This window comes from Heterodontus francisci, chromosome 17, assembly GCF_036365525.1.
Source record: "Heterodontus francisci isolate sHetFra1 chromosome 17, sHetFra1.hap1, whole genome shotgun sequence".
NCBI classification, from domain to species: Eukaryota; Metazoa; Chordata; class Chondrichthyes; order Heterodontiformes; family Heterodontidae; genus Heterodontus; species Heterodontus francisci.
The window spans coordinates 32,366,089-32,438,177 of NC_090387.1; the positions used below are offsets into that span (position 1 = coordinate 32,366,089).

At 43.3% G+C, this 72,089-nt stretch overlaps 1 protein-coding gene and 1 long non-coding RNA gene across 2 annotated transcripts; one reads left to right on the plus strand and one right to left on the minus strand.

Annotated features, from left to right (window-relative positions):
* Positions 1 to 22,642: 22,642 nt before the first annotated feature.
* On the minus strand, positions 22,643 to 27,112 carry slc10a3 (solute carrier family 10 member 3). Its single transcript, XM_068049221.1, has one exon. It carries the CDS (start codon positions 25,882 to 25,884, stop codon positions 24,508 to 24,510), a length of 1,377 nt encoding a protein of 458 aa, XP_067905322.1. The 5' UTR covers positions 25,885 to 27,112; the 3' UTR covers positions 22,643 to 24,507.
* A 7,914-nt stretch (positions 27,113 to 35,026) lies between these two features.
* On the plus strand, positions 35,027 to 51,108 carry LOC137379171 (uncharacterized). Its single transcript, XR_010976754.1, has 3 exons — positions 35,027 to 35,115; positions 48,883 to 49,040; positions 50,876 to 51,108. It is a non-coding gene; the product is annotated as an uncharacterized lncRNA (long non-coding RNA).
* Positions 51,109 to 72,089: the final 20,981 nt, after the last annotated feature.

The window sequence follows — 72,089 nt, forward strand, 5'->3', positions numbered from 1 at the left end:
ATGAGCTGCCTGAGGAGGTGGTGGAGGCAGGAACAGAAGCGGCATTTAAGAGGCATCTGGACAGATACTTGAATGAGCAAGGCATAGAGGGATATGGAATTAATACAGGCAGGTGGGCGGCACAGTGGCGCAGTGGTTAGCACCGCAGCCTCACAGCTCCAGCGACCCGGGTTCAATTCTGGGTACTGCCTGTGTGGAGTTTGCAAGTTCTCCCTGTGTCTGCGTGGGTTTCCTCCGGGTGCTCCGGTTTCCTCCCACATGCCAAAGACTTGCAGGTTGATAGGTTAATTGGCCATTATAAATTGCCCCTAGTATAGGTAGGTGGTAGGGAAATATAGGGACAGGTGGGGATGTGGTAGGAATATGGGATTAGTGTAGGATTAGTATAAATGGGTGGTTGATGGTCGGCACAGACTCGGTGGGCCGTAGGGCCTGTTTCAGTGCTGTATCTCTAAACTAAACTAAACTAAACAGTATAGATAGGCATTATGGTTGGCGTGGACGCGGTGGACCGAAGGGCCTGTTTCTCTGCTGTACGACTCTATGACTCTATAGAGCTACCTTCTAAGTGATAAGGTTAGTACTACTAAGGTTTAGTTTTAATTAATGTAATTTATTAATAATTACTACTTAGAATAGTGCTGTTTGAACAGAGTGTAAGGCTCTGAGTTGTGTGTGAGGGATTTTACTGCCAAGGAGAAGGAGGTGCTCTTTGGTCTCTTTCTTTTCTTTTCTGCCTTTTCAACCTCCACGGTACAGGGGAAGAAGCTGATTGGCAAGTAACTGGTAAGTTATTCCTCCACTTATTATATTAGCAATAGGTCGTTTGTAAAGCTCAGCCAAGTGGAATGCGCCGCCTGTGGCATGTGGGAAGTCATGGACGCACCATTTGTCCTAGACAAACACATCTGCAGGAAGTGTCACCGGCTGCAGAAGCTTGAGCTCTGGGTTTCAGAACTCGAGCGGCAGCTGGATTCACTGTGGTACATCTGCGAGGCAGAGAACTACGTGGATAGCACGTTTCAGGAGGTAGTCACCCCGAAGCTTAAGAGAGCACAGGCACAGAGGGACTGGGTGGCTGCTAGACAGACAAGAAGGTCAAGGCAGGTAGTGCAGGAGTCCCCAGAGGGCCTCCCACTTTCTAACCAGTATTCAGTTCTGAGTACCGATGGGAGAGAGGGTTCCTCTGGAGAGTGCAGCGACAGTCATGACCAGAGCACCATGGGTGGCTCAGCTATGCAGGGAGGGAGGAGAAAGGACAAGAGAGCAATAGTAATAGGGGATTCTATGGTTAGAGGAACAGATAGGTGTTTCTGTGGTCGCAGACGTGATTCCAGGATAATACGTTGCCTCCCTGGTGCAAGAGTCATGGATATCACTGAGCGGCTACAGAGCATTCTGGAGGCCAAGGGTGCACAGCCAGAGGTCATGGTCCACATTGGTACCAACGATATAGGAAGAAAGAGGGATGAGGTCCTGCAGGCTGAGTTTAGGGAGTTAGGAACGAGATTAGGAAACAGGACCTCAAAGGTAGTAATCTCCGGATTACTCCCAAAGCCACGTGCTAGTGAGTGTAGAAATAGGAAAATACACCAGATGAAGGCGTGGCTGGAGAGATGGTGCAGGAGGGAGGGCTTCAGATTTCTGGGGCATTGTGACCAGTTCTCGGGAAGGTGGGACCTGGTTTAAACTAGCTTGTCAGGGGGATGGAAACTTGAGCGCAATCTTAGATAGGACAATTTCAGGGCAGGGAATAGGAAGCAGAAAATTAGCGAGTGACTCTGAAAGACAGAAGTAGCAAAGGTTAAAAAGTGTGCAGCACAGGAATTTGGCAGTGTTAAAGGGTATTTATTTAAATGTAAAGAGTGTAGTAAATAAAGCCAAGTGCACAGATAGACACATGGCAACATGATATCGTTGCTATAATGGAAACTTGGCTTAAGAAGGGGCAAGAATGGCAACTCAGCATCCCTGGATACAGAGTTTTCAGGCGGGATAGAGAGGGAGATAAAAAAGGAGCGGGTGTAGCATTATTAGCAAAGGAATCAACAACAGCTTTGAGAAGGGATGATATGCTAAATGAATCATCAAATGAGGCCATATGGGTGGAGCTCAGAAATAAAAAAGGGGCGGCCACATTACTAGGAGTGTACTAGACCGTCAAATAGTGAGAAGGAGGTAGAAGAACAAATATGTAGGCAAATTTATGAGTGCAAAAAATATAGGGCAATAATAGTTGGGGATTTCAACTACCCTAATATCAACTGGGATACGAACAGTGTGACGGGCACAGGGGGGACAAAATTCTTGAACTGCGTTCCAGAGAACTTTTTTAGCCAGCATGTAACAAGCCCAACAGGAGGGGGCGCAATTCTAGATTTTGTCTTCAGTAATGAAGTTGGGCAAGTGGAGGAAGTAACAGTGGGTGACCATTTTGGAGATAGTGACCATAATACAGTAAGTTTTAGCATTATCATGGCAAAGGACAAAGATAAAACAGGAGTAAGATTTCTAAATTGGAGGAAGGCGAATTTTAAGAAGCTGAGAGGTGACCTGGCGAAAGTGGACTGGATACAGCTACTTGTAGGAAAATCAGTGGCAAATCAGTGGGAGGCATTCAAAAGCGAGATTCTACAGGCACAGTGTAGGCATGTCCCCACAAAGATAAAGAGTGGTACTGCCAAATCTGGAGCCCCCTGGTTATCTAGAAGCTTACAGGGCAAGTTAAAGCAGAAAAAGAAAGCTTACGACAATCACAAAAATCTTAATACTTTAGAAAGCCTAAAGAGGTATAGAAAGTGCAGGGGTGAAATAAAAAAGGAAATTAGAAAAGCAAAGAGAGGACATGAAAAATTATTGGCAGGTAAAATCAAGGAAAACCCAAAGATGTTTTATCGGTATATTAAGAGCAAGAGGATAACTAAGGAAAGGGTAGGGCCTATCAGAGATGTACAAGGGAACTTACGCGTGGATGCAGAAGATGTGGGCAGGGTTCTTAATGAGTTTTTTGTCTCTGTCTTCACAAAGGAGACTTGTAGTTAAGAGGAGAAGTGTGAAATATTAGATGTGATAAACATAATGAGAGAGGAAGTACTAGAGGGTCTAACATCTTTGAAAGTGGATAAATTGCCAGGGCCGGATGGATTGCATCCCAGGTTGTTAAAGGAAGCCAGGGAGGAAATAGCTGAAGCGCTGAGGATCATCTTCAAATCCTCACTAGATACAGGAGAGGTACCAGACGGTTGGAGGTCTGTGAACGTTGTACCATTGTTTAAAAATGGTGCGAGGGATAGGCCAAATAATTATAGGTCAGTCAGTCTGACCTCGGTGGTGGGTAAATTGTTAGAATTTATTCTGAGGGACAGGATAAACTGCCACTTAGAAAGGCACGGATATGTCAGGGATAGTCAGCATGGAGTTGTTAAGGGAAGGTTATGTCTTACTAACTTAATTGAGTTTTTTGAGGAAGTAACAAGAAGAATTGATGAAGGAAGTGCAGTGGATATGGTCTACATGGATTTTAGTAAGGCATTTGACAAAGTCCCACATGGCAAACTGGTCAGTAAAATGAAAGCCCATGGGATACAGGTCTATGTGGCAGGTTGGATCCAGAATTGGCTCAGGGCCAGGAAACAAAGGGTAGTAGTTGAGAGATGTTTTTGGGAATGAAAAGCGGTTTCCAGTGGTGTTTCACAGGGCTCAGTGTTGGGTCCCTTGCTGTTTGTGGTATATATTAATGATTTGGACTTAAATGTGGGAGGCATGATTGGGAAATTTGCTGATGACACAAAAATTGGCTGTGTATTTAATAGTGAAGAGGATCGCGGTAGACTCTAGAAAGATATCAATGGTTTGGTTGAGTGGTCGGAAAAGTGGAAAATGGAATTCAATCCGGAGAAGTATGAGGTAATGCATTTGGGAAGAGCAAATAAAGTGAGGATAATAAACGGGAGGATAATGAGAGGGGTAGAAGAAGTGAGAGACCTTGGAGAGCATGTCCACAGGTCTCTGAAGGTGGCAGGACAGGTAGATAGAGTGGCAAAGAAGGCATATGGAATGCTTTCCTTTATTGGCCGAGGTATAGAGTTCAAAAGCAGGGATGTAATGCTGGAACTGTATATAACACTGGTTAGGCCACAGTTGGAGTATTGCGTACAGTTCTGATCACCACATTACAGGAAAGACATAATTGCTCTGGAGAGAGTACAGGGGAAAGTTGCAGCTATGAAGAAAGATTGGATAGGCTAGGGTTGTTTTCCTTAGAACAGAGGAGGCTGAGGGGTGACTTAAAAGAGGTGTACAAAATTATGAGGGGCCTAGAGTAGACAGGAAGGACCTGTTTCCCCCAGTGGAGAGGTCAATTACCAGGGGGCACAGATTTAAGGTGATTGGTAGAAGGATTAGAGGGGACATGAGGAAAAACTTTTTCACCCAGGGGGTGGTGGGTGTCTGGAATTCGCTGCCAGGAAAGGTGGTGGAGGCAGAAACCCTCAATTCTTTTAAAAGGTACCTGGACATGCACCTGAAGTGCTGTAGCCGGCAAGGCCTTGGACCAGGTGCCGGAAAGTGGGATTAGATTGGGCGGTTAGTTTTTTCGGCGAGCGCGGATACAACGGGCTAAATGGCCTCCTTCTGTGCCGTAATTTTTCTATGGTTCTAATAATCAGTGTGTCAATGAACCATGGAAATAGAAACTTAGCCCTACCCTGTGACAAATTATTATAATTTTGGGAGGAGAAATTCAACTCATCAGCCCAATTTGCGTCCGTAAAATGGACATTAAGCCTCCAAATTCCACATGGTGATGTCTTGTGCTCCACGCACACTGGAAGCCATATTGAGTCAGGCACGCTTTAATCATTTGGGGTGCTTGTCGAAAACTGGCAGGGGACTAATAAATTTATGAAATAAGGGTCATTCGTCTTGTTATGGACCCTACTGTCAAATTCAACATCCTGAACACTGAATTTACCCATTCTAAACCTGCCCACAAATCCTTGGGGGGGGGGGGCGGGGAAGAGAGGGGGGTACAGTCGAGAGGGAGATTGCATCAGGATTATTTGAAGAGATCCTCAGCTGTATTTAGGTAAATATCTGATTATATCTGTCTGTGTCGCAGCTTTTTTTTGCAACTGCAGGACAATCTTTGCCCAGGGTTTCCGCACAAACTTCCTCTGACAATATGGGAGTATTGCTCAGTCTGCTATTGGGGCTGGAGGATGAGAAGTAGAAAAGAAACAAGTAAAAATGGGTAAAGCTACAATGATTTAGAGAAGAGGGTGTAGGAGGGGAGGCTGCTGGAGACTTTAAACCATGTGACCGTGCCAGAACATCTTGCCTTTAGTTAACTGAGGAACAATTTGTCTGGTGGTTCTGTGTCCCCAGGGAGGCTGTGACATCTGTTGCAGCACCAACTGCAGCCCCACACCAGGCCATCCATTTCAGTGCCTATTTCAGAAGCTGACTGTGGTCCTGAATTTCTATGCCTCAGTGTCATTCCAGGCAGCAACATATGACATAGGTCAAGTGGTTCTCAAATTGGGGTCCACAGACCCCTGGGGGTCCATAGAGACTTTCAAAGGGGTCTGCAAAATAATATCTCTAGCACAGTAGTTATCAAACATCTTTCGGCTGAAGGACTCTTTTTCAAATGAATTATTTATCATGGACCCCCCCCCCCCCATCTAAATTATATATATTACACATAATACAAAAGTACTGTGCGGAAAGACTGTATTAATAATGCTTTTAGGAAAATTGGTAATTACTTACAGTGGCAATTTGAGGACAATTTCCCTGAAGTAGACAGTGATAAGACAGACCAGACAAAGAAGAGATAAAGGATAAGTGTGACTACATTAACATTCTCGTGCATGCCACTGAACTGCTTTTAACATAGTTAAAGATAACCTGTTAACAGCAGTCACACACACCACTCGGTTCACAGTTCACATCCAATACAAACAGCTATGGACCAAATCAGTATTAACATCAGTCTCACCCTAATGAGATGTTTAGCAAGCTCAAAGCAGGTTACTATTTTAATTTAAAATAAACTTCCCTAAAGCATACAGTTTCCTTCCCTCCAATTCTATTACAAAATGTTCACTTGAATGCGACATTCTTGGGAATATTTTACAGACCTGTGCAAACCCAGCATAGTTTCTCAGTGTTATTTAATCTTTCAAGAAATTTACAGTAGTGCAACACAATGGAAGATTTAAGTCATGAGCAATGTTAGCCAATTTGCAAAGCATGTCTGCATCAAACCTCCTTCTGCATACCTCTGCTTGTCCTGTAAGAAGAAAGGGAGTGTGTTAGTGTGCGACTTGCTGAAAGATTGTAAAGATGTTCATGTCAGGTTGGAATAGTACGAATGGTGCACAAAAGATGCCACAGTCTAGGAAAGTAATTGTAAAGGAAGTAGCAGGTGCAGAGGGTGCAATTAACAGCAGAAGAAGGCACAATCTTGTGCTGGAGGAGAGTGATGGGAAGTGAGGGAGGGAAGGCTTGTGAGTGTTGGGGTCACAAGTGGTGAGGAGATAAGCTAATGGTAAGAGAGATCTAAGTAGGAGTCTTACCTTAACAGAAACAGGATTTCTGTCCTCCTGTGGATCTCATCCACATGGACCTCCACAGCACTGTTTGAAAATCTTGGGGCCATTGCAGCAATCCTGACGACTGTATTTTCCACATAGAAGCACAGAAATATGCAGTACATGCAAAATGCATCTCCCCTTTAAGAGGTGCAAGCTGCATTTAAATAACACCACTGCCACCCGATTTCCTGATGCCTCTGTCCCCCATACCCCAATGGGCATGCTGCCAATAACAAATGCAAATAATGTTGACAGCTTTCCTATTATAATCAAATGAGGAACAAACAAAAATTTTGGTTTGTGCCTGTCCTCTATGTGATTGGGTGGGCTCAGCAAGCACTCAGCCTAATTGAAGTATGTTTTGGCAGAGGTTGAGTTTCTTCCCCATGCTTTTCATATCATGAGTTGATTGGGTGAAGAATGAAATTAGATCAAACTTGTATATTTTACACAAATAGGAGACTGCTATATAATATTAGTTTATTCAATGGTCTGTATCCCATGCAACTTATATAAAGTCTGAACATATTGCAACACAAGCTACTGAATAATATGCTATTGACTAATTGAAATTATATACTAAACAGTACAATGTAAACTGCTTATAATGATGTCACTGTAGCTAGAGATGTTAATTTTTACACAAATCTTGTTAAATCAGGTTTGAAGGACACCAACTTTTTACCATAAGATTCTCTGGTGTTTGACATTTGTACTCTTGGCTTATAATGTGATCCTTGGTCTTATACAACTAAGATTGATGGGCTGAGCTATGGGTAAAATATATAATCAGACCTGTCAACTGGACTATCTCATAAATCAAGCAACAAGCTCTTAAAAATCTAGAGATCTGGCATAAAAATCATGAATTACTTTTTTCTTAAAGCATAAAACAATATAGATTGACTGTTGAATTATAAACATCATTAATAGCTTATTTCATATCTAATAGGTCAGAGATTTTTACAAAAACTATATTACTGCACATGAAAATGCTTTGCAAAAACCTTTTTAAAATCCTACCTGTTATCACCACGTTGCTCGGCACCTCAATTTAAGATTAAGAAGACAGTGATTGGGATAACAGCTAGTCAAGGTTGATAATATTTAATTTTGTAAGTATCATTTTGTTTTACAGTTTAGTTCTTTATGATATTCGGATCACCATTTATATAAACACTATAGACGAAGACTCCTTTAAAGAGAGCACCTTTGTTTGATGAGAAGACCCCAATGTGTCCTGGTTGGTTTATTAGCAAAAGCAAAAAAAAACAACTTATGCAACCTGCAGTTACAGTCTTGCACAATGCATCCTGAGTATTGCAGGTGGTGCATTGCTCCTTTAAGAATTGCAAAGTGGGGGGAACGAATCGAAACAAAGCCCAACCGAGCTGGGTTGACTCAGACATCAGTTGAGGCACCAACAACATGCGAGTCTGACTCTAGTGAGGGAGAGAGGCTGGCAGAGAAATGGGCAGAGCAAGTATGAAAAAAATTCTGAGATTTATAAAAAACACCTTAGTGAAACTTAATTTTACTTAGAAATCCTGTCTCTTGTTAAAGATCTGTTAGAGTTGACCTGTCTGTGTCATCAAATTTATGGCAAAATATTTATTCAGTCTTTTGAACAGCTCTTTTAAAACATTATCCCTGAGAAAACACAAGAATGGTGAATCCTTAAATTTCATAAAGGTAGGATGTTGGGTTGTGGCAAAATGGTCACTTAATGTGTGTTTGCTTTCCCCAATGCACAGATGACAGACAGTATAGTAGGATAGAGGAAGTAAATATAAATTGCTGTTTCTCCCAGGAGGAGTGTACTGGGAGGAGGTAAATGGGTAGGTGTTTTTTTAAATTCATTTATGGGATGTGGGCATCACTGGCCAGGCCAGCATTTATTGCTCATCCCTAATTGCCCTTGAGAAGGTGGTGGTGAGCTGCCTTCTTGAACTGCTGCAGTCCATGGGAGGTAGGTACACCCACCGTGCTGTTAGGAAGGGAGTTCCAGGATTTTGACCTAGCGACAGTGAAGGAACGGCGATATAGTTCCAAGTCAGGATGGTGTGTGACTTGGAGGGGAACTGGCAGGTGGTGGTGTTCCCATGCATTTGCTGCCCTTGTCCTTCTAGTTGGTAGAAGTCACAGGTTTGGAAGGTGCTGTCTAAGGAGCCTTGGTGTGTTTCTGCAGTACATCTTGTAGATGGTACACACTGCTGCCACTGTGCGTCGGTGTGAAGGTAGTGAATGTTTGTGAATGGGGTGCCAATCAAGTGGGCTGCTTTGTCCTGTATGGTGACGAGCTTCTTGAGTGTTGTTGGACTGCACCCATCCAGGCAAGTGGAGAGTATTCCATCACACTCCTGACTTGTGCCTTGTAGATGGTGGATAGGCTTTGGGGAGTCAGGAGGTGAGTTACTCACCACAGGATTCCTAGCCTCTGACCTGCTCTTGTAGCCACGGTATTTATATGGCTACTCCAGTTCAGTTTCTGGTCAATGGTAGCCCCGAGGATGTTGATAGTGGGGGATTCAGCGATGCTAATGCCATTGAATGTCAAGGGGAGATGGTTAGATTCTCTCTTGTTGGAGATGGCCATTGCCTGGCACTTGTGTGGCGCGAATGTTACTTGCCACTTATCAGCCCAAGCCTGGATGTTATCCATGTCTTGCTGCAACTCTACACGGACTGCTTCAGTATCTGAGGAGTTATGAATGGTGCTGAATATTGTGCAATCATCAGCGAACATCCCCACTTCTGACCTTATGTTTGAAGGAAGGTTATTAATGAAGCAGCTGAAGATGGTTGGTCCTCGGACACTACCCTGAGGAACTCCTGCAGTAGTGTCCTGGAGCTGAGATGACAGACTTCCAGCAACCACAACCACCTTCCTTTGCGCTAGGAATGACTCCAACCAGCGGAGAGATTTCCCCCCAATTCCCATTGACTTGAGTTTTGCTAGGGCTCCTTGATGCCATTCTCGGTCAAATGCTGCCTTGATGTCAAGGGCAGTCACTCTCACCTCACCTCGTGAGTTCAACTCTTTTGTCCATGTTTGAACTAAGGCTGTAATGAGGTCAGGAGCTGAGTGGCCCTGGCGGAACCCAAACTGAGCGTCATTGAGCAAGTTATTGCTAAGCAAGTGCTGCTTGATGGCACTGTTGATGACGTCTTCTATCACTTTGCTGATGATTGAGAGTAGACTGATGGGGCGGTAATTGGCCGGGTTGGACTTGTCCTGCTTTTTGTGTACAGGACATACCTGGGCAATTTTCTACATTGCAGGGTAGATGCCAGTATTGTAGCTGTACTGGAACAGCTTGGCTAGGGGCGCAGCCAGTTCTGAAGCACAGGTCTTCTGTACTATTGCTGGAATATTGTCAGGGCCCTTTGCAGTATCCAGTGCCTTCAGTCGTTTCTTGATATCACGCGGAGTGAATCGAATTGGCTGAAGTCTGGCATCTGTGATGCTGGGGATTTCAGGAGGAGGCCGAGAAACATCATCAACTCGGCACTTCTGGCTGAAGATTGTTGCAAATGCTTCAGCCTTATCTTTCGCATGATGTGCTGGGCTCCCCCATCATTGAGTATGGGGCATTTGTGGAGACACCTCCTCCAGTTCATTTAATTGTCCACCACCATTCATGGCTGCATGTGACAGGACTGCAGAGCTTAGATCTGATTCGACGGTTATGGGATCGCTTAGCTCTGTCTATCGCATGCTGCTTACGCAGTTTGGCATGCAAGTAGTCCTGTGTTGTAGCTTCACCAGGTTGACACCTCATTTTGAGGTATACCTGGTGCTGCTCCTGGCATGCCCTCCTGCACTCTTCATTGAATCAGGGTTGGTATCCTGGCTTGATGGTAATGGTAGAGTGGGGGATATGCCGGGCCATGAGGTTACAGATTGTGGTTGAGTACAATTCTGCTGCTGCTGATGGCCAGCAGCGCCTCATGGATGCCCAGTTTTGCATTGCTAGATCTGTTCGAAATCTATCCCATTCAGCACGGTGGTAGTGCCACACAACACGATGCAGGGTATCCTCAATGTGAAGGCAGGACTTCGTCTCCACACGGACTGTGCGGTGGTCACTCCTACCAATACTTCAAGGACAGATGCATCTGCGGCAGGCTGATTGGTGAGGACGAGGTCAAGTATATTTTTCCCTCTTGTTGGTTCCCTCACCACCTGCCGCATACCCAGTATAGCAGCTATGTCCTATAGGACTCGACCAGCTTGGTCAGTAGTAGTGCTACCGAGCCACTGTTGGTGATGGACGTTGAACTCCCCCACCCAGAGTACATTCTGTGCTCTTGCCACCCTCAGTGCTTCCTCCAAGTGGTGTTCAACATGGAGGAGTACTGATTGATCAGCTGACGGAGGGCAGTAGGTGGTAATCAGCAGGAGGTTCCTTGCCCATGTTTGACCTGAAGTCATGAGACTTCATGGGGTCCAGAGTCAATGTTTAGGGCTCCCAGGGCAACTCCCACCTGACTATATACTCCAGTGCCGCCACCTCTGCCGGGTCTGTTCAGCCGGTGGGACAGGACATACCCAGGGATGGTGATGGCAGTATCTGGGAGATTGGTAGGAATGGGTAGTTGTTATACATCTTGTGCTTGCATAGGAAGATGCCAGGAGAAAAAGTGCAGGTGGTGCTGTTGCTGGAACAGTGAATTATGGTGCCTTGGAGTTAACTTGTTCTGTCCATATGTGCTGACTGACCTGCTTAGTGTTTGCTAGTATTTTGGATTTTTCCAGCATCTGCAGTTTTTTCACTTTTTTGTTTAAAGTAAAAGTAGAATTGACTCAATTAGTTTAACAGTAAATTTCTGAGTTTTTTTTTCACTTTACTTTATATAATTTTCATTTTAAACCTTTTCCTTTAGTTCCTGGACTGGCTCAGGTTCAAATGCACATTGCCTCCCACCCACTCACTGGCGATATTTTTAGCAAACAAAGCTTCTATTGACTGAAAAACTTTGTCATATATAATGCCTTTGTGTTTGCTGAACTACCCAGCCAAGCTAATGAACTGTTTGCCTTCAGGCTTTTTGTGCCATTCCATCACCACGGCTTGCAATTCTTTCTACGCTATGTCCTCCACTATCATCAAATGCACTTTCTGTGCACTGTGCTATAATTCTGAGTATTTAGTACTCAAAGCAGGCTGAATTTTTGAATGGAACAAAGCAAGTCCCTGAGAATATATCATGTGACAGATAATAATGGTGGAAAATTCATGTCAAGTAATTGATAAATGTGCAGAGATTGGGCTGTTGTTTGTGGCATGACACAAGGAGAAAAAAATTAATATTGAGAGATTTAAAAAAATAATTTTGGTATGGAATACATGAAGACAGTGGCATCTCCAATTTATTCCACTCATGTGGGACCTTTGTAACATACTTATGTTTTCAAGATTGGGATAAGCTTGATATTAGTAGGGTTGCTATCTTTTCATCTCTTTAGGAGCAGAGTACTTTTCTTTTATTTCCTCCCGTGGGTTAGGTCTATGGCACCTCTCACACCCATCACCCTTAGTAATCTCTAAATATGTGGAATTGTAGATTTATTCATGTCTTAAAATTCCTAATAGTAGCTTAAACTGAAGTTCTGATAGAATTGTTCATGAACCAGCAGATCATTATTCAACAGGAAGAGGTGTACTCTAACCCTGTTATCATCTACACCCTCTTACAGATTCTTCCACTGGACTAATTAGAGAATATAATGGACTACATAACATACATACATACAAATTAGGAGCAAGAGTAGGCCATTCGGCTTCTCAAGCCTGCTCCGCCATTTGATAAGATCATGGCTGATCTGACTGTAGCTTCAACTCTTCTTTCTTGTCTATGTGTTATAACCTTTCACTCTCTTGTCAGTCAAGAATCTATCTAACTCAGCCTTAAAAATATTCAATGACCCTGCCTTCACTGCTCTCTGGGGAAGAGAATTCCACAGCTTAACGACCATCTGAGAGGAAATATTTTTTTTCATTTCTGTCTTAAATGGGAGACCACTTATTTTTAAACTGTGTTCCCTAGTTCTAGTCTCCCATAAGGGGAATCATCCTCTCAGCATCCACCTTGTCAAGTTTCCTCAGGATCTGAAATGTTTCAATAAGATCAGCTCTCATCCTTCTAAACTCTAATGGATACAGGCCCAACCTGTTCAACCTTTCCTCATAAGATAACCCTCTCGTGCCAGGAATTGGTCAAACAAACCTTCTCTGAACTTCTAATGCATTTATATATCCTTTCTTAAGTAAGGAGACTAAAACTGTACACAGTACTCCAGATGTGATCTCACCACACCCTGCACAACTGTAGCAAAACTTCCCTATTTTTATATTCCATTTTACTTGCAATAAATGACAACATTCATTTGCCTTCCCAATCACTTGCTGTACCTACATACTAACTTTTTGTGAATCATGTAGCAGGACACCCAGATCCCTCTGTATCGTAGAGTTCTGCAATCTCTCTCCATTTAAATACTATACTGCTTTTTTATTCTTCCTGCCAAAGTGGACAAGTTAACATTCTCCCACATTATATGCCATCTGCCAAATTTTTGCCTTTCACTTAACCTATATCCATTTGCAGACTCTTTATATCCTCTTCACAACCTACTCTCCTACCTATCGTTGTGTCATTAGTAAAGTTAGCAGCCATACATTCGGTCCCTTCATCCAAATCATTGATATAGATTGCAAATAGTTGAGGCCCCAGCACTGATCCCTGTGGGACTGCACTAGTTACAGCTTGCCAACCTGAAAATGACCCATTTATCCCTGCTCTCTGCTTCCTGTTAGCTAACCAATCCTCTATCCATGCTAATATGTTATCCCCTTACACCATGAGCTCTTATTTTGTGTAGTAACCTTTGAGCTGGCACCTTATCAAATGCTTTTTGGAAATCTGAGTACACCACATCTACAAGTTCCCCTTTATCCACCTTGCTTTTTAATTCCTCATCATTTTATTTCTCAAACTATTTGCTCACCAGTTTACCTCTTTGGTTGAAACTGATCCCCACCTTAACCTTAAAGGAAGCATTTGTTAAAGATATGGGAAAGGTCTCAAGTGTTAGCTGTCAATCCTTTAGACAGGCTTGCTGAATCCTGTAGATTTCATCATAACATTGATCATGATCATGGGTAACTCAAAAAAAAAACTTTGTGAGGCTCAGGTTCTCATATGATGCCATTAAGGAGCAGGACCCAGTACCTCTCACTCAGTTTTTATTTATTATCTTATTTAGAGATACAGCACTGAAACAGGCCCTTCGGCCCACCGAGTCTGTGCCGACCATCAACCACCCATTTATACTAATCCTACACTAATCCCATATTCCTACAACATCCCCACCTGTCCCTATATTTCCCTACCACCTACCTCTACTAGGGACAATGTATAATAGCCAATTTACCTATCAACTGCAAGTCTTTTGGTGGTGGCAGGAAACCAGAGCACCCGGCGAAAACCCACGCAGACACAGGGAGAACTTGCAAACTCCACACAGGCAGTACCCAGAATTGAACCCGGGTCGCTGGAGCTGTGAGGCTGCGGTGCTAACCACCGCGCCACTGTAGCAAGTTGTATGGCTTGTTGAATCCAGCAGATTTCACCATAAAGTTGATACTTTTATTAGAAACCTCCTAATACATGGCCTTTGTCTTAATTAATGCCACTGACTAAGGTAACTAAACCATAGACAAAACTAAATATTTTTTGCATTCGCCAAATCAGATGAAATTGTTTTTAGTGTTTACACAATCACTTTATCTATCCAGCAATAGCTTGGCTCACATTAAGTAATGTCTACATGAATGTGTAACTTTTAAACAGTTGCTCATACTTTTAGCAACAGAGTGGAAATTAGTCAAGTGGAGACTATTTCATGCCAATGTCTGCACTATTATAATACAGCTGTTCCACAATCTTACTAGAGAGGTTGTGTGCAAATTGAAGCATTATCTCACATCTTTGAGACATGTTACCGAGTGAGAGGTACTGAGTCCTGATCCTTAATGGCATCACACTAGATTCTGATGCATGCGAGTTCTTTTTTGAATTACCCATGATCAGACCTTTGGGCTTATACCTGGGCAGATTAATTGGTCTCCTTGCGAATAGGGCCAGAAGGTAAATTCTGGATGTGTGGTGAAAGACCTGTGAAGATAGTCATTCTGTATCTAGAAGCCATCAGAGCAAAACAATGCATTTGTCTTCTTTCAATCATGCTCAAATTTCAAAGGCTATGGATTCGTCCAGGGGTATTATACAGGATTTCTGCTGGTGGATCCTGGAATTCCTTAGTTGCTGCAGACACCAAGCAATCATTTTGTGCTGAGGGCAGTGGTGTATTGACCTCCCAGCCATTCACTCTTAAATTGTAACTGTAGTAGATTCATCTATTAATTTTTTTTTCTGGGACTAACCAACCAATCCATTTTGGTTGCCATAACTGAAAATGGTGAACCTTTATTTTGAAACGTCTTTTGTGATTATAATAATTATGACTAAACATCTCAGCCTGTAATTTGCAATGGCGAAACAATAGCATTTGCCGCTGATCTGAAAGAAAGTTACAGTGAGAAATCTAGCAATCTCTGTCTTGAGAACTCTCAGCATGCAATTGACTGTAGCATAGCTTGATGGGAATTCCCAGCGGTGAGCTGCAGTGGTGTCATCAAGCTGCGCAAGCAGCCAATCACATTAAAAAATTCTCAGATAGCCAACCAGGAAATAAAAAGCACACATAACCAAATTACTTTTAAAAAATGTTACAGACAGTGAAATAAAGATTGGGACATATGCATACTGTTAAAGTAGAAGCTGAAATATCATGAACAAAAAAAAACTAGTTTAAAAAATCTAATCATACTGGAGAAATTTAACAACATTCAACAAATTTAAAATTATTATTCAGGGTCAAATCCGTAGTTTAGCATTAGTTTTTACTCAGATCACCACTAAAAACCCATTTACACCTCACGGAACAAAGCTTAACTTTTAAATGGGATTTCTAACAGCAATACGAGAGCAGAAAATCATTGGCTGGAATTTTACGCCCCCACCACCCGGGAGCAGGCTGAGAGGCAGGGCAGGGCGGTGAGGAAAATGGTGGGGGAGGCAGAGGCTGTTTCCATAGAAACATAGAAAACAGGAACAGGGGTAGGCCATTCAGCCCCTCGAGCCTGCCCCACCATTCATTATGATCATGGCTGATCATCCAACGCAGTAACCTGTTCCTGCTTTCGCCCCATACCCTTTGATGCCTTTAGACCCAAGAGCTACGTCTAACTCCTACTTGAAAACATACAATGTTTTGGCCTCAACTGCTTTTTGTGGTAGCGAATTCCACAGGCTCACCACTCTCTGGGTGAAGAGATTTCGCCTCATCTCAGTCCCGAAAGGTTTACCCCGTATCCTTAAACTATGACCCCTTGTTCTGGACTCCCTCACCATCGGGAATATCCATCCTGCATCTACCCTGTCAAGTCCTGTTAGAACTTTATAGGTTTCTATGAGATCCCCCCTCACTCTTCTGAACTCAGGTTAATATAATCCTAACCGACTCAATCTCTCCTCATACATCAGTCCCACCATCCCAGGAATCAGTCTGGTAAACCTTCGCTGCACTCCCTCTACAGCAAGAACATCCTTCCTCAGATAAGGAGACCAAAGCTGCACATGATATTCCAGGTGTGGCCTCACCAAAGCCATGATTGCAGCGACACCCCTGCTCCTGTACTCAAATCCTCTCGCTATGAAGGCCAACCCGTGCCTACCACTGTCCCCCCTGCCATTTTACCAGCAGTGGGGGAGGTGGCAAATGGCCTGCCCGTCCCAGGCCAATTGAGGCCCTTATATGACTAATTAATTGCCAGGCTGGGCACCACCACCTGGGCAGGCTGCCTCCTTGCAGGCCAAAGGGCCCCTCCTGATCGGGTACAATGCCCCACAGAGGGCCCTCCTAGCAGCACAAGCCGCCTCTGCTGGAACATCTTCCCTCCACCTACCCTCTCGATTGAATCCCACTCGCCTTTCTCAGGGCCAGCATCCAGGCTGCTCCTCTCACTGGCTGCAGTACCAACAGTAGACACTGCTCCAGGTGGCACTGCTGGGACTGAGCAAACGGCCCTCTGATTGGCTGGCAGCTCTTGGAGGCAGAACTTCCTGGCTCAGAGGGACAGAAGTCCTGAGCAAGGCAAATTAAGGGCCTGGGCCATACAAAATAGCAGTGCAGCTTCCAGGCCGAGCGGAGGTGGGCTCGCCCTGACTTTTCAGCCAGTGGGCAGGGCGGCCGCCAGAAAGTAAAATGCCGGCCATTGATTTCACCCCTGGCTCAGGGGCGGTGGGGGCCGCTGTCCATAGCGTAGCCTATAGTGGAGCAGTGATAGATCACAACTTCAGGATCTCTGCATTAATCTGCCCACATACTAAATCCTGAAATTACAATCAGATTCAGAGGGGTAATGACGGCAAATGCTGACAGTTTGCTGTCAAACAGCCCACAAACTCCAGATCCCAAAATCTTAATTTGTAAAAAGGATTGGAATTAGAATAAATTCAACTATCCCCAGATAATATGACATTCCCATATTCAAGATATCCCACAACACTTTACAGCCAATGAAGTATTTTTGAAGTGTAGTCACTGTTACAATGTAACAAACATGGCAGTATATTTCTGCGTAGCAAGCTCCCACAAACAGCAACCGGATAATGACCAAGTGATGTTTTTGTGATGTTGATTTTTAAAAATTCTTTCACAGTATGTGGGCGTTGCTGGCAAGACCAGCATTTATTGCCCAACCCTAATTGCCTTGAGGAGGTCATGAGCCGCCTTTTGAAACCACCGCAGTCCATGTGGTGTAGGTACACCCACAGTACTGTTAGGAAGAGAGTTCCAGGATTTTGACCCAGCGGCAGTGAAGGAACGGTGATATAGTTCCACATCAGGATGGTGTGTGGTTTGGAGGGGAACTTGCAGGTGGTGGTGTTCCTATGCATCTGCTGCCCTTGTCCTTCTAAGTGGTAGAGGTGGCAGGTTTGAAAGGTGTTTTTGAAGGAGACTTGCTGCAGTGCCTCTTGCAGATGGTACACACTACTGCCACTGTGTGTCAGTGGTGGAGGGAGCAATTGTTGAAGGTGGTGGATGAGGTGGCAATCAAGCAGGCTGCTTTGCCTTGAATGGTGTCAAACTTCTTGAATGTTGTTGGAGCTGCACTAATCCAGGCAAGTGGAGAGTTTTCCATCACACTCCTGACTTGTGCTTTGTAGATAGTGGACAGGCTTTGGGGAGTCAGCAGGTGAGTTACTTGGCACAGAATTCCCAGTCTCCGACCTGCTCTTGTAGCCACAGTACTTTTATGGCTGGTTGAGATCAGTTCCTGGTCAATGGTAACCCCAGGATGTTGATATTGTGGGTTTCAGCAATGCTATTGCTTTTGAATGTCATGGAGATATGGTTGGATTCTCGCTTGTTGGAGATGGTCATTGCCTGGCACTTGTGTAGCACAATTGTAACTTGTCATTTATTAGCACAAACCTGAATGTTGTCCAGGTCTTGCTGCATTTCTACAAGGACTGCTTCAGTATCTGAGGAGTCACAAATGGTGCTGAACATTGTGCAATTATCAGCGAACATCCCCACTTCTGACCTTATGATGGAGGGAAGATCATTGATGAGCAGCTGAAGATGGTTGGGCCTAGGACACTGCCATGAGAAACTCCTGCAGTGATGTCCTGGGACGGAGATGATTGACCTCCAACAACCACAACCATCTTCCTTTGTCTCCAACCAGTGGAGAGTTATTCCTCCTGATTCCCATTTGACTCCACTGTTTTGCTAGAGCTCTTTGATGCCATATTTGGCCAAATGTTGCCTTGCTGTCAAGGGATGTCACTCTTACCTCACCTTTGGAGTTCAACTCTTTTGTCCATGTTTGGACCAAGGCTGATATCAGGAGTTGAGTGGCCCTGGCGGAACCCAAACTGAACATTACTGAGCAGGTTATTGCTGAGTAGGTGGTGCTTGATAGCACTGTCGCTAACCCCTTCCATCATTGCGCTGATGATCGAGGGTAGACTGATGGAGCGGTAAGTGGCTGAATTGGATTTGTGCTGCTTTTTGTGGACAGGACTTATCTGGGCAATTTTCCACGTTGCCAGGTATATACCAATGTTGTAGCTGTACTGGAACAGCTTGGCTCATTCTGGAGCACAAGCACTATTGCCAGAATTTTGTCAGGGCCTATAGCCTTTGCCGTACCTTCAGCCGTTTCTTGATATCACGTGGAGTGAATCAAATTGAGGGATAAATATTTATTTATTTTATTTAATTTAGAGATACAGCACTGAAGCAGGCCCTTCGGCCCACCGAGTCTGTGCCGACCAACAACCACTCATTTATACTGACCCTACAGTAATCCCATATTCCCCATCACCTACCTTGAAATAGTGGCATGGCATCTTTTGCATCCACCATAGTGCAGGCCTTAGTTTAATACCTTATCTGAAAGATTGCACCTTTGCCAGTGCCGTACTCCCTCAGTACAACACTGGAGTGTCAACCTAGATTTTTATGCTGAGTCTCTGAAGTGGGACTTTAGCCCACAACTTTCTGCCTCAGAGGTAAGCATGCTACCAACTGCGCCATAGCTGACACCCTTAGTACAACACACAAGCACTCTGGGAGCTGTAAAGTTTAGATTTATACCTAGTAAGCCCTTTCAAGGCATTGTTCTTTTTTTAAATAAGTAAAATCAAGGCAAATGTAACTACTTATAAACTACAGAAGCTAATCAGCTGATGGGTGTAAGTGCTTACAAAGTTTGGACTCTAGCTCAATGACTGATTTTCCTACTTTCTAAAAAAAAGTAAGATGTTGTATCAGTATCAAAGTGATCAGTATCAGGTGATGGATACTAATCACAAGTTATTATGGGTCATATAATTATACATATCTTAATGTTGATCCAACATTCAAAGCCCATAACTAGATTCTCCGCATAACTATTGCTTTAAAATCAGTTAAAATTATGAACCTTACAAAGCACTAAATAACAATTAAATTGTAAAGTAGATCAAAAATATTGGCTAATTGTGTGTGACTACCAATGAAGCTCAAGGAACAGCACCTCATTTTTTGATTATGCACTTTACAGCCCCAACTCAACAACTTGCAGTTATAATAACCGCTCCCATTTTCTCAAGACAGCAGGTGCTGCTAATGGTTCTGCTGTAACTATTTACATTTCCTCTGGACGCATCTTTCATTTCTTTACTTGTCCCATTAACACCCCCTTTTAATAAAAATGCTGGAAACATTCAGCCAGTCCAGCATCATCTGTGGACAGAGAAAAGCAGACTTAACATTTCAGGTCGATGACCACCCCTTTTGCCTTGCACCATCATCCCTTTTGTCATTTAATCACGCCTGTCCTTGACCCAATCACAGACCTTCCCCTTTGTTCTCTGCCTCACTTCCTGGCTCAGCACCTGCTTAAAAACTATTGGCTGTGTTTATTTGCACAAGTGAGTTGGACCAGATTTATGATTGGTCCCATTGGAGGACAAGACATACCCACCAGTTTGTCTGCACTGTGTAATTTGAACCAGTCATTGTCATAGGAAGGCTCCCCAGAGGGCTTGGCACTGCCCCATACAGGTGCAAATGCACTGAACAATTCAAATCTTTCTATGGTAGTTATTACTCCCATAATCTAAAAAACCTCTAAATTCTTCCAGTTCTGCCAAAAGGTCACCAAATAAACATTGGGCTCAATTTTAACTGCCCCAACCTGGTGGAAACTCACAAGCCCAATATGGTTTTTATTTGGGGGTGGGGAGTGCCCTTTACCATTCCTACTAGCAACTGCCTTGGTTCACATTGATTTATTTTTGCAAACTGAGAAACCAGCATGAAGGTCCAACATTATAATGGTGCAAGATATCACCGAAGAGAGTAAAACAGGAAATGGGTATATTAGGAAGCTATGGTTGGGTGATACCAAGAAATGGCAGAAATTTAAAAAAAGATCATTTCCTTTTTAATGATATGACTGATCTGGTCAAATAAGATTTGCTTCCCTTCTACCCACAATGCTGTATCAAAAAATCGTTTCACTTGTTCCATTGAGCAAAAGAAACTTCAAAGTTTTTTTTTAAGTGAATATACAGTATTTTAGTGAATAGTAAGCACTCAAAATACTTCCTTTAAACAGAATGACCTGATTGGTAGTATTCACTTTTGCATGACAAGGTACGTAGTATTAGCTTAACAACTCTAATCTCCAATTATCTTATTGAAGCTATTAGTTTGATTACACAAATATTTTTGTTGAATGATTCAGAAATAATTAACTAGAAATAACACACAGACTATTGAGATCAGTCATCACCAGTTAAACAAAAAAATCAGTGACGAAGGTCTCTACGTAAATGTAGAGGGGGAAAAAAAAGCTTCATAAAGGCATAAGTGCAATGACCTTCATCCCCACAACAAAATAAAATATTTATGTACTTCTTTAAGCAACCAACTCTTTTATGATTCCTACCTCCTCCTGGGGCAAATCGACACTTCTTCCCACAGCTAAACCCTTCACATACAGTTCAACCATAAGAAGTTGGATGTTATTTTAGCTTGCTAATTTGCTATTGTATACATAATAAGTTTGGCTCTTGATTAATATTGGTTTCATATGTTGGTAAAATTACTTTTCTACTACTTCAAAGTTTTAACTATCTAAACAATGTTGCAGAAAGCAACACAATGGTTAACAGTGCAGTAACTCTTTGCCAACAATCCATTTTATATATAGTAATTAAGTAAATTAGCCCACTCTCATTTTGTACACAGCCTGAATTCACTACCAGTATACTGATTACATATAATTCAGTTTAAATAACTTAGTTCATTGGTATTTTATTACAGGCTTTCAAATAAAAGGAGAAAGTAAACATAAAATTTGGCAAGAATGCTGGAAGTCTTCTCATGACTTTATACATTAAATAACTCATTTAGATTCTGGAAAATTGAATTAAATCCCATCAAGTTAGTACTGTTAAAAAGAAAAATAGAAATAATGTAAAAATCATAGAATGACACAGCACAGGAGACCATTCGGCCCATCATGCCTGTGACACCTCTGCAAGAGCTATCAAATTTGTCCCATTCTCCTGACCTTTCTCCATAGCCCAGCAATTTTTTTCCTTTTATAACAACCACAACCTATATTTATATAGCGCCTTTGGCATAATAAAACATCCCAAGGCACTTCACAGGAGCAGTATAAAACAAAATAGGACACTGAGCCATGTAAGGAGGTATTAGGTCAGATGACCAGAAGCTTGGTCAAACAGGGGCAGAATGGTGTAGGGAGGACATTCAGAGATAAGGGCCAAGGCAACTGAAGGCATGGCCACCAATGGTATCGCGATTAAAATTGGGGATGCTCAAGAGGAGCGCAGGTATCTCGTAGGGTTGCGGGGCTGGAGATTACAGAGATAAGGAGGGATGAGGCGATGGAGGAATTTGAATACAAAGATGAGAATTTTAAAATCAAGATGTTGCTTAACCGGGAACCAACGTAGGTCAGTGAGCACAGGGGCGATAGGCGAGTGGGACTTGATTAGCGTTAAGACACAGGCAGCAGAGTTTACGGAGGGTAGAATCTGGGAAACCAGCCAGGAGTGCACATTAAATTTAAGTATTTATCCAATTCCCTTTTGAAAGTTATTATTGAATCTGTTTCCACCACGCATTCAGACAGTGCATTCCAAATCGTTGCAACTCACCCTGCAAAACAAAAAATCTTGCTTCTCTTTCTTTTGCCAATTACACTAAATCTGCATTCTTTGGTTGCCAAACCTTCTGCCACTGGAAATAGTTTCAACTTATTCACTCCATTGCATTAATATAGAGCCTTTCACTTCCTTAGGACACTCCAAAGTACCTCACAGTTAATGATGGATACTCAGTGTTGTAATGTAGGCAAATATGATGAGATAAAACAATCACCCACTTTTGGTTTCTCAGCATAAGTGTTTACTAAACATACATGGGCAACTGCAGAGTACACACTACTAAATGGATTCTGAAATGTATTTAACAAAGTAAAATACTGGCTGAAAGAAAATTACAGTTATAGCTGTCTTCAGTGGAGTTAAGAGAATACTTTTAAAGCAGAACTATAGCCTGAAATCAACTTGGAACAAATGAAGTAATTTTTCAGTATTATCTTAAATTGTATTATGTCAAACCGCCAGTGAATCAAGCCAATTTTAATCAAATGATAGCATGAGTTAAACCTTTTTGATGCCCAGATGCAGTTACATTATTTAAGACATATTTCTTTCTTGTTTTTAAGCTTCAAAGTAGAACTGAACTCAAATTACAAACAGAAAATGGAGCATTATCAAAGTTAAACTGTGTGCAGGTAACGTCCCTTGTAGTCTTTGGTGAGGTAGCTGATTTCAGTCAGGATAGCAGTAGTGGCATTACAATTAGTCAGTACGTTTGGGCTGGGATGGCGGGGGCAATCTTCTCACTCTTGATTGACCCAGAGTCACTGAATAGCATTCATGCATGCAGACTTTGGGCTTGGTTGTGATGCCACTAACAGTTGAGTTGCCTGACATTCCCATTTTCAGCCCACACATCAAGCATGGCCACTTGGGTAATGTATCAAAAACCAACAAGAGAGGAGGGAAATAAGTGGGGAAAAATCCTTTTCAAATAAAAAAAATCTTTCACTCCATTACAAGAAATAAAAATCACTGCGTCAGGCATTTCTTTTAAATGCCATATCATTCGAGCCTGGGCACGAAATGATAAAAAGGTGAAAATATATTACAAGATGCATTTAGTGGGACCTGCTATAGAAGATGCTCATTAAAATGAGACTTCTCTCAGCATGTGAACAAATGTGAAGGCCACTGCCATTTCAGCTGTGACCAGGTGAACAAGGAATTTGAGAGTATTCCAAGTATATGTATTTTAATAAATAAATGAAGCACCCACTCAAAAAAGTAAAATGGTCTAGTTCTGTTTGTCATAACTTAGCTTTTATCAGCTATGTTATTTCTAAAGAATGGCATTACTACTAGGAGGTTATTCATTTGGAAATCTGAAATTCTAGGCATCATTGGATTTCAGCACAAAACTGAAATCTGTCTTCCTACTGATGCCAAATATCACAAAAAAAGATATCTCCATATTTAACAGTTACTGCTGGTCACAGGCAATCAGGTAACAGGACTGCAACTAATGAAGCATATCAGGGAACGCTGCCCAGGACAGTTCAAATTAATTCAGTGAAAGAACTGTATAGTGCCACATAAGGAGTATTTCTGCACAAGTAAAATGTCTCTAATTAGCAATCAAAGTGTAAAACACTGACGAGTGCCAACTAGGAGATACTGAAATGCATGGAAGCCTCTTTATAGTGGCTAGGTGACAAAGTGGCAGAATATATTTCCCCTTAGCAGATTATACACGTCTGAAAATGTTACAGGAGGCAACAACTCTCATTGCAGATGGCACAAACTTTTGCAGAAAAAACATTTGCAGCAATAGAACTTAAATTCTTTAAAGACAAAATATGTTTCTAAAGGAAAGAAGTGTCACACAATTGCCAATTCCACTGAAATTAGATACTAGATGCAAAGTACAGGGTTTATACATTAACACACCAGAAGTTCAGCAATTGAATTGCAGTGCATTTTTCAGCAGAAAAGCAAGACAGTGGCTCATTTCAAAAGACCATGTAAACATATCAAATTACTGCAGTAGCCATATACTCATTTTAGAAAACAGCTCAATACAAAAATATTGAAATATATTTTGCAGTGCAGGGAATTTGTTTCTTTTGAAAAAGACCCAAAAATATTAGGACTTAAAATCATCTTCTTCAGAGGCTGGGCTTGGCCTGAGGATCTTGTAGATAAGATGAAAAATCACAAGCAGCAGCATTTCTGAAGTGCTACTCAGAGCCACGATAAATGGGGCCTGTGAGGCAAAGTCTGCTTCAATGCGGCGGAAGGACAACTGGAGTACAGCAAGGGCTAGCAGGCTATTTTGGACGCCAATCTCTATGCTGACCGTTTTGCACAAAGGAATTGGTAATCTCAAGCAATAGGCCATGAGATATCCAATGAACAATCCAAATACAGGGACTGCAACTCCGGCAAGAATTATTTCCTTATGAACATTGTAAAGTATGGCTGCTCCCATCTGGTAAGCCATGAAGAGTCCTCCAATGATTAATATAAAACTGAGAGGTCGAATGAGCAAAAGTAAGAACTTGCTGACCCGTGGCAATTTATACTTGATTAACATTCCTGTTGAAATGGGAATAGCTATAAACAGTAATGTCACTAGAATCTTAGTAAATGGCACATGCAGTGTTTCATGAACATTGAGAATGTGGGTATACATAGTGGATGAAAGTGGCATCATACCAGTTGCGACGACAGTTGAAATTAAGGTCATGGAGATGGCAAGGGTAACATCCCCTCCTAGAAGTAGACTGTAGAGGTAACCGCCACCTCCTCCTGGGGTAGAGCAAGTAATTATCAGCCCAAGGGAAAGGGCTTTGGGAAGGGAGAAGATCTTGGACAAGGTATATCCATACAAAGGCATGAACAGAAACTGCCCAATCACTCCTAGAATGACAGGATGTGGCTGCTTCAGAAGACCTCGAAGGACTGCTACCTCCACTTTACAACCAAAAGCACACTTATTTATAAAAATCAAAGGCAAAAGGAAATAAAGGACTGGGTTTTGAGAGAAATGCGCCAGACCAGTATAACCTAGAACATCGTCATTGGGCAATACTTTAATAATATAATCTGTTCGCTCTTCCACGGTCAATGGCTCAACTCTGTTAACATCCAGAAGCCGGATTGAGAGGGGCGCGGTCCCAGCCATTCCGGATTTGATGTTGACAATGTAACTTTTCTCAAATCCAATGTTTTCAGCATCGCTGACGTTGATTATTGTGAGAACATCTGGATCCAGAGATTGAACTATTAGTCTAGTACATTCCTTTCCCTTGACGCTGCCATAGCGGCTGGAAATCACAATGATACCCTTGGTATTTTCGGGAAACTCGAATTCGTTTGAAGTGCCATCTCCGATAGTCACATAGTAGAGTCCCGATGCCGAGCTGCTGGAGTCCACAGCGCAGCAAAGCCCACCGAGGGTCGCCAGCAACAGCGCCTGCTGCATCCCGGCCGGCCACAACAACTTAGAGCAATCCAACATTCCGCACACAACTTTCCACTGCGTCAGTCCGCCCACAGGAGACAGGCGGGAGGATTCAGGGGGTGAAAGCGCTCAGAATCCGCTCAGCACTCCGGCGATAGAGAGGCTGAGCCCGGGGACACCTCCACCCTGGCACTGGCACACGGTGACCATGTCTGCGGCCGGATCACATGCTACCGGCAGCGTCTCTCTGTGTATCGAGGCCACCTCTCGCTTCTTCTGAGAACTTCCTTCCGGCACAGCTCCGGTACTGGAAGCCTTCACTTTAATCCAGTCAGTCAGTGAGTGAGTGTTGGAACATTTCCTGACTGCTGAGTATATCACCACCCACTTTCAACACACTGCAAATACTCCGAATGCTGACGCCAAGCGGTCAGTCTTCAAAGATGCATCTCCTCCCCCTCCCCGATTTGGTTAATGTACCCTCGGGTTTTCGTTCAGTGCTGATATGCCAACTGTGAATTGGCCATCGCGCTCTCCCACTCTTTGTCCACACAATCCAGGAATTCCTGCCTCTCGTTGTCGATGCTTCATCCACTGACTCAATGGAAGCCGCCTGTCGGTGTCAGGCAGCTGCCCAGCAAATCCATGAGCATCCTCATCAACTGGAGCCGGGGGGGGAAGGGGAATGTTCCTGAGTTACATATTATCTGGTTAATTTTTGATTATAGTTAAACCGGTGGCCCAATGCTTCAAACCATTGACACACATTAACCCTCACAGTCTGCCCTGAAGATTTTAAAGTAGGCTTTTGTCTCCGACATGACGCATGATAGTATCATGTAGCTTTCAGGGATAAACACCACAGTTTCGAATTACAGACAAATGCCAAGGAAGTAACCTGGTTCTGGTCTATTGGCAAGGTTACTTTTATCGTACGTGGCGCTGCTGCAGTTCTGATAGGGAACAATCAGCTGCTGGATTCATTATGTTATCCAAAAATTAACTCTGATATTTTGACTGCTTCACCCAAGCTGAATGTGTGAGTTCTTCAGCTCTCGTGTAGCTTTAATTTTTTTTTGTTTGTTTAGGAAACTATAGTTGTAAATTGTCTATTTGATAGGTAACCTGAGATCACTTACGGCTGAAAAATGATTCCCTGGCTGATTTAGAGCTTTTGGTTTCTATTCTGGTTGCTACATGTCGCTTCCTTTAACAGCCAGGCCTCTTCCCTTTTACCAGAGTGACGCGCTTGGCACCACTCACTTTTTTCAGCCCGTCTCCTTCACTGATATGACCTGGTATAAGTGCAACCCAGACGAATGGGTCTTCCCATTTCTGCTAACTATAAAGATTCTATTGGCCCAGAATTTACTGACATGCTCTATTAGAATGTGCTGAAATGGAGCAACTCACAGGGTGCCCCGTTAGTAAGACATTTTTCCTCATTTTGCAGCGCAAAAGGTTTTTGTGCCACAAATCGTTAGAAATAGGAACTGATAGCGCAGCGTGCACATAAGGAGGCCATTCGGCCTGTCGTGTCCCTGCCGGATCTCCGCAACAGCAACTCAGCTCGTCCCACTTCCCCAGCTTTTCCTCGTAGACCAGACCAACTGTCTGCCAACTTAACCAATGAGATTTAAGGACGAAGGAACAGAATCTTCTAGCAAAATATCGATGAGTTTAATGCGCAAGCCATTATTAGTATGAAAATCATCGTGTAAATTGCTACAAATTACTGAATGATTTGCGCTACTCTGAGGATAGCTTTGCGAAAACAGCATTTCACCGTCAACCTCAAGAAATTACTGAATTTGTGCGTTAATTACTAATAAAACTCATTACAGAAAGTTAGGGCTGGTACTGAACAGTGTTAAGTATCTTTAATGAGGATGTTTATGTTCCTGCATTGTCATTCAACCTCTCCGGACCAGAAGGAAGCAATTCAAACTGTGGATTGCAGGTGATACATTACAGATTTTTAAACTTCAGAGTTTACAATTTTTCTTTATTCTCCTTTCTGTCCTTTTTTCTTTCTCATCCAATCTTACTTTGCCCTCTGTCTTTCTTGTTCCTCATCTGACACTAATTCACCCTATTTCCTTCTGCCATTGTTCCTGTATCTTTCGCAATCCTTAAAGCTCATTGGTTAGGAGGCAGACTACTAGTTGCGTTGTTCACCGAGGACCCAGATGCCCTATTGCCCTCGCCATTATCAATTCGCATGTTTAGCAATTTGTGGCAGTTTTTTTGAGCTGAAGAGTAAGGGAATGAATTGCCACATTGTGAGATGTTCCATACCAGCAAATTCTGGGCCAATGAAAATGACAGAGGATGACATTAGGGACCCACCAGTAGCCCAACTCCACCCCCACATCCTATTCCCCAGTTCTGCCAAACATCTGATTTAACTCCACATAGTTCTGCCAAACTTCAAAATTCCCATCTGCAGTTCTGCCATGCATCAGGATCCCCAACCCAGTTCAGCAATACCCCAGGATCATCAGCACCAGTCTTACCAACGCCCAAGACTATCCAAAGTGCTACCAAAGCACTGAATTTTCTCCAGTGTAGCCAAACCTCCCTTCCCAATACTACTAAATGCTAGATACCTACCTCCAGCATACCATTTTTCTGTATAGCCTTAGCTTAAAATGGTTTGGGATAAAAATTGCACATATATATAAAAATAAAGACTACTCATTTATGTTAACTTACAGAATAAAGGACAGAGTTAAGAATACAATCCCTGGATACTGAACAATCCCAAAATGCTATATAATAAAAATGGAATTTGACTTACTCAGTCACCATAAATCAGTGGGCCTGCAATGCACACCCCCTTATTGCTATAAAATAGCATATCCTCCAAGTCAAATGAGCAAACTATGTGAGATCGGCAAGTATGAATAGTATATACTAACATACAAATTAAAAAAGTTCAGTTCATACACATGAAAATCTAACGTCAGCAAATTCCTAGAAATGCACTAAGCCAAGAACTTTTCTATTCTATTCGAACATAACTTTTGGTGTCACAAACATAATTTTTATTCAGATGTGGAAGATTGGAATTGCTGCCAGTTGTTGTCGCGTAGAATTGTTTTTCAGACATCAAATTTCCCCCATGCAAGCAGTATAATAAATTGAAATATTTTAATCTGTGAAAACTGCACTTCACTTGTTGGAGTGGCAAACTCATCATTACCACCAGGGAAAACAAAGGTCGTGCTGTCTGGTAACCCTGTCCATGCTGCAGATATTATTTTTCTATTGTTACAATGACTGGACCATTCTCTTTTGTATCAATTTTCAAAGTCAATTATTTAACAAATTACAATGATATAGGCTGCAGATGAGGGTTGATTCAATGTAAATAGATATAAATTATTCTCCTTTCCATGATACTTGCATGAGAAAACACATTTCTTCCATTACTTTACATCCAGAAAATCATACTCTGGGTTTTTCTCCAACTTAGCCATTTTAGAGTCAGAGAGTTATACAGCACAGAAACAGGCCCTTCGGCCCATCGTGTCCATGCCAGCAATCAAGCACCTAACTATTCTAATCCCATTTTCCAGCACTTGGCCCATAGCCTTGTATGCTATGGTGTTTCAAGTGCTCGTCTAAATACTTCTTAAATGTTGTGAGGGTTCCTGCCTCTACCACCTCTTTAGGCAGTGTACTCCAGATTCCAACCACCCTCTGGGAGAATTTGTTTTCCCTCAAATCCCCTCTAAACCTCCTACCCCTGACCTTAAATCTATGCACCCTGGTTACTGACCCCTCCACTAAGGGAAAACGTTTCTTCCTATCTAACCTATCAATGTCCTTCATAATTTTGTATACCTCAATCATGTTCCCTCTCAGCCTTCTCTGCTCTAAGGAAAACAACCCTAGCCTTTTCACTCTCTCTTCATAGCTGAAATGCTCCAGCCCAGGCAATATCCTGGTGAATTTCCTCTGCACCCTCTCCAGTGCACTCACTTCCTTCCTATAGTGTGGTGCCCAGAACTGTACACAGTACTCCAGCTGTGGCTAACTAACGTTTTACACAGCTCTATCATAACCTCCCTGCTCTTATATTCTATGCCTCAACTGATAAAGGCAAGTATCCCATATGCCTTCCGAACCACCTTATATACCTGTGCTGCTGCCTTCAGTGATCTATGGACAAGTACACCAAGATCCCTCTGACCTTCTGTACTTCCTAGGGTCCTACCATCCATTGTATATTCCCTTGCCTTGTTAGTCCTTCCAAAATGCATCCACTCACACTTCTCAGGATTAAATTCCATTTGCCACTGCTCTGCCCATTTTACCAGCCCATCTATATGGTCCTGTAATCTAAGGCTTTCCTCCTCACTATTTACGACACCACCAATTTTCGTGTCATCTGCAAATTTACTGATCATACCTCCTATATTCACGTCTAAATCATTAATGTACTGTACAAACAGCAAGGGTCCCAGCACCGATCCCTGCGGTACACCACTGGTCACAGGTTTTGACTCGCAAAAACAACCCTCGACCATCACCCTCCGCCTCCTGCCACTAAGCCAATTTTTGATCCACTTTGCCAAATTGCCCTGGATCCCATGGGCTCTTACCTTCTTAACCAATTTCTCATGCAGTACCTTATCAAAAGCCTTATTGAAGTCCATGTAGACTACATCAACTGCTTTACTCTCATCTACACATCTAGTCAACTCCTCAAAGAATTAAATCAAGTTAGTTAGATACGATCTCCCCCTGACAAAGCCATGCTGACTATCCCTGATTATTCCCTGCCTCTCCAAGTGGAGATTAATCCTGTCCCTCAGAATTTTTTCCAATATTTTCCCAATCACTGATGTTAGACTCACCGGCCTGTAATTACCTGGTTTATCCCTGCTACCCTTCTTGAATAATGGTACAACATTCGCTATCCTCCAGTCCTCTGGTACCTCTCCTGTGGCCAGAGTGGATTTGAAAATTTGTGTTAGAGCCCCTGCTATCTCCTCCCTTGCCTCACATAACAACCTGGGATACATCTCATCTAGGCCTGGGGATTTATCCACTTTTAAGCCTGCTAAAACAGCTAATACTTCCTCCCTTTCAATGCTAATATGTTCAAGTATATCACAGTCCCCCTCCCTGATCTCTACACCTACATCATCCTTCTCCATAGCGAACACAGATGAAAAGTAATTATGTCCTATGCCCCTCCCTATGTCAACTATGTCCTCTGGCTCCACACACAGATTGCCACTTTGGTCCCTAATGGGCCCCACTCTTTCCCTGGTTATCCTCTTGCCCTTAATATACTTACAAAATGCCTTAGGATTTTCCTTTATCTTGCCCGCCAGTGTTTTTTCCTGTCTCCTCTTCGCTCTCCTAATTACTTTTTTTAGTACCCCCCCCCCCCCTACACTTTCTGTACTGCTCCACTGCCTCGCTGTTTTCAGCAGTCCGAATCTGCCATAAGCCTCTTTTTTTTTCCTGATCCAATCCCCTATATCCGTTGACATCCAGGGTTCCCTGGACTTGTTGGTCCTACCCTTCACCTTAACGGGTACATGTTGGCTCTGAACCCTCACTATTTCCTCTTTGAATGACTCCCACTGGCCTGATGTAGACTTTCCTAAAAGTAGCTGCTCCCAGTCCACTCTGGCCAGATCCTGTTTTATCATATTGAAATCGGCCTTCCAAGAATTCAGTACCTTTATTTCCGGCCCGTCTTTGTTCTTTTCCGTTACTACCTTAAATCTTACAGAATTATGGTCACTATTCCCGAAATGCTCCCCCACTGACACTTCTACCACTTGTACAGCTTCATTCCCTAGGATTAGGTCCAGTACTACCCCTTCTCTTGTAGGACTTTCTACGGACTGGCTCAAAAAGCTCTCCTGTATGCATTTTAAAAATTCCGCCCTCTTTAAGCCTTTTACACTAAGACTATCCCAGTTGATATTAGGTAAGTTGAAATCCCCTATTATTACCCTATTATTTTTACACCTCTCTGAGATTTGCCTACATATCTGCTCCTCTATCTCTCCCTGACTGTTTGGAGGCCTGTAGTACACTCCCAGCCAAGTGATTGTCCCCTTTTTGTTTTTGAGTTCTAACCATATGGCCTTATTTGAAGAACCTTCTAAGATATCATCCCTCCTTACTGCAGTAAGTGACTCCTTGATCAACAGTGCAATGCCACATCCTCTTTTATCCCCTCCCCGTCATGCCTGAAGATTCTATACCCTGGAATATTGAGCTGCCAGTCCTGCCCCTCCCTCAACCATGTCTCTGTGATAGCAACAATATCATAATCCCATGTGCGAATCAATGCCCTCAATTCATCTGTCTTACTAGTAAGACTCCTTGCATTAAAATAGATGCAGTCCAGCCTTGCATTTTTCCCTTGTGCCTCAACAGGTCTATATTTGCTCTGCCTTCCAGACTGACTCAGTTTCTCCTCTTATTTGACTGAGCATCACCCCCTACTGTACCTCCACTCTGTATCCCATTCCCCTGCCAAATTAGTTTAAACCCCCCCCCCCCCCCCCCACCCTTCCCAACAGCACTGGCAAACCTCCCAGCAAGGATGTTGGTCCTGTTCTGATTCAGGTGCAACCCATCCAACTTGTACAGGTCCCACCTTTGCCAGAAACAGATGCAGTGATCCAGGAAACTAAAGCTCTCCCTCCTGCACCACCTCTTCAGCCACGCATTCATCTGCTCTATCCTCCTATTCCTATACTCACTAGCACGTAGCACCGGGAGTAATCCAGAGATTACAATCTTTGAGGTCCTGCTTTTTAATCTGCTACATAGCTCCCTAAATTCTTGTTGCAGGACCTTATCCCTCTTTTTGACTATGTTGTTGCTACCAATGTATCCGATGACCTCTAACAAATCACCCTCCTCCTTCAGAATGTCCTGCAGCCGCTCTGTGACATCCTTGACCCTAGCACCAGGGAGGCAACATACCATCCTGGAGTCACGTTTGCAGCCACAGAAACGCCTATCTGTACCCCTTACGATAGAATCCCCTATCACTATAGCTCTTCCACTCCTTTTCCTTCCCTACTGTGCAGCAGAGCCATCCGTGGTGCCACGAACTTGGCTGTTGCTACTTTCCTCTGGGAGGCCACCCCCCCAACAGTATCCGAAGCAGTATATCTGTTTGAGAGGGGGATGGCCACAGGGGACTCCTGCATTACCTGCCTGTGGCTACTACTCCGCCTGGTGGTCACCCATCCCTTTTTTGCCTGTGCAGCCATTACCTGCGGTGTGACCACCTCACTAAGTGTGCTGTCATGACGTCCTCAGCATCGTGGATGCTCCACGGTGAATCCACCCGAAGCTCCAGCTCCGTAATGTGGTTAGCCAGTAGCTGCAGCTGGATACACCTCCTGCACACATGGTCATCAGGGACACTGGAAGCGTCCCTTTTTAAAAAAAATTCCAAAATATACTTTATTCATAAAAATCTGTAAAAAATACATTACCAAACAGTTTCAAACAGCACCAAGTCAAAAAATCCAAACAGTGCAAAGGAGAACAGTTTCCTTCAATACAATAGTGAGTTGCCTGACATTTCAATTGTCATGCCATATACACTTTTACATTTTACAGCACACAAAATTTTCCCAATACAGTTCGAGGTGTTTCCCATGGACCCAGCCCCTCAGTTCAGCTTGGTGGGGGGACCTTACACAGTGGTCTTTCCCCATTGAGCCTTTGCTGTGGCTGCCCCAAGCTTTAGTGCGTCCCTCAGCACGTAGTCCTGGACCTTGGAATGTGCCAGTCTGCAACATTCGGTGGTGGACAACTCTTTGTGCTTGAAGAACAGCAAGTTTCGGGCAGACCAAAGGGCGTCTTTCACTGAAGTGTTAGTCCTCCAGCAGCAGTTGATGTTTATCTCGGTGTGCGTCCCTGGGAACAGCCCGTAGAGCACAGACTCCTGTGTTATAGAGCTGCTTGGGATGAACCTCGACAAAAACCCACTGCATCTCTTTCCACACCTGCTTTGCAAAGACACATTCCAGAAGGAGGTGGACAACTGTCTCTTCCCCACCACAGCCACCGCGAGGGCATTGCGTGGAGGGGGTGAGACTTCGGGGGTGCAGGAAGGATCTGACGGGGAGGGCTCTTCTCACCACCAGCCAAGCTACATCTTGGTGCTTGGTTGAAAGTTCTGGTGATGAGGCATTCCGCCAAATGACTTTGGCGGTCTGCTCGGGGAACCATCCGACAGGATCCACTGTCTCCTTCTCCCGTAGAGCCCTGAGGACATTCCGTGCAGACCACTGCCTGATGGATCAGTGGTCAAAGGTGTTTTTCCACAGAAACTGCTCCACGAAGGATAGGTGGTACGGCACGGTCCAACTGGATGGAGTGTTCCGCGGCAATGAGACCAGGCCCATCCTTCGCAACACCGGGGAGAGATAGAACCTCAGCACGTAGTGACACTTGGAGTTTGTGTACTGGAGGTCTACGCACAGCTTGATGCTGCCGCACACAAGGTGGTCGTCAGGATGACGGCGACGTTGGGTACATTTTTCCCGCCCTTATCCAGAAGTTTGAACATCTGGATGGACCCTCCAGACTCGGTCCATTTTGAATCCCCAGGTGAAGCGGAAAATGGCTCGGGTGACCGCCACAGCGCAGGTGTGGGGTATAGGCCAGACCTGCGCCACGTACAGCAACAACATGAGCGCCTCGCACCTGATACCCACAATGGAGAAAGATCGCTGCCCCCACATGCTCAGCTTGTGTTGTACCTTGGCTACTCGCTCCTCCCAGGTTTTGGTGCACGCCCCGGCCCTTCCGAACCATATCCCCGGCACCTTCAGGTAGTCTGACCTGACGGTGAAGGTTTGAACATCGTGTCCCTCACATAGCACAGGAGGAGCATATCAGGGGTGCGAGCTCTCCTGCCATGACTTAATTAGATTAATTAGTTACTCCCTTTAAAAAAATACTAATTACACTAGGGGCCTTGTTCTACTCCAAACACTACCCACTACAATCTAAATTACACTAATTTAAAAAAAAACACACTAGTAGTACTCACTTTATCACTTGAGGTCTTTTAAAAAAAACAACTTTCCCCTTTTTTTAAGCTATTTAAATTGATTAACAGCTGTTACTTACCCAACCAATCACCTTGCAGATTTCCCATGATGTCACTGTAAGCCTTTTCTTTCCTCTTTCGAGTCTCAGCGCACGCCGAGAGAGACAGGGAGCAAGACAGAGCCTGCCAGATCAGTTTCCTCGCAGGTCCACCAGTCGCACCTCCACTCCCAGGTATTCTGGACATGTTGTTAGCCTGATTCATAATCCATTACTAGGGAGACTGGCTAGATACAATGGGGAGGAAGGTGGGCATCACCACTCCACTCCCATTAGATGCGAGTATCTTGGTGAATTTTTCCTTGTATTCAGAGATCAGAACTCGGTTCTCCTGCTTGCTGGGGTTATGAAGGATACGCAGTGCCCATTGATAGTATCCCACTTGATGTAAATACACAATGCAATATTCAGAGATTGAAACTCCTGTCTCTGCTCACTGGGGCTGTCTGGACTGGAGCTCGATCCCATATCCTTGCAACTCACAAATAGGAAGCCTACCACTAAACCAAGGGTCACGCCAAATTGGACACTACCATTAAAATGAATATGAAAAAAATCTTGAGTAATTCTGAAAATAAATTACTCTACATCAGTTCTGAGAACCCCATCATGCTTGTTATGCAGTTGAACATCAAGCAACTATATTTTTGTTAATTATTGTTTCTCCTTGTGAAAATGTTTTAAATTTAAAACAATGATATTTGCTCATTTTCCTTAAGTTGTGGGTGACTTTTATATGATAGAAGCTGTCTGATTATACAAACATTATGCCAAGAAATGTGTTTTTGTTTTTAAGCAATCTTGATACTAAGCTTCAGTTTCTGTGTGACTTGTATTCAAAACAGAAATTAAAATGAGCCCAGATGAAGCATCAGGAGAGTCAGAGACCTAGAAAGGAAATAATGAAAGACTTACATTTATATAATGCCTTTCACAACCTCAGGACATCCCAAAGTGCTTTACAGCCAATTAAGTACTTTTGAAGTGCAGTCTCCATGGAAATATAGGAAATGGAGAAGCCAAATGGTGCATAGCAAGGTCCTGGCAATAGCAATCTGTTTTTGTGATGTTATTTGAGGGATAGTTATTGGCTGGGACACCAAGGAGAACTCTCCTGCCTATCTTCAAAATAGTGCCATAGGATCTTTTATGTCCACCCGAGAGGGTATAGGGTTATTGGTTGAATGTCTCATCCAAAAGTCAGTACCTTCAACAGTGGAGCACTCCCTCAGTACTGTACTGAAGTGCCAGCCTAGATTATGTGTTCAAGTCTCTGGACTGAACAGTAAGGTTCAAAATAAATCAGTATTAGAAAATGCCAAGGAGAGAGGACAGGCATACAAGAGGTAGGTGGAGAGATAACAAGGAACCACATGGGGTGGGTGGCTAAGGAAGAAGACCAGTGAAAATTTCTGGGTGCAAATTATAACCTAGATATAAAAAGTCATGTTTTTGGTGTTGTAGTTATGCAAAGAGATCATTTCTATACTAACAAAAATAAGTTAGGTATTTTCTGAGGGTTGGGTGAGGAGGAGCTAGGGAGGTGATTGCAGTAGATCAATCTTGGCTCATGGGCAGCAATATTTGTAAAGAGAAATGCCCACCCTGTTAAATCAGGTTGATGTTCAAATCAGATTACCAGGCAACATGCAAGCTGTACGTCAGCAAAATACTGCAGATGCTGGAAACCTGAAATAAAAACAGGAAATGTTGGAAATACTCAGCAGGTCAGTCAACATCTGTGGAAAGAGAAACTGAGTGAACGTTTCAGGTCTGTGACTTTTCATCTTACGGCCAGGAAACAGGAAACTTTTAAAGTGACAGAGGGCATTGGAAGAGTGCCCATCCAATTTCTTTTTGAAATCATTGATTATTTCCACTTTCACCACCCTCGTGGGCACAGAGGTCCAGGTCATTACCCCTCACTGCATAAAAAAGTTCTCTCTCAAATTCTCCCTGCATCTCTTGCCCAAAACCTTCAATCTGTGTCCCCTCCTTGTGCCATCAGTTAATGGGAACAGTTTTTCCTTGCTAACTTATCTCAGCCTGTCATAATCTTGTACACCTCTATCAAATCTACCCTCAATCTCCTTTGCTCCAAGGAGAACAACCCCGGCTTTTCCAACCTAAACTTGTAACTAAAATCTCCCATCCCTGGAATCATTTTGGTAAATCTCCCCTGCACCCTTCCGAGGACCCTCATATCCTTCCTAAAGTGTGGTGACCAGAACTGGACGCAATACTCTAGTTGGGGCCTAATCAGAGCTTTATAAAGGTTCAGTATAATTTCCCTGCTTTTATATTCAATACCTCTATTTATGAAGCCCAAGATCCCATATGCTTTGCTAACCACTCTCTCAATATGTCCTGCCACCTTCAAAGATCGATGCACATACACCCCCCGGTGCTGTTCCTGCACATTCTTTAGAACTGTGCCATTAAGTCTATAATACCTCACCCTATCCCTTCTGTCAAAATGCATTACCTTACACTAGGCTGTACTAAATTCCATCTGCCACTTGTCTTCCCATTCTGCTAGCCTATCTATGTCCTGTTGCAGGCGATTTGTATCATCCTCACTGTTTGCCACTCCTCCAAATTTGGTATCACTGGCAAATTTTGAAATTCTATTGTGTTCCAAGATCCAAGTCATTTATATATAGCAAAAAAAGCAGTGGTCCTAGCACTGACCCTTGGGAAATGCCACTGTCTATGATCCGCCAGTCTGAAAAACAACCATTTATCATGACTCTCCATTTTCTCTCCTTCAGACAATTTTTTTTTATCCAATTAGACACTGACAGTCCTATTCCATGAGCCTCAATTTTGATAACCAGCCTTTTATGTGACACCTTATCAAATGCTTTCTTAAAATCCATATAGACATCATCTGTTGTATTCCCTTCATCAACCTTCTCTGTTACTTCATCAAAAAATTCAATTAGATTAATCAAGCATGATCTGTTCTTTACAAATCTGTGCTTGCTCTCCTTAATTAACTCAAACCTCTCCAAGTGGCTGTTGACTTTTTTCCATGATTATTGTTTGTAAAACCTTGCCCACCATTGATATTAAACTAACTGGCCTATAGTTGCTAGGACCGTCCTTACACCCTTTCTTGAATAAGGGTGTCACATTTACCACTCTCCAATCCTCTGGCACCTCCCCCATATCTAGGGAAGATTGGAAGATCATGGCAAGCCCTTCCACTATCTGCACCCCAACTTCCTTTAGCAACCTGGGATGCAAACCATCTGGACCAGGTGGCTTATCCACTCTAAGCATAACTGGCCTTTTCAGCACATCCTCCCTCTAACCATTGCCACTACTCTCTCCGCTTCTACTCATATTTTGTCAGATTCCTCTTCCTTAGTAAATACCTATACAAAGTACTCAATAAGTATTCTAGCCTTGCCCTGCACCTCTAAGTATATATTACCGTTAGGCTCCACTCTACCTCTTAATATCTGCTTACTATTTACATGCTGATAGAAGATTTTTAGGTTCTCTTTTATGTTAATTGCCATTCTATTCTCATATCCTCTCTTAGCCAGTCTTATCTTCCTCTTCAATTCCCCTGTTAATTTACTGTATTTGGCCTGGTTCTCACTTGAAGAATTCGCATGACACACATCATACATCCTTTTTTGTTTCATCATAATCTACTGTCTCCCTTGTCATCCAAGGAGCTCTGTTTTTGGTTCCCCTGCCTTCACCTTTGTTGAAATGTACCTAGTCCGTACCTGAAGCATCTCTTCCTTAAAGATAGCCATTGCTCGGTTAAAGTTTTTCTGTCAGTCTTTGGTTCCATTTTAGCCTGGCTAGATCCCTTCTCATCCCATTGAAATTAGTCCTCTTCCAATCTAGATGTTCTACCACATATCATTCCTTGCTTTCCTGCATTACAAGTCTAAATCTTATGATACAATGATCATTCTTCACCAAGTGCTCCCCTCCAAACACCTGGTCCACTTAGTACACCTCATTTCCCAGCACCAGATCCAGCAATGCCTCCTTTCTAGTTGGGCCAAGAACATACCGATCAAGGAAGTTCTGAACACATTTCAGAATTCTTCGCCCACCTTTCCTTTTACTCTCACATTAATTACACAAATATTGATTGGAACAAAGACCCCCAATATCACGACTCTAAACTTCTTGCACATCTCTGTGATTTCATAGCAGATGTATTTCTCTATCTCTCTCTCACTATTTGGAGATCTGTAGTATACCCCCATGATCATAACCTTTTTTCTTCTGAACTCTAACCAAATAGGCCCCATGGGGGTTTAATTAAGGGCACTTCCTGATCATGGCCGGATTTTCAGTCTAGCGCACGGGGTACCTTTTGCGTCAGGAGGCTATCTTTGAAACCGTGGTGGCCTCCCAGAGGTAGGGGGAGTAGATATCAGAGCTGGAGTCTCCCATCTATTTGGAAATCACTGTTCCATAACTCAGCCGCAACTGCAGAAGTGCCAATTACTGTGGGGGGACTTTCGCCCTGATGTCTGAAGGCCCTAACCCTCCTGGCTCTCTTACTTACCTAATTGGTGACTGGCGACCAGGAATGGAGGCGCCCTTGCACCTCCCTACCTATTTCGGCAGCTGCTCCTCCAACAGTGGGGTTGCTGATGTGTTAGTGCTGGACAGCCTCCTATTGGCCCCCAGACTCAGGAGCCCGTCCTTAATTGGACAGTGCTCCCGGAGGCAGCCAATCCAATTCACTCCATGTGATATCAAGAAATGGCTGAAGGCACTGGATACTTCAAAGGCTATGGGCCCTGACAACATTCCCGCAATAGTACTGAAGACTTGTGCTCCAGCGTTCTCCGTGCCCCTAGCCAAGCTGTTGCAGTACATCTACAACACTGGCATCTACCTGGCTATGTGGAAAATTGCCCAGGTGTCCTGTGCACAAAAAGCAGGACAAATCAACTGCAGAAGTGCCTGTTACAGCAAACCCAGCCATGTCGACCCTGCAAAGTCCTCCTTACTAACATCTGGGGGCTTGTGCCAAAGTTGGGAGAGCTGTCCCACAGACTAATCAAGCAACAGCCTGACATAGTCATACTCATGGAATCATTTACAGACAATGTCCCAGACGCTGCCATCACCATCCCCAGGTATGTCCTGTCCCACCGGCAGGACAGACCTAGTAGAAGTGGCGGCACAGTGGTATACAGTCGGTAGGAAGTTGCCCTGGGAGTCCTCAACATCGACTCCGGACCCCATGAAGTCTCATAGTATCAGGTCAAACATGGAAAAGGAAATCTCCTATAGATAACCACCTACCGCCCTCCCTCAGCTGATGAATCAATACTGCTCCATGTTAATCACCACTTGGAGAAAGCACTGAGGGTGGCAAGGGTGCAGAATGTCCCCTCTCTACTGTTACCATCAAGCCAGGAGACCAATCCTGGTTCAATGAAGAGTGCGGGAGGGCATGCCAGGAGCAGCACCAGGCATACCTCAATGAGATGTCAACCTGGTGAAGCTACAACACAGGACTACTTGTGTGCCAAACTGCGTAAGCAGCATTTGTTAGACAGAGCTAAGCGATCCCATAACCAATGGATCAGATCTAAGGTCTGCTGTCCTGCCACATCCAGCCGTGTATGGTGGCGGATAATGAAACAACTAACTGAATGAGGTGGCTCCACAAATATCCCCATCCTCAATGATGGGGGCGCCCAGCACATCAGTGCGAAAGATAAGGGAAGCATTTGCAACAATCTTCAGCCAGAAGTGCTGAGTTGATGATCCATCTTGGCCTCCTCCTGAAGTCCCCAGCATCACAGATGCCAGACTTCAGCCAATTCGATTCACTCCACGTGATATCAGGAAACGACTGAAGGCACTGGATACTGCAAAGGCTGTGGGCCCTGACAATATTCCAGCAATAGTACTGAAGACCTGTGCTCCAGAACTTGCTGGGCACCAAGCTAAGCTGTTCCAGTATGGCTACAACACTGGCATATACCTGACCAATTACCGCCCCATCAGTCTACTCTCAATCATCAGTAGAGTGATGGAAGGTGGGAAGGTGTTATCGACAGTGCTATCAAGCAGCATTTTCTTAGCAATAATCTGCACATTGACGCTCAGTTTGGGTTCCGCCAGGGCTACTCAGCTCCTGACCTCATTACAGCCTTGGTTCAAACTGGACAAAAGAGCTGAACTCAAGGGGTGAAGTGAGAGTGACTGCCCTTGACATCAAGGCAGCATTTGACAGAGTATGGCATCAAGAAGCCCTAGCAAAACTGAAGTGAATGGGAATCAGGGGGAAAATTATCTGATGATTGGAGTCACACCTAGCGCAAAGGAAGATGGTCATGGTTGCTGGAGGTCAATCATCTCAGCTCCAGGACATCATTGCAGGAGTTCCTCAGGATAGTGTCCTAGACCCAACCATCTTCAGCTGCTTCATCAATGATCTTCTTTCAATCATAAGGTCAGAAGTGGGGATGTTCGCTGATGATTGCACAATGTTTAGCAGCATTCACGACTCCTCGGATACTAAAGCAGTCCGTGTAAAAATGCAGCAAGACCTGGACAACATCCAGGCTTGGGCTGATAAGTGGCAAGTAACATTTGCGCCACACAAGTGCCAGGCAATGACCATCTCCAACAAGACAGAATCTAACCTTCTCTCCTTGACATTCAATGGCATTACCATTGCTGAATCCCGCACTATCAACATCCTAGGGGCTACCATGGACCAGAAACTGAACTGAAATGAGGAGAATTTATTTATGAAAAAATGGGCGGCACAGTGGCGCAGTGGTTAGCACCGCAGCCTCACAGCTCCAGGGACCCGGGTTCGATTCCGGGTACTGCCTGTGTGGAGTTTGCAAGTTCTCCCTGTGTCTGCGTGGGTTTTCTCCGGGTGCTCCGGTTTCCTCCCACAAGCCAAAAGACTTGCAGGTTGATAGGTAAATTGGCCATTATAAATTGTCACTAGTATAGGTAGGTGGTAGGGAAATATAGAGACAGGTGGGGATGTTTGGTAGGAATATGGGATTAGTGCAGGATTAGTATAAATGGGTGGTTGATGTTCGGCACAGACTCGGTGGGCCGAAGGGCCTGTTTCAGTGCTGTATCTCTAATCATATAAATACTGTGGCTACAAGAGCAGGTCAGAGGTTAGAAATCCTGTGGTGAGTAACTCACCACCTGACTCCCCAAAGCCTGTCCACCATCTACAAGGCCCAAGTCAGGAGTGTGATGGAATAATCTCCATTTGCCTGGAGGGGTGCAGCTCCAACAACGCTCAAGAAGCTCGACACCATCCAGGCCAAAGAAGCCCGCTTGATTGGCACCCCATCTACAAACATTCACTCCCTCTACCTCCGACGCACAGTAGCAGCAGTGTGTACCATCTATAAGGGCCTAGGACACTACCATGAGGAACTCCTGCAGTGATGCTCTGGAGCTGAGATGATTGACCTCCAACAGCCACAACCATCTTCCTCTGCGTTAGGTATGACTCCAACTAGCGGAGTATTTTCCCCTGATTCCCATTCACTTCTATTTTGCTAGGGCTCCTTGATGCCATGATCGGATGCACTGCAGCAATGCACCAAGGCTCCTTCAACAGCACCTTCCAAACTCACAACCTCTACCAACTAGAAGGACTAGGGCAGCAAATGCATGGGACCACCACCACCTGCAAGTTGCCCTCCAAGTCATACACTATCCTGACTTGAAACTATATCACTGTTCCTTCACTGTCGCTGGGTCAAAATCCTGGAATTCCCTTCCGAACAGCATTGTGGGTGTGCCTACCTCACATGGACTGCAGCGGTTCAAGATGGCAGCTCACCACCACCTTCTCAAGGGCAATTAGGGATGGGCAATAAATGCTGGCCTAGCCAACGACCCCCACATCCCAGGAATGAATTTTTAAAAATCCAAGCCAGCCAACTGCTGCCCTATCAATCTGCTCCCAATCACCAGCAAAGTGATGGAAGGGGTCATTGACGGTGTTATCAAGCAGCACTTGCTCAGCAATAAGCTGCTCACTGACACTCAGTTTGAGGTGAGGTGAGAGTGACTGCCCTTGACATCAAGGCAGCATTTGACAGAGTATGGCATCAAGGAGCCCTAGCAAAACTGGAGTCAATGGAAATCCAGAGGAAATGTCTATGCTGGTTGGAGTCATACCTAATGCAAAGGAAGATGGTTATGGTTGTTGGAGGTCAATCATCTCCACTCCAGGACATCACTGCAGGAGTTCCTCAGGGTAGTGTCCTAGACCCAACTATCTTCAGCTGCTTCATCAATGACCTTCCTTCAATCATAAGGTCAGAAGTGGGGATGTTCGCTGATGATTGCACAATGTTCAGCAGCATTCGCGACGACTCAGATACTGAAGCAGCCCATGTCCATATGCAACAAGACCTGGACAACATCCAGGCTTGGACTGATAAGTAGCAAGTAACATTCGTGCCACACAAGTGCCAGACAATGTCTTTCTCAAACAAGAAAGAATCTAACCATATCCCCTTGACATTCAATGGCATTACCATTGCTGAATCCCCCACTATCAACATACTGGGGGTCACCATTGACCAGAAACTGAACTGGACCAGCCACATAAATGCTGTGTCTACAAGAGCAGGTCAGAGAATTCTGTGGCGAGTAACACACCTCCTGCCCAGTGCCTGTCCACTATCTACAAGGCACAAGTCAGGAGTGTGATGGAATATTCTCCACTTGCCTCAAGAAGCTCGACAGCATCCAACACAAAGCAGCCCACTTGATTGGCACCCCATCCACAACCTTCAACATTCACTCCCTCCACCATCGATGCACAGTGGCAGCAGTGTGTACCATCTACAAGATGCACTGCAACAACTCACCAAGGTTCCTTCAACAGCACCTTCCAAACCCATGACCTCAACCACAAGGTCAGCAGATGCATGGGATCACCACCACCACCTGCAAGTTCCCCTCCAAGCCACATCCCATCCTGGCTTGGAACGATATCGCCGTTCCTTCACTATCACTGGGTCAAAATCCTGGAACTCCCTTCCTAACAACACTGTTGGTGTACCTATACACCAAGGACTGCAGCAGTTCAAGTGGCAGCTAAACACCACCTTCTCAAGGGCAATTAGGGATGGGCAATAAATGCAGGCCCAGCCAGCAACGCCCACATCCCATAAAAAAAAATTTAAAAATTGGCCACCACTTTCAAAATCAGCCTCCGGGACCCGCAGCTGGCATTTGTGGGTTCCCAACCCTCATTTCATCCTGATGGTGGGATCAGGACCTGGGAATGAAAATTCAGCCCTCTGTTTCTCTTTCCACCGATGCTGCCTGACCTGCTGAGTAGTTCCAGCATTTTCTATTTATAATAAAGAATGCGATGCTTACCAGAACCTTTAATAGACAATTTTAAGAAAGCCCTATGAAATGCAGTTTGTAGCTGCAATTTGCAGAGTTAAACATTGTATACTCCAGAAACTTTGTGATTTTTCACTGGTTAATTTTATGCTCCTAGTCACTCCAATAATTGGAAGTGCAGCTGATCTTTAAAAGAAAACTAAAAGTGTATAGGTTAGGAATTACAAAATTTAAAATGGTGTTGTACAGTACACCAATACATTAAATCTTTCATATATGAAGGTGCAAGTGAAACCCAGGAGACAATCCCTGAGGTGACACAGTCCAGAAAAATAGATTTTTAATTTGACCATGCAGATTAGTGCAAACTGTCTGTTACTGTTGCATACACAAGCACACCACAATAATCCACAAGAACAAATTGAACAACCAGTTTAAGGTCACTGTGAATTATAGTTTTTCTACTGGCGAGCCAATTTATGCAGAATGTTGTGAAGGATCTGATATCAGGGCAAACAGAAGAAAGACTTCTGAAAGAGTATATTATTTACATGTTTAGATTTATATCCCCCTGAGTAAATCTAGCCAAAGAGTACAATTTGATAGTAGAACGGGAGGGAGTGCCAATTATTTGCCTTTACGTTTATCAGAGTGATTGCAAGTGCATTAAAACTTAACCCCTAAAGGAATGTGGTTCAGTTGTGAAACTCTCAGCTCCTATGTACTTTAAACATTTTCTTCATGCAGATTAGCCTAGTGAAAGCCTAACTATTCCTACATAATCCATATAACATACTGGCAACCTGATGTAACAAATGGTTTGATATATATTTCAAGGTGTGTACAAGCATTTGTGAATCGCAAATTGGTTTAAACACTGAATGTTAAATTATTCTTGTCACAAGTAGTATATAAATTTTACCTTTTTTCTCAATCTTGAAAAATCAAGAGTACTGCAGAAGATACGGTAGATAATACCCATCTCACTCAAAGTCCTAGAATATGTGCTGCAGTGAATGATTTACTAAGCCTGCTGTAATATGCAGTATCAGGAATAGTCAAAAATGAATGCACAGTTCAAATAAAAGCTTTTTTTCCCCTTTTTCTTGTCAATTTTGTAGCACAGATTCTAAATCCTCGCCTAGCCTAAAGGCATTAACATGTTGCTGGGGGATGTTTCCAAGTATTGTACCCAAGTGACCATTTTTGATGCATGAGGCTAGATAAGGATTAATGACAGGAATAACTCAATAGAAATCTCTATTCCTTTGTGAACTGTACACCAAGCCATTCTTGCACAGATCTGCCACAATAATATTTCTGCAGTTCATTGATACAAGGTGTGTCAAAATGTATCACCTTGTCACACAATTTGGTAAAGATACAAAAGTTTTCTAAACTTTTTTTTCATAAAGACAGTGTTTTAATAGGATACATTTCATTTCAGCGAGAGAGGCACATAAGAATTCACCATCTTATACGTATTATGATGTGTTTTTTTTATTATTCGTTCAAGAGATGTGGGCATTGCTGGTGAAGCCAGCATTTATTTCCCATTCCTAATTGTCCTTGAGAAACTGAGTAGCTTGCTAGCCCATTTCAGAGGGCATTTTAAGAGTCAACCACATCGCTGTGTGTCTGGAGTCACGTGTAGGCTAGACCAAGTAAGTTCAGCAGATTTCCATCCCTAAAGGACATTAGTGAACCAGATGGGTTTTTACAACAATCGACAATGGTTTATAGTCTCCATTAGATTAGTTTTTTAATTCCAGATTTTAAAAAAAATTTCTCCATATGATAGTTAATCTTTAAACCATGCTTTTTTTGTTTAATGTTATACAATGTTATATGCACTTTGAAAGCTGAAAAGGCCCTTAAATAACGAAAAGTTCAACTACTTTAAAATTTAGTCAACATATCTCATCCATTAGTTGACATTTTCTCTGATTGTTATAGTGGTTTTCACACCTATGTCACTATTGTCATGACAACAATGACAATATGTAGAGTCATACAAAGTGAGTTTTTTACCCCTCAGTATTACCATACATTGAGCTTCCTATCTTACGTATAGCAGAGGTTGCCTGCTGTTGAATACATGTTAAATACAAACTTATCCCACCTGTACAAGGGAAGGACAGGGTATGCTTGTATATTGCATATTAATGGCAATAAAGCAATGTTGTGTGTGTGTTTTAATTTTTTTTCAAGCAAGTAAACTTGGCCTAGAAATCAGGAAATCGGGCCTGCACTAGAATGGGCATTGGGTCTCCCTTACATTAGAACAGGAAAGGGAGGTGATCGGCAGGGGGAGGGTGGTGGTGGTGGTGGTTAGATGATTTGGAGACGGTGGCAATTGAGGGAGGTCAAGATTGTAATCGGGAGGGATAGTGAGCGGTGACCACATAATGGCCAACAGAGGCCTGTCACTGTATTGTGGAGCACTCCTGCATGACCCTATGCTCCACACCAGTCTCCACCTACTCTATCTACTTCATCTCCCCGATCGACATATCCTTCTATTCCTTTCTCCCTCATATAATTATCTAACTTTGGGCTGATCCAATTGGAAAATGCAGTTCAGCGCACTTGGTTGCACTGTCACTTCTGAGTCAGAAGGTTGTGGGTTGGAGCCAAATCATCTGGACTGTAGTATATTATCTAAGTTGATAATCCATTGTAGTCCTTGGGGAGTGTTGTGCTATTGGAGATGCTGTCCTTCACCAAAAATGTTAAACTGAAGTCCTGCTGTCCTGTCTGCTTAAGTCTATGTTAAATATCCCTTGGCACTATTGAAAGAGCAGGGGGTTCATACGAACATACAAATTAGGAGCAGGAGTAGGCCACTTGGCCCCTCAAGCCTGCTTCGCCATTCAACAAGATCATGGCTGATCTGATTGTAACCTCAACTCCACATTCCCGCCTATCCCTGATAACCTTTCACCCCCTTGCTTATCAAGAATCTATCTACCCCTGCCTTAAAAATATTCAAAGACTCTGCTTCCACAGCCTTTTGAGGAAGAGAGTTCAAAAGACTCACAACCCTCAGAGAAAAATTTCTCCTCATCTCTGTCTTAAATTGGTAACCCCTTATTTTTAAACAGTGACCCCTGGTTCTAGATTCTCCCACAAGGGGAAAAATCTTTTCCACATCCACCCTGTCAAGACCCCTCAGGATCTTATATGTTTCAATCAAGTTGTCTCTTACTCTTCTAAACTCCAGCGATACAAGCCTAGCCTGTCCAACCTTTCCTCATAAGACAACCCGCCCATTTCAGGTATTAGTCTAGTAAACCTTCTCTGAACTGCTTCCAACGTGTTTACATCCATTCTTAAATAAGGAGACCAATACTGCACACAGAACTCCAGATGTGATCTCGCCAATGCCCTGTATAACTGAAGCATAACCTCCCTACTTTTGTATTCAATTCCCCTTGTAATAAACGATAACATTCTATTCGCTTTCCTAATTTCGTGCTATACCTGCTAACTAACCTTTTGCAATTAATGTACTAGGACATTCAGATCCCTATGCATCTCAAAGCTCTGCAATCTCTCAGCATTTAGATGCTTCTTTTATATTCTTCCTGCCAAAATGGACAATTTCACTTTTTCCCACATTATACTCCACTTGCCAGATCTTTGCCCACTCACTTAACCTATCTATATCCTTTTGTAGCCTCCTTGTATCCTCTTCACAACATATTTTCCTACCTTTCTTTTTGTCATCAGCAAATTTAGCAACCATACCTTTGGTCCCTTCATCCAAGTCATTTGTATAAATTGTAAAAGTTGAGGCCCCAGCACTGATCCCTGTGGCACACCACTTGTTACATCTTCCTAACCAGAAAATGATCCATTTATGCCTACTCTCTGTTTCCTGCTGGCTAGCCAATCTTCTATCCATGCCAATATGTTACCCTCTAAACCATGAGCTTTTGCTTTCTGCAATAAACTTTGATGTGGCACCTTATCAAATGCCTTCTGGAAATCTCAGTACATCCACCGGTTCCCCTTTATCCACAGCACTTATTACTTCTTCAAAGAACTCCAAAAAATTGGTAGAACATGATTTCCATTTCACAAAACCCTCAGTGTCCGGGCCAACATTCCTTCCTGAATACCAAGAAAACCCAGCTTTACTGATCATTCATCTCAATGCTGTTTGTGGAATATTGCTAATGCTGCACAGTTGCTGTTTTTACCTATATATTAATCATTGCACTCCAAGTTCAGTATATGAAGTGTTTTGAGGCAATTTGACATGATATGGCTGTTTGCTTTTTTATTAAGAACCATGGGACAAATGATCCCCTGCAGTATTTTGGGTAAAAATTCCCAAGTAATGAATAATCCACAGGCAAACTATCCTTTTTTCTGCATTATTTAGCAGCTATAACTTAACTACCAAATGTTAAATGAAATTAATAGTCAGTAAAGAATTCATCAAACGTCAGGAGAATGTTATAGGTCACTGATAAAACGGAATAAAATATAGTTTAAATTTTTATTCAGTAACCTTTGTGAATGTGGATTGATTCAGTAACAATGGTCTGCTAAACCTCTTGTAACTTCTTTATTTCTATCTTACAGATGAATTCACCACATCCCCAGTTGCAACTGCATTCTCTGGAGAGGAACCCGTAGTGATTTTGAAAATGACATGGGATTCAATTTTTCCCAGGTGCCAATGTTCAAGGAGCGTGACAAAGACCAGAAGTCAGTCTGTGGAGGAAGCCACTTCCAGGAAAGTAAGCTCCAAAGAAAATTATCTAACAAAGGTGCCGAACAATGACTTGAAGGAGGGATGAGACACTTTAAGTGTAGTGAACAGTAACTGGACTCTCAACCTGCCCATTTCCAGACATAGACAAGAACAGTAATTATCATCAGGACTATGGGCAGTGAACAGACTGTACAGACTAATTTATGGCATGAAATAATGACATTGTGCTGAATTTTATGAGTGCGCCGCAATTGCAGCAGCACGCTCTCATCTCAGCAGTCTTCAGGCGCGGATGTGCCATCGCTGAGCTCCTGCGATATTTCGCGTGGAGATTCATTTAAATGGAGAGGGCGGAGTGGCCACCCCCTCTATGTCATTGGAGGTGGTCGCTCCATCCCCGGAAATGGCGTCCGGCGCCACCGCACAGGTGCTGGTGCCATTTTTAAACGGCTTCAAGCCCTTAGAGAAGATTTGCATTTTTAAAGTTCAATTACTGTGCATTTTATTTTTAAAAAATAAATAAAGGCTGGAGGCCCTTTCCCAACCACCCCCCCCCCCAATGTTTTTTTTGGGCCTATATGATGAAAATAAACTTTATTCCCAACCCAAACATTCCCTCCCCCAACCCCATAACATTTGCCCTTCATCCCCACAGCCAATAAAAAGTGTTTCTCCTACGCCACCCCTTCCCCCCACCCCGCCCCCCCCACCCACTACTGGCCCTGATAATTTCACTCCTCCACCCATCCCCACTACAGTCACGCCTCGGAGTTCTGAAGGCGTGGGAGTTCCGGCCAGCAGCCGGAATATCAGCGTGGGATGGCTGCCAGGACAAGGTGGGTTCATTTGCATTCATTAATCTTTATTAACATATGGAAATGAAGGGCGCAGCACTGAGGCCTCACCACCGCCAGTAAAATGCGGCAGGGTCTTCCTGGCGTCAGGGGTTGTGGCGGGCCTTTCCCGGAAGAATTTTCCGGACCCCCTCCGCAACCCCTGATGCCAGAGGGCTAATAAAATTCAGCCCATTATCAGATTGCATGGCATTATCCAAATAGTCTGGATTTAGCTGAGGAGGTTGATGCCACCAGTCAATCTGTTTACTACATTAATGTCTCAAAACTCTTCACCCTCCTCCACAGCACATGAATATTCTAGCAAGAGCTCCATGGCCTACTGAGTAGGATTGAAGGAACTGTTTCAAGTTATTCTCTGGCTGATGTGTCATTTTTCTTTGAGACCTACATTGTAGGTATGTTTTTTTACACAATTGGGTTGAATTTACTTTTCCTTCATTACTTTTCTACATAGTTTTGAATACCAAGGTAAGCAAGAACACAAGACCACAAGAAATAGGCTGGGGTAGAGAATTCCAAGGATTCACAACTCTTTGAGTGAAGTAATTTCTCCTCATCTTAGTTCTAAATGATCGGCCCCTTACCCTGAGACTGTACCACCATGTTTTAGATTCCCTGACTATTGCAAACAATCTCAGTATCTACCCCATCCAGCTCCTTCAGAATCTTGTATGTTTCAATGAGATCACCTCTCATTCTTCTAAACTCCAAAGAGTATAGGCCCAATTTGCTCAGTCTCTCATCATAGGACAATACCGCAGGGATCAATTTAGTGAACTTTCGCTGTACCGCCTGTAAAGCAAGTATATTCTTAAACACGAAGACAAAAACTGCACACTGTACTCCAGATATGGTCGCACCAAAACCCTGTACAATTGTAGCAAGCGATTTTAGTTTGTTTTTTTAAAATCATATATACAATTATGATAAATTTTATTTTTTTATTGCATAAATGTAAAATAAGTATTTTTCACATTACTTCCAATCTCTTTTCTTTATGCAGGTGACCAGTTACTACTTTGAAACAAAACAAAATGCTGCTAGGTATCTTACTTAAGCCAAAACTTCCCTCATGTATCAATAAAGACTAAAAAGAAAGAATTGTATTTACATAGTCTCTTTCACAACCTCAGCATGTCCCAAAATGCTTTACAGCAATGAAGATCCATTTGAAGTATAGTCACTTTTGTAATGTAGGAAATGCAGCAGCCAATTTGCACACACCAAGCTCCTAGAAATTGCAATGTGATTCAGGTTTAAAACCCTTGGGTTCTAACTTTATTTAGGAAGTTGCTCTCGTGTTGATTCACTTTTAAATAAAAGTACTGCATACTGTCTAATCATGATAGAATTTTTTGAGCCCCCTTTTGAAGAAATGTCTTAAATATAATAAAATGTACCAGCAACTACTGCAGTACTGATAATTACTGGAAGTTTTGCATTTTTGGCAGCAGTAACAGAATGTAATCAATCGAAAATATCTGGTATAACATTACTAAACACAGGACATTGCAGAAGTAAATTACATGATATCACTGATGACTGTTGCCGCTTGGGGAAAGGTCGAGTTTAATAGTGTTAGCATTTATGTAAGATGCTGTGTGACCAATGAGCTATCCCAGAATGTCAGTAGTTTAATCATAGAGCAAATGGGGTTGCAAAACCCTACTGTTTGCCAAATGTACAAAACTGTTTGATTAGATTTAGATTAGAGATACAGCACTGAAACAGGCCCTTCGGCCCACCGAGTCTGTGCCGACCATCAACCACCCATTTATACTAATCCCACACTACCATATTCCTACCAAACATCCTCACCTGTCCCTATATTTCCCTACCACCTACCTATACTAGTGACAATTTATAATGGCCAATTTACCTATCAACCTGCAAGTCTTTTGGCTTGTGGGAGGAAACCGGAGCACCCGGAGAAAACCCACGCAGACACAGGTAGAACTTGCAAACTCCACACAGGCAGTACCCAGAATCGAACCCGGGTCCCTGGAGCTATGAGGCTGCAGTGCTAACCACTGTGCCACTGTGTGACCTCATTATTAATGTTATTTCCTATAATACTCCATTAGAAAAAAGCTCTTAGTTATTAAGTTACAAGACTGATTTCTCATTAATAGTTTATTACATCCTTTCACCCACAAATTGTTGTATTAAAGGTCACAATTGAGAATTACATGGACAGGAGCACACGAGGTGTTTGAAGCAGTAGGGGATAGTTGTTTTATGATTTTATTCCAGAGGGAAGGGAGAAGAGTAAGAGGAGAATATTAAGGTACTTTTCCAGATGGGAACAGGGTGTAGCAGACCAAAAGATTATGGTGCTGTATTTATTGTCCTAGTCTTACTCATTGACATTTTCCTGGGACCTCCAAATGGATGGCCCAGTTTCAGAAATAAGCCTCATTCTAATCCACTAATCGGGGTTCTATGATATACATAGACAAAATACATCACAATTTTAGGACCAATGAGGTGTAGCATTGCACCCACTGCTACCCTAAATGTAATGCTGCAAATCCTGTTAAGTTTTTGTCTTTTACTAACATTTTTATGGGACCAGGAGGAGCATGAATGGGGCTGGCCAGCCTTATACAAACAGCTTAGATCTCTCCCCAGGGATTTCAGGTGGTCTGCACAAGTGCTCCTGCTGTGGTCCACCTGAGATCCACCTACAGTTAAAATCAAGGTGTGTAACGATGTCAGGTCTCACTCAATGATGCAATCTAACTGAAGCACTTAAATAACTGGACTTCAGTTCAAGCAATCATTCAGGCATGTGAATAAAAACTAATTATTTATGAAGTTATTGAAATCAAAATGTTACATTTTAATACAACTGTTTTTGCACCCAGCTCCATTAGGTTATACACTCATTCAGATGTAGCTGGTTTTAAAGTTCATGGAAGCAGCCCTACCTTTAACATCAATACACATGGGAATTACATGATAATGTTACATTTGTGATAATGCTCAAGTTATGACCTCTTTCTAATAATCTTTCTGCCTCCCTGTGTGACCTCATTATTAATGTTATTTCCTATAATACTCCATTAGAAAAAAGCTCTTAGTTATTAAGTTACAAGACTGATTTCTCATTAATAGTTTATTACATCCTTTCACCCACAAATTGTTGCAGTTTCTGACAATTTATAGGCATTAAATATCACATAATCCATCCAAGAAAAATCAAATCAATAATGGGAAGGAATTCAGATCCTTAAATTGCACAACTTTTCAACATATGGATAACTGGCATATCACTGGGAATATCTACTGCTGCATCAGTTCAGTACTCTGTGCTTAACAGGAACAATTGTAAAAGAAAAGGTTTTCTCTTTTACAAAGATCTTTCTATTAAGAGGGTTCCCACTGTAAATGTAAGAAGTGTACAGTAGAACAGATATTTTTTGGAAAGCAAAACACACTTTGCACTCATTGGGGTAGATATTGGTATGTATTGCACAAATTTTCCAGCATAAAACGGATGCAAAGTGTATCAATTTAGCGATGGGATTGCCTACATCCAATCTGCAAACCTTTTAATCTGGAAGAAAGAATATGATCAACTGAGCCAAGATGGCAAACAGTACTAAGGAATCTTCTTTACATCACTTGTCACAGAGAATAGGAGTTCTGCTTCAACCATCTTTGTCATTAAAAAACAAACAAATTGAAAGTGAATGTGTTCAAAGTATTCCAGTAGTGGCAGCTTAATAATAATGAGCTGTCCCTGATTAAGTATGATAGGATATACCTTCAATCATGAGATCCTACCCTGGGGCAGGAAGATTATTGGAAACAGGTCACAGCTTGAACTTTAATACAAACATAATATTGGTCTGCAATTATATACAAAATTATGTCAGGCTGCTTTCTTGAACTTGAAAAACCAAATGCAATTCAATGACTCAACTCATGGAGGTGTGTTGAAAAGGTTTGTAAGAGTAAGCAATAATATTAAAACAGGAATGGACTGAAACTCCACTTCAATGGAGACACAAAACAGACAGTGGAAGATCATCTGCCTGTGACACACCCTGCTTGATAAGCCTTCAAGTTCCCATTGACATCAACAGATAAAAGAAATTGGACGGAATGTATAACAGTCAGTTGATATGCTACCAGCCAGCTGCGCCCCTGACAAATTTGAATTTCACCCCCAAAGATTTGAATAGGAAGGAAAATTAGAGTTCGTAATATTTATTTAGAATGACAAAAAAGACTTTATGGGGAGTCAGCTAAATCAACCATCACTAAGAAGGAAGACAAGAAATGCTGGAAATACTCAGCAGGTCTGGCAGCATCGGTGGAGAGAGAAGCAGAGTTAATGTTTCAGGTCAGTGACCCTTCATCAGAACTAGCAGATATTAGAAATGTGAAAGGTTTTAAGCAAGTAAAGCGGGGTGGGGCAAGAGATAACAAAGGAGAAGGTCACAGAGAATAACTGACCAAAAGGTCATGGAGCAAAGGCAAACAATATGTTAATGGTGTGTTGAAAGACAAAGCATTAGTAAAGATGGGGTGTTAATGGACTGAAAACTGAACAGCCACAAGTACAAAGATGAAAAAAAAACAGTGGGTAGGCAAACTGAACAAACTAAGATAAAATAAAATAAACACAAAAAATATAAAAAAGAAATAAAAAAATAACTAAACATAAAAGTAAAATGGGGGGCCCGTCATGCTCTGAAATGATTGAACTCAATGTTCAGTCCGGCAGGCTGTAGTGTACCTAATCGATGAATGAGATGCTGTTCCTCAAGCTTGCGTTGATGTTCACTGGAACACTGCCTCAATCCCAGGACAGAGATGTGAGCAGGGGGGAGTGTTGAAATGGCAAGCAACCAGAAGCTCGGGGTCATGGTTTCGGACTGAGCAGAGGTGTTCCGCAAAGCGGTCACCCAGTCTGTGTTTGGTCTCCCCAATGTAGAGGAGACCACACTGAGCAGCGAATACAGTATACTACATTGATAGAAGTACAAGTAAATTACTGCTTCACCTGAAAGAAGTGTTTGGGGCTGGGATAGTGAGGAGAGAGGAGGTAAATGGGCAGGTATTACACCTCCTGTGATTGCAGGGGAAGGTGCCGTGGGAAGGAGACAAGGTGGTGGGGGTAATGGAGGAGTGGACCAGGGTGTCGCGGAGGGAACGATCCCTTTGGAATGCTGACAGGGGAAGGGAAGATGCATTTGGTCGTGGCATCACGCTGGAGGTGGCGGAAAATGATCCTTTGGATATGGAGTCTGATGGGGTGGAAAGTGAGGACAAGGGGAACCCTGTCACGGATCTGGGAGGGAGGGGAAGGGGTGAGGGTAGAGGTGCGGGAAATGGCCGGACACGGTTAACGGCCCTGTCAACCACAGTGGGGGGGCAATCCTGGGTTGAGGAAAAAGGAAGCCATATTAGAAGCGGTCATGGAAGGTAGCATCATCAGAGCAGATGCGTCGGAGACCTCCGCTCAGTCCGAAAGCATAACCCCAAGCTTCAGGTTGCTTGCCATTTCAGCACTCCCCCCTGCTCTCATGCTCACATCTCTGTCCTAGGATTGCTACAGTGTTCCGGTGAACATCAATGCAAGCTCAAGGAACAGCATCTCAGTTACTAATTAGGTACACTACAGCCTGCCGCACTGAACATTGAGTTCAATAATTTCAGAGCATGACTGGCCCCCCATTTTACTTTTATGTTTAGTTATTTTTTCTTTTTTTTGTGCTTATTTTATTTTATTTTATCTTAGTTTGTTCAGTTTGCCTACCCACTGTTTTTTCATATTTGTACTTGTGGCTGTTCAGTTTTCAGTCCATTAACACCCCATCTTTACTAATGCTTTGTCTTTCAAAACACCATTAACATATTGTTTGCCTTTGCTCCATGACCTTCTGGTCGGTTATTCTCTGTGACCTTGTCCTATCTACACCTCCTTTGTTATCTCTTGCCTCACCACCGCTTTACTTGCTTAAAACCTTTCACATTTCTAATATCTGCTAGTTCTGATGAAGGGTCACTGACCTGAAACATTAACTCTGCTTCTCTCTCCACAGATGCTGCCAGACCTGCTGAGTATTTCAAGCATTTCTTGTTTTTATTTCAGATCTCCATCATCTGCAGTATTTTGCCGTTTCTAAGAAGGAAGATCTGCCCTGAACAAGTCTCACCTACTTTGCACCTCTTTATTTTATCTTTTCTTTTTCACATTCTTTCATGGTTGAAACTATTTTGTGAAATTATAATTCATACAAATAAGATCTTTTATTCGAATAGGGTATAGAGCTATAATGAGAACCATATAGTAATGTGATGAAACCTATATGAAGGAATATATGATATAGGGTAACACCACCACCTGCAAGTTCCCCTCCAAGCCGTACACCATCCTGACTTGGAACTATATCGCTGTTCCTTCACTGTCGCTGGGTCAAAATCCTGGAACTCCCTTCGTAATAGCACTGTGGATGTACCTACATCACATGGATTGCTGCGGTTCAAGAAGGCGGCTCACAACCACCTTTTCAAGGGCAATTAGGGATGGATAATAAATGTTGCCCTAGCCAGCATTGCCCACATTCCATAAAAGAATACAAAATAGTATTTGCAGAGTATGAATTAAATTGGTTACAGTTCACGTAACTAGACTCAAAGGGCTAGTATATAGTGTACAATTGAATCTCCTGGGATGATGCTGTTGCTAAGTCAGGGCATACACCGTTTTATAAGGACAGGGGTATTATACCATGTAGAGACCAACATATTATTATTCTGTGAAACTGTGTACATCTAGCCTACCCCTTTAAGATCACAAGGTCTAACTGCTATAAATAGGCATGTGCTGAGATCACTTTGGAGCTTGGAACATCCTGAAGTCAATTAAAGGGTATTATTTTTGTTTAATTGGCAGTTGGTTGTAAATCCCCGTCTACTTTCCAAGGTCAAAATCTATCTTATCCACTATATTTTTAGTCACTCTTCTGGTTTCTCCTTTCCTGCCTTGTGCATCCTTTCCTTGTGCTTATTTGCAAAGAATTTGGAGATTTACATGTCACAGTTACTTCCTGTAACTCTTTTTAGTCACACTGTTCCAACTCACTGTGAACAACATCAGAGGAGATTATAGAATCATAGAACGGTTACAGTACGGAAGGAGACCATTCGGCCCATTGTATCATTTCTGCAAGAGCAACTAACCTAGTCCCACTTCCCTGCCTTTTCCCCATCGCCTTGCAAATTTTTTCCCTTCAGATAATTATCCAGTTCTCTTTTCAAGAACTCGATTGAATTTGCCTCCACCACACGTGCAGACAATGCATTCCGGATCCTAACCACTCGCTGCATATAAAAATTTTTCTTCATGTCGCTGTTCCTTCTTTTGCCAATCACTTTAAATTAGTGTCCTCTGATTCTGGATCCTTCAGCCAATAGGAACAGTTTCTCCTTATCTACTCTGTCCAGACCCCTCATGATTTTGATCTACTAGAATACAAATAGAATGATGGACTCTAAACCTCAAATTACACACAGTACACAAATCCTACCTTGCCCTGGCAGAGGGTGTGGTTCCAGAGCATGCTAACTACATATTTTAGTCAAGCTACCTACCACTGCCCATCACCACCCCCACCGCCCCCATCAACCACCCACTACACGAACGTCCCATCCTTCTTTAGTGAATTACAGAAGACATTAGAGCCAAAAATGACCTTTCCAACCTTGAAACTCAGTGCCATAAATATTTGATCTGCTGCTAATAGGACAAAGACTCTTGCAACTTTTGCAGACAGTGCTGTTAGCAGCAATAAGTTACAGTCCCCAAATGTAGCACTTCTTGATACTTTTTACAATAAGAATATGGATGAAACCTTAAAATGGGTGGATTTTCTTCCTGAAAGGGGAACAGACAATACAGAAAGTATGCAATATGCTGGGATGAACTGTTAATGCAACAAGTTGACAACAGCTGGACAAATGGATTTGCGAATCATACAGCAAGCTGGATGGACAAGGAGCAGTAGGTCTAATGGACAATGAAGTGGACAGATGGGGTGGGATGAAACTGAAGATAGCGGGGCAAATGGGTAGCATTGACAGGCAGGTAATAGAAAAATGAGTGGAAACAATTTAGGCAGGTATGAGCATGGTGGACAAACTAATTGTGAGAGAAAGTGAAAATAAGCTGATCAGATGTCTAGTAGGCTGGTTAGGTAGGCAGCAGTAAAGGTAAACAGCAGGAGGTTGGACTTGTAGCTCTGTGAACAGACAGATATCTGTCCATTGGCATATTAACAATTAACATGTTAATAAGCTTACATGAAGTTCCTTTGTCAGCCATTCTAATACAGATATTAACAGTTTTATTTTAAATGTGTACTTTACTACTATCACAGCACAATTTAAATCCATGCCTGTTTATTTCTCTGCTCCAGGGTTGTTTTTCTTAGTTTATCCATTCCATATGAAAAGCTTCCAGGAGGACAAGGGGACAGTGGGGCATGAAAGCTAGAAAATGGACAATTAGTAATGGAAATATTAGTTACATAACATTGCAGCTGCACATTCACAAGTCAAACACCTCAGAAAAGCTTGTGATTTCTCTGCTCACAGCCCAATGTTTTTTTTTAAAAAGGCAATCTGATCCAAACACTATTTGGTGATTTTGAAAATTCCTATACAAAGTAAAAGATCATATTGGATCACTACAGAGATTACTATTTTGATTAATTGGTTCATAGAATTTTCCAGTACATCTTGTCTATACTGTGATCTTTCTGAGTTGAATATAATAACTGAACATTCAAGATGAATACTATGATACCAAGTTGAGGAAATACTAGGGAATGGGTTTGTTTTCCTTTTCAATACTAACTGACGATTAACTTGGGAAGACGAATAATGCAGGAATGCAGTGCAAAATAGCTTTCTGAGCTATAAGTTTTTCTCAATTGTTTCTTTTCATAAGGCTTCAAGAAATAAAAATAAGCTTTTTCTCCTGGTTTTCCTAATTTTTGGAAATCCATTTTTGGATATGAGCAATTCTCAGAACAGTGTTAAACATGGTTAAATAGTTTGTTAGCACTTTATACTGAAAGTGTACCATTGTTTACACATTTTATTTTTGGCTAAAATTAATTGCTTTTGAAATGTAGTCATTGTTGGTATGCAGGCAAATACACCAAGGTCCCTCAAACAGTAATGAGGGAAATGACCAGTTGGTGAACGGTGAAATTTGGTCAGGATACCCAGAAGAACTGCATGCTCTTTGAGTAGCTCAAAAGGAACTTCTGACATGCCATTGGAAAGATGGCATCTCTGACAATGCAGTACTCCCTGAACACTGCATTGGTAGCCTAGAATATGTGCTCTAAATCCTGAGTGGGGGTTTGTATCCATGGACCGGAACTTTACAGCCCCCACAGGAGCTGGTATTTTACCAGCAGCAGGCGTCTCAGGCCCCCAGGTAAAACTTAGTGGCCTCCTTGTGGGCTGGGGGTGGTTCCTCCTAACCGGACACCCCCCCCCCCCCTTGCTTTGCTGGGGCCCAGCCAATTGTCTCCAGCAAGGCCGCAAAAACCTGTCTTCTGGGGCTGTTGTCCTTCTTGCTGCTGTGGCTGGGTGTAGTCCCAGCAGTGGCCACCGCTCAAGGTGGAGCTGCTGGGACTGAGAGCTGCTGGCCTGCTGACTGGCCGGCAGCTCCATTAGTTGTGATTTCCTGCCTCAGAAAGGTGTAAGTTCAGCCCAAGGCCAATTAAGGGTCTGGGAAGTGTAAAATCGCAGCAAGGCTCCTCAGGCCCAGCGGAGGCGGGCTCGTCCCCAACGTTTTGGTCAGTGAGTGTGACCTCCCGGCCAATGTAAAATTCCAGCCATGATCTTCTAGGAGTGTCTTGACATAGCTAAACTAAGCTAGGACTGTCCACATCAAACTATCGGCTCTGGTTGGATCTGAACTTCCTAAGCTCTAGGCCTAACTGAACCAATTTGGAGACAACTAAAGAAAATAGTTGCATGGTTCCCACATCTGAACCCCTCATCTAAAAGTTAGCTATCTCTCCCATTCACCAGATCAACATCTCATGCAATAATTTTCTCCACATCCATTTTTTGTTGTGTACAGGCTAAGAAAGTCAGGAAGAAAGAATCAAAAACACATCCTGCAGATATATAAGCATCTATGCGCGGGGCGGCACAGTGGCGCAGTGGTTAGCACCACAGCCTCACAGTTCCAGGGACCTGGGTTCGATTCCGGGTACTGCCTGTGTGGAGTTTGCAAGTTCTCCCTATGTCTGCGTGGGTTTTCTCCGGGTGCTCCGGTTTCCTCCCACAAGCCAAAAGACTTGCAGGTTGATAGGTAAATTGGCCATTATAAAAATTGTCACTAGTATAGGTAGGTGGTAGGGAAATATAGGGACAGGTGGGGATGTTTGGTAGGAATGTAGGATTAGTATAAATGGGTGGTTGATGTTCGGCACAGACTCGGTGGGCCGAAGGGCCTGTTTCAGTGCTGTATCTCTAATCTAAAAAAAAAAATGCATTTCACAGATCCAATAACTTAATTTTGTGGTTTGTTGTTTTCTTTTAGGTTTCTTCCAATGTGATAAAGTTTGTGGGAGAAAAACACTGCAGAAAGGATGTGAGGGGTTAAAGATATTACGTTTCTCACTCTGGTCTGTTGATCCAACCCTAATATAAGCCATGTGCTCTGTATTCAGGAATAGGAGACTTGCTATGTTCAAACATGAATTATCAGTACATATTATAAGAAGTACCTTAATATGGCTAATGTAATGGGAACACCTATATGCACTATTCCTGATCTGAATGCGCTTGATACTGACACTTGGTAATGCATACAGATCTACAATTTTGTAATATTAACACGTTTATATTCTACTCCTCTTGAAGTAAACAGAACACATTAATTGTTCAGCCACAAACAGTAACTTTCAGATAGTGAGGAATCAAAAACCTAAATAAGCAATTACTCATAATGCTTGTCTGGGCAGAGTCAAAGATTTATATAATGGTATTTGTTCTGCTTAACTGCGTTCTAATTACTCCTAAAGTCATGTTATACAAAGTAGTTTCAAAATCACAACTAAGGAAAAGTGCTATGGCAATGGCCATTCTTCAAACACTCAGGTAAGGTACAAATGCAAAGGCCAAATGATCTCCTGTGTTGCAAGCATTCTATGATTCTGTTACCAGCAGTACCTTCACATAAACATCCGAAGCATAAGGAATTTGCTTTTATTTAATGACTATCTTTTTTGACAAGTTTGTCTCCATTTTGCCACTCCTTCCCTGAAGGTGTTGATGCATGCAGAGGTAATGTTCCATGTTCCAACTGTGCTGGCAACCCTCTGGTTCCTTGTTCTTGAACAACCTTACGATTGATCAATGATTACTCCATACAGTTCTTAAATCAGGTGTTGATACTTCTTCATTATGTCAACATTTTACTCTATGAACTGTCAGTTTCTAAACTAATTAGTGTAATTTATCCTGAGCAGCGCACAGAGTAATGCTTCTGAGCATTTTACTATAAGACACAACAGTATCTGTCATTTCTGCTGCCACAGTGGCAAATGATGATTTATAAATTTAATCTCCAAAAATGTCAACAGAGTTGATAAACACCACAGTATTGCATAATTTGTCATATGTTTGAAATATATTCTTTACAGTTTACAAAGATAATTACAGCACAGGAACAGGCCCTTCGGCCCTCCAAGCCTGCGCCGATCCAGATCCTCTCTCTAAACATGTCGCCTATTTTCTAAGGTCCTGTATCTCTTTTCTTCCTGCCCATTCATGTATCTGTCTAGATACATCTTAAAAGACTCCATCGTGCCCGCATCTACCACCTCCACTGGCAATGCGTTCCAGGTGCCCACCACCCTCTGCGTAAAGAACTTTCCACGCATATCCCCCCTAAACTTTTCCCCTTTCACTTTGAACTCGTGTCCTCTAGTATTTGAATCCCACACTCTGAGAAAAAGCTTCTTGCTATCCACCCTGTCTATACCTCTCATGATTTTGTACACCTCAATCAGGTCCCCCCTCAACCTCCGTCTTTCTAATGAAAATAATCCTAATCTACTCAACCTCTCTTCATAGCTAGCGCCCTCCATACCAGGCAACATCCTGGTGAACCTCCTCTGCACCCTCTCCAAAGCATCCACATCCTTTTGATAATGTGGCGACCAGAACTGTACGCAGTATTCCAAATGTGGCCGAACCAAAGTCCTATACAACTGTAACATGACCTGCCAACTCTTGTACTCAATGCCTCGTCCGATGAAGGAAAGCATGCCGTATGCCTTCTTGACCACTCTATTTACCTGCGTTGCCACCTTCAGGGAACAGTGGACCTGAACACCCAAATCTCTCTGGACATCAATTTTCCCCAGGACTTTTCCATTTACTGTATAGTTCACTCTTGAATTGGATCTTCCAAAATGCATCACCTCGCATTTGCCCTGATTGAACTCCATCTGCCATTTCTCTGCCCAACTCTCCAATCTATCTATATTCTGCTGTATTCTCTGACAGTCCCCTTCACTATCTGCTACTCCACCAATCTTAGTGTCGTCTGCAAACTTGCTAATCAGTCCACCTATACTTTCCTCCAAATCATTAATGTATATCACAAACAACAGTGGTCCCAGCACGGATCCCTGTGGAACACCACTGGTCACACGTCTCCATTTTGAGAAACTCCTTTCCACTACTACTCTCTGTCTCCTGTTGCCCAGCCAGTTCTTTATCCATCTAGCTAGTACACCTTGGACCCCAAGCGCCTTCACTTTCTCCATCAGCCTGCCATGGGGAACCTTATCAAACGCCTTACTGAAGTCCATGTATATGACATCGACAGCCCTTCCCTCATCAATCAACTTTGTCACTTCCTCAAAGAATTCTATTAAGTTGGTAAGACATGACCTTCCCTGCACAAAACCATGTTGCCTATCACTGATGAGCCCATTTTCTTCCAAATGGGAATAGATCCTATCCCTCAGTATCTTCTCCAGCAGCTTCCCTACCACTGACGTCAGGCTCACCGGTCTATAATTACCTGGATTATCCCTGCTACCCTTCTTAAACAAGGGGACAACATTAGCAATTCTCCAGTCCTCCGGGACCTCACCCGTGTTTAAGGATGCTGCAAAGATATCTGTTAAGGCCCCAGCTATTTCCTCTCTCGCTTCCCTCAGTAACCTGGGATAGATCCCATCCGGATCTGGGGACTTGTCCACCTTAATGCCCTTTAGAATACCCAACACTTCCTCCCTCCTTATGCCGACTTGACCTAGAGTAATCAAACATCTGATCCTAACCTCAACATCCGTCATGTCCCTCTCCTCGGTGAATACCGATGCAAAGTACTCGTTTAGAATCTCACCCATTTTCTCTGAGTCCAAGCATAACATTCCTCCTTTGTCCTTTAGTGGGCCAATCCTTTCTCTAGTTACCCTCTTTCTCCTTATATATGAATAAAAGGCTTTGGGATTTTCCTTAACCCTGTTTGCTAAAGATATTTCATGACCCCTTTTAGCCCTCTTAATTCCTCGTTTCAGATTGGTCCTACATTCCCGATATTCTTTCAAAGCTTCGTCTTTCATCAGCCGCCTAGACCTTATGTATGCTTCCTTTTTCCTCTTAGCTAGTCTCACAATTTCACCTGTCATCCATGGTTCCCTAATCTTGCCATTTCTATCCCTCATTTTCACAGGAACATGTCTCTCCTGCACGCTAATCAACCTCTCTTTAAAAGCCTCCCACATATCACATGTGGATTTATCTTCAAACAGCTGCTCCCAATCTACATTTCCCAGCTCCTGCCGAATTTTGGTATAGTTGGCCTTCCCCCAATTTAGCACTCTTCCTTTAGGACCACTCTCGTCTTTGTCCATGAGTATTTTAAAGCTTACGGAATTGTGATCACTATTCCCAAAGTAGTCCCCTACTGAAACTTCAACAACCTGGCCGGGCTCATTCCCCAACACCAGGTCCAGTATGGCCCCTTCCCGAGTTGGACTATTTACATACTGCTCTAGAAAACCCTCCTGGATGCTCCTTACAAATTCTGCTCCATCTGGACCTCTAACACTAAGCGAATCCCAGTCAATGTTGGGAAAATTAAAATCTCCTATCACCACCACCCTGTTGCTCCTACATCTTTCCATAATCTGTTTACATATTTGTACCTCTATCTCACGCTCGCTGTTGGGAGGCCTGTAGTACAGCCCCAACATTGTTACCGCACCCTTCCTATTTCTGAGTTCTGTCCATATTGCCTCACTGCTCGAGTCCTCCATAGTGCCCTCCTTCAGCACAGCTGTGATATCCTCTTTGACCAGTAATGCAACTCCTCCACCCCTTTTACCTCCCTCTCTATCCCGCCTGAAGCATCGATATCCTGGGATATTTAGTTGCCAATCATGCCCTTCCCTCAACCAAGTCTCAGTAATAGCAATAACATCATACTCCCAGGTACTAATCCAAGCCCTAAGTTCATCTGCCTTACCTACTACACTTCTTGCATTAAAACAAATGCACCTCAGACCACCAGTCCCTTTATATTCATCATCTGCTCCCTGCCTGCTCTTCCCCTTAGTCACACTGACTTCATTATCTAGTTCCTTACAGGCTTTTGTTACTACCTCCTTACTGTCAACTGACCTCAATTGGTTCCCATCCCCCTGCCATATTAGTTTAAACCCTCCCCAACAGCGTTAGCAAAAGCACCTCCAAGGACATTGGTTCCAGTCCGGCCCAGGTGTAGACCGTCCAATTTGTAATAGTCCCACCTCCCCCAGAACCGGTCCCAATGTCCCAAAAATCTGAACCCCTCCTTCCTGCACCATCTCTCAAGCCACGCATTCATCCTGACTATTCTTTCATTTTTACTCTGACTATCACGTGGCACTGGTAGTAATTCTGAGATTACTACCTCTGAGGTCCTACTTTTTAACTTGGCTCCTAACTCCCTAAACTCTGCTTGTAGGACCTCATCCCGTTTTTTACCTATATCATTAGTGCCTATGTGCACAATGACAACTGGCTGTTCACCCTCCCCCTTTAGAATGTTCTGCAGCCGATCTGAGACATCCCTGACCCGTGCACCTGGGGGGCAACATACCATTCGGGAGCCTCGTTTTCGACCACAGAACCGCCTATCTACTCCCCTTACAATCGAATCCCCTACGACTATAGCCCTTCCACTCTTTTTCCCGCCCTTCTGAACAGCAGAGCCAGCCACGGTGCCATGGACCTGGCTACTGCTGCCTTCCCCTGGTGAGCCATCTCCCTCAACAGTATCCAAAACGGTATACTTGTTTTGGAGGGAGATGACCGCAGGGGACTCCTGCGCTGCCTTCCTGCTCTTTCTCTGCCTTTTGGTCACCCATTCCCTTTCTCCCTCAGCAATCCTAATCTGCGGTGTGACCAATTCACTAAACGTGCTATCCACGACCACCTCAGCATCGCGCATGCTCCAAAGTGAGTCCATCCGCAGCTCGAGAGCCGTCATGCGGTCTAACAAGAGCTGCAGTTGGACACACTTCCTGCACGTGAAGGAGTCAGGGACATCAGCCATGTCCCTGAGCTCCCACATTGAGCAAGAGGAGCATGACACGGGTCTGAGATCTCCTGCCATTTTTAATCTTAAGCTTAACTTAGTTAAATGAAAAAGGAACGAAAAGTTTTTACCAATCACAATAAAACCAGAGAAATCGAAAAAGCCTTACCTTATAAACACCCCACCGAGTCCTTTTTTTTTGGTTAGAGGAGGAGGGCGGGTGGGAGACACGACAAGTGTGGTGTCTCGGGTTCAGAAACCGCCCAAATATATAGTGTTTTACTTACCCAGCAGCCCCCTGGCCTCCGCCGAAAAACAAAAGGAAATTAAATTTACTTTCAAACTGACCTTCCCAGCTGCTCACTCGCTCACACTCCGCTCCCGAAAAAGCCAGCAGCCCCCTGGCCTCCGCCGAAAAACAAAAGGTAATTAAATTTACTTTCAAACTGACCTTCCCAGCTGCTCACTCGCTCACACTCTGCTCCCGAAAAAGCTGCTGCAATGAAAAAAAAAGTTTAGTTTGCAGCATTAAGAAACCTAGGGTGCTATTTGAGCCCAAAATGGCATCCATGCCACACGCATACTTCTGGTGCTGGCCGCCTCGGATGCCATTTTGGAACATGCCGCTGGGAGGTGGGCTGGAAGTACGCAGAGAGACAGAATGTGATGAGAGTCAGTATGTAATTCTGATTTAACACCAGTGGTGCCATTTTTGACCTGAACACTCCAACTAATGCCCTCTCTTCACTTTACACAGGGAGCAATTCTCCTATCCCAGCCTCAGAGGAAAAATGTGTCAGACATCTGCACTTCATCAAGGAGTTGCTCACTGAATCGGTCACCTGTTGCAGTCCGAACTGCAGCCTCACAGCAGGGTGAGGACAGCATCGCCAGTGGCTGTGAAGGTGACCATGGCCGTGAACTTATGAGTCGTGCTCCTTCCAGGCTGGAGATGGCAATATTTGCAACACCTCCCAGTTCTCTGTCTACTGTTGTGTCACTGAGGCTCTGTACGCAAAGAAAGCTGAATACATTTCATTCTCTCTTGCCAAAGAGAAGCAGGTGGAGCGATCATGCAGCTTTGCAAGGATTGTAGACCTTGCATGGTGCAGGATGCCACTGACTGCACACATGCGCTTTGCAGGCACCGCATGTAAATTCTGAGATGTAACATAACTGGAAGGAATTCCACGCCTTCAACATGCAGCAGGATACAACCATACTCAGCACATCATGCAGGTCAATGCCTGGTATCCCGGCAACAGTCATGATACCTATATTCTGCAGCAGTCTGCTGTACTGTGTGCACAAGAGACCAAAGGGCTATCCCCTGCCAACATGGCTCATGACTTTGGTGCACAACCCACACACATGTGGGCAGCATGCGTATAACAAAAGCCATGCTGCCATGTGAAATGTAATTGAGCAGACCTATGGGGTGCTTAAGCAATGTTTCTGCTGTCTGGACTGCTCTGGAGGAGCCCCGCAGTACTCAGTGAATAGGGAATTGGGGTTGGGTGCACTGACCTCACAGTTGGATAAGCTCAGCTGAGTGCGGTCATGATTCATTATGGTCTGCTGCATACTGCATATCCTCACCGTCATGAGAGAACAGCCCTTGCCACCAGGTATACAGCGAGTGGCTGAGCAGGAAGAATAGGAAGAAGAAAAGGAAGATGAGGAGGAAGGTAGGAGGCAACCAACATCCCCTTTCTGGCTGGGCTGTCCGTGATCAGCTTATTCAACTGTGCTGTCAGTGAACCCAACCCCAATTCCCTATTCACTCAACACACACCTTACTTTTCCTCTGTTACTGACCATCACAGTGTCCACTTGGCCACAATGCTGAAATAAAAGCCACCACAAAACATTCCAAACCAACTTTATAAATCAAACCATCCCATATTCCATACAAAAAGTCAACTAATAGCCCTCTGCATTCTTTTACTGCCTGTCTTCCCTGTGCCTTTGCCTGTTCTAGTGCTCCCATGTAGTGCTACCCCAGTGGCTACATCATGGCTGGTGGAAGGCTGCTGATTTTCAGTAGGGGAGGCTGCAGATGACCTTGCAGTATGGCCTCGAGCAGTTGTGGCGCTAGAACACCTGGCTTTGGCCTGCAATACCTCAACATGAGCGGCAGCAGGCTAGGCTGACAGGGCACTGGTGGAGTGGCAGTGGTGGGAGGACAAACGCTGTCCTCCTGAGAGAGGACAGCAGTTTCTTGCTCCACAGAGCCACTGCCATTTCAACAGGGTGGGAGTATTGGAGGACAGATTGCTGGACCGCAAAAAGCTCCTTTGCACACTGCTATCCACAACTAGGATAGTAGCAATCTGAGCTTGCGTGACAGCAAGCTGAGCTTGCGTAACTTCAGTCTGAGCTTCCACTGCAGCAGCAGACAGATATTGGGTGGTTTCTGCTTGCGTTGCAGTGGAAGCTGAGACATTGGCTATTAGAGGTTGCGTCATGGGTCTGCAAGTGTGCTATTGGAGTCCGTCACCACTTTCACACTGGGAAAACCCTGTGCCAAGTTGGTGCAGAAATCGTCCAAGCATTGCACATACATACCTATCAGCCGCCTTCTGTTGGCTGCCCCATTGAAATCTTCATCTGACACCTCTGCAGCAGAACTAGTGTGCAACCTTGCCCTCTGATAGGCTGGCATCTATGCTACCCTTGTCCCTTATCCTGGCTATCCTCCAAATTATGCCCAGTGTCAGTATCTGAGCTGGTGGCTGCGAGTGTAAGAGCAAGTGATGGTGCTTCTTTTTCATCACTGTCTTCCTGCTCTTCAACCTCCTTCTCTCCCATCTTCTCTTCTCTTTGGCCAGATTGCAGTTCTTGGGTATCTTAAAGACACAATGTTGTTTTCTGGTGAGGGAAGGTGGAGAAAGCAAGAGGTGCATGCTTATACCACCTACAGCTTGTAAAAAAGAGATTTCAGGATGAGGGGAAGTAGGATTAGGTACGAGTATACCATCATCTTCAGTGGTTTCAACACTGCCGCTGGTAACAGCTTCAGTCATGGCCATTCCAATGATGGCAAACCCCATCTCCTCTTTGGGGGAAGGGCATGGAGATGTGCCTGTCCCCCATCCACCAGTTAGCTCCTCTTGCCTCTGGCTATGTGTCACCTTGTCCTGCAAGAGAGAAGGAAGTGTATCAGTGACTGTGTTGCAATGTGTTTGGGTGATGTTAGAATCCTGTTAGGGACCGTTACATTGTAAAAAGAGAAAGTCGAATTCCCAATTATTACTGAAATAATTACGCCACAAGATTTCACGTTTTAAACAAAAAACATTACTGTACAAGAGTTAAACAAAGCAAAACACTACTAACTTAACACTACACTTTGGAAACACATATTTGAAACTTAAAATCTTAACAGAACATGAAGACGAATACTTTAAACTCTAAATCTCAACAGAACACTCCTGTTTGACTATTACTTCTACCTCAAGAGTTCCCCTATAATTTACAGGATCTTGGCAGTTTGTTCACTTCTCCTGGGACAAGTCCAAAGTGTACTGCAGCTCTTAGGAATTCACTTCGATTCCTTAGTTTTTCAATCATCTGAGGTACGAGATCACTTCGCGAATCTGGACTTCACAGCTTAAGCATGGACTTGCCTCAAACCAGAAACATCCCTGCTTCCCGATGGCTTCTTTGCTCCTGAGTCCAATTGATTTCCAAAAGCCAACTGCTTTTTCTGTGACCAACAGTCTGTCCAAAAGCCAACTGCTTGTCAGTAAGCAGATAGACCAAAACACCAACAGGCATCCCCTGTATCATCTATCTCCATAGCAAGTTGTACATATGGGATGTCCCAGATAGCAATTTAAAACTAATTATTTCCAACTCCAAATCTTCTCTTTGTTCCTGATACTAACGTGAATAATTGATATTGCTAACAATGACAGAACAAACTCTTCTAGACTTTCTGGTTCCAACTGCCCCAGTAAACAAGGCCACCTGCTGTTTACGGCTCTCATCTCTCTGACTCTGTCTCTGTAAGCACTCCTGGAGAGATTTTTTGAACTTTAAATCTTGGGTGGCTTGCAACCTTTTGAAATTCTTAGAGCTACATGTTTAATTTCCCAAAACTAAAAGTGACCTCTTAAAATATTAATATAAACCATGAACCAGGTGATTGTAACAGCGATATGGCTGTCATGGTTGAATAGCTGGCAGTGTGTGCAAGCTGTGAGATGTTAGTGTGAGGCTTCTAGCAGTATTAAGTATATGAGACATCTGAATGTTATGTGTAAGTTGTGATTGATAGAGACTGTTGGTAGGTGAGTGATGGGATTGTGGTGCAGTGGGCAATTGGTGGGTTATGACAATTGAAGATGCATTTATTGACCTTGACTACTCATGTGAGGTCATTGAACCTCTTGTGGCACTGCATCCAGGTCCTCAGGGTGGCACAGTGGCGCAGTGGTTAGCACCGCAACCTCACAGCTCCAGCAACCCGGTTTCAATTCTGGGTACTGCCTGTGCGGAGTTTGCAAGTTCTCCCTATGTCTGTGTGGGTTTTCACCGGGTGCTCCGGTTTCCTCCCACAGCCAAAGACTTGCAGGTTGATAGGTAAATTGGCCATTATAAATTGCCCCTAGTATAGGTAGGTGGTAGGGGAATACAGGGACAGGTGGGGATGTGGTAGGAATATGGGATTAGTATAAATGGGTGGTTGATGGTCGGCACAGACTCGGTGGGCTGAAGGGTCTGTTTCAGTGCTGTATCTCTAAATATTAAAAAAATATATAAATACATTCCTGGCATTGATTACAACAACTATCCGCTCCCGCTGCCTTCTGAGATTTTGTCTAGAGGGTCCCCTGCAGATCGATGATATCTCTCCTCCTGTGCACCCCCTTGATCAAGGCCTCCAGGGCGGCGTTGGAAAATCTCTGAGCTTGCTCTCTGTCATATTCCACCATAATTCAGTGTTCTACATTCTCACACTCTCTTCTGCACTCAGTTGCAGCACCAACTCCAGCCAGAATGCACTTCTTCTTTATGAGGTGCAGAATGTATAAGTATTGCAGGTTAGCTTTAAGTGGTGAGAAAAACAGAGTTAACATTTCAGGTCCATCTGACCTTTCATCAGAACTGGCAAAAGTTAGAAATGTAATTGATGCTGCCTGACCTGCTGAGTATTTAGAGCATTTTTTTGGTTTTTGTTTCAGATTTCCAGCATCCGCATTATTTTGCACTTCTGTTGTTGTAGCTTTAAGCGGTATTAGTCTCTCAACATTTTGTGTCCCCTACTCAGGCTTGCAGCCACTCAACAGCTTAGCACTGGTGGCACACTACAATCATTTAAATGAGCAGGCAGCACAAAGTTTGGTGGCTGAATCAGGCATTGCGAAACATACATCCATTTTCGGGCCTTATTGAAATTTGCAGTGCCAATCTTAAATTGGATTAATTTTTGAAAACATGATCCTGTCTTTCTCAGTTTAGTTTATAAGACTGTATTCCTGAAGTAACAAATCCATTTTATTTACTAATGGTGCCTAAGATTACATTTACACAAAGCCGTCTATAATCAGCAATACCAATATTTATAAAATAAAAAGGCTTTAAGTATAGACTAGTCTAACTTTACAGATCAAACTGAAATTATAGAATTGTCCTGTTTTACAGTAGAAACTGATAGACTGTACTAGAAGGACAACAAGGGCAGCAAATGCATGGGAACACCACCACCTGCAAGTCCCCCTCCAAGTCACACACCATCCTGACTTGGAACTATATTGCCGTTCCTTCACTGTCGCTGGGTAAAAATCCTGGAACTCCCTTCCTAACAGCACTGTGGGTGTACCTACCCCACATGGACTGCAGAGGTTCAAGAAGGCAGCTCACCACCACTGCAATTAGGGATGCGCAATAAATGCTGGCCTGGCCAGCAACGCCCACATCTCATGCATGAATTTTAAAAAAATCACCCAAGTGTGCATAAAAGAGACAAGTAGCACAGTGGTTTATCTAACGAAATCAGTTGTTCATACAGAACAAAAATGTAGCAATTAACAAACACATCTCTTGCTGGCAAAGGCTGGCTAAAGATTTTACAATGTTTGAAATAAATATTGAGAATAAAGGTCTAATTAATCAAGGCACTGACAGCCGTGTCTCAGGCAGCACAACCAATTTTGCGGAGACTGTTTTGGAGCATTTCTGTGAGATTATGCTATTGGTAGATGCAGTTGACCATGCTCCTGCAAAGCTCACTGTACTCTTTCCAGGTCTGAAGGTTTGTCTGATGTAAAAAAAAAATCTCACGGCACTATTTGAAGAACAACAAAGAAGTGTCCTGGATAATATCCCTCTCTCAATCAACACCACCACAAAAATATCGTCGGCAATTTATTATTTATTGGGCATGCATGTTATCCATATAACAACAATAGTTGCATTTTAGAGATAATCCATCACCTTTAAAGCATTTGGGGATATCCTGAAGATGTTATAAAGCATTATATAAATGCAAGTTCTTTTTCTCCATGGCCTCACTCCTTCCCATTTGTAATCTCCTCTAGCCCTACAACCCTCCAAGAACTCTGTGTTCCACCAATTCTGGCTTCTTGTACATCAGGCTGGACTTAGACTGTGCACAGTTTTGCGCTCC

Bases quoted from the DNA above. Each gene is read 5' to 3' on its own strand.
- slc10a3 (XM_068049221.1), bottom strand. From the start codon at position 25,884: ATGTTGGATTGCTCTAAGTTGTTGTGGCCGGCCGGGATGCAGCAGGCG.